Consider the following 72,089-nt stretch of genomic DNA (forward strand, 5'->3'; position numbering starts at 1 on the left):
CGTTGGGCTTGCTAAAAAATGGCCTGCTTTCTTTTTTTCTGGGCTACTTTGCCCCCTTTTTTTTTGGGCTTGTTTCTTCTCTTTTTTTTTCTTTTTTTTTTGTTTTTGGTTTTTTTTCAGGAGGCTGCTGGGTCGGGCCTTGGGCGGCCGGACGGGTCGGGTCGGTTCGACCCGACTGCTTTATTATTTTTCTTTTTCCTTTTTCTTTTTCTTTTTTTTTCTCTTTTTCTCTTTTCTTTTTTTTCTCTTTTTCTATTTTCTTTCTTCTTCTTTCTTCTTCTTCTTCTTCCTTCTTTCTTTCTTTCTTTTTTTCTTCTTCTCTCGGATCTAGCCTCCTCCACCGCCGTCGACGCCACTGCTGCTACTGCCCGCTGATGTGCTCCCGACGCTTCCCTTCTCTTCCTCTCATTTCCCTCATCTTTTCTCTTTTTTCGAAGCTTTTTTCTCTCTTTTTTTGCTTGCGATTTTTGCTTCTTTGCTTCTTGGTTTGTTTTGCTAGGTGTTGGGACGGCGGTGACGGTGATGTCGTGGTGGTGGGCACGGTGGCGCGCGGTGGAGCTGCTGTTTTTTGTGTTTTTTTTTTGCTCAAAATTTTTTTTTTTGGTTTTTTGCTTCCCCCTCTTTCCTTTCAATTTCCTCTTTTTAATCTCCTCACTTTGTCTCCTTTCACTTTGTTTTCAGGTGGCAGAGGAGCAATCATGGCCTAGGGAGGCTGCTGGAGTAGCTCGGCTGCCGCATGGGTGATTTGACAAGTCCAGAAGGACTAAATTGCATAGGATGCAAAGCTTCTAGGGAAAAAGTGTAATTTTAGCAAAAATATGGGCTAAAATGTAATTTCTTAAGAGTTTAGGGGTCAAAGTGAAATTTTAAGAAAGTATAAGGGTCTAAATGTAAATTTTAGAAAAGTTTAGGGCCAAAATGTAAATTTTGAAAAGTACATGGTTTAAAATGCAAAAAAAATTTAAAAATTCTTTTTTTTAACATGAAATTAATCCCGGATAAAATTCAGTGATTACACGATGTTTGCTCTCCTCGGTCGCGTCGCCCCGCACATCTCCCGATATAATGTTGCCAAGACGGCAGACCCCCAACTAAATTCACCGGCTCCTCTAAAATCAACGAGTTTTAGCAGCCACCTTAGATGTACACGGCTCCGTGACGTGTCGGGCATCAGATAACCTCTAATTATTTGAAAAATGTATGATCGAGCATATCGGATTCTTTCAATTTCGGTAAAATTTACATTCGGATTGGGAAAGGTGGCACGTAACCAGCCCATCTCGACCTTACCTCCAGCCATTTTATCCGGAATAGCGTCTAAAAGCTCGTAGCACACCGCCTCCCAATTGCTAGATTGGGCAGACCCGGTGACTGGGTGCCCGTCCACTGGCAATCCCAATTGCAGATGGACATCTTCTAGAGTGATAGTGCACTTTCCACATGGAAGATGGAATGTGTGCGTCTCGGGTCTCCACCTCTCGATCAACGCACTGATCAGTTTCGGGTCCAACTTGCATCCTCGGCCTACCGTCGCCACGTGCCAGAAACCCGCTTCCCGCAGGTAGTTCTCTACTAGCGGTGATGGAGGAGCATGCATATTCCGGATATTGCATTCCAATACCCGATCTTCAGACTTTTATAACAAATAATAAATTAATAATTATCTAAAAATACATAAATAAAAAAAATCTTAAATAATATTTAAAAATTAAATTTAATACTTACCATTTTCATTTGCTCCACCGATATGTGATTCCTATCAAGACGAATTAATGATCCGGCCATTGATGAAAATATAAAAAAAATTAAAATTATTTTTAAAAAATATAAAAAATTTTAAATTTATTTTAAAAAATGAAATTGAGGGGAAATTAAAATTAAATATGGATTTGAGAGAATTTTGGAAGGAAATTGAGAGGAAATTGAAATTAAATATGGGTTTGAGAGAATTTTGGAAGGAAATTAAGAGGATTAGAGAGGAAAAATTAGATAGGATTTCTTTGTGAAAAAAATAAAGAGGTGGGGGGTATTTATAGTTTTTTTTACCGTTGGGGGGGCAATGGTCAAAATTTTGACCGTTGGGGTACTGTTCACGCGCGGTCTACATCGCGTCCACGTCAGCGCGATCTGCTGACGTGGAAGGAAATCGCTCCCTCAGGGACGCGATTTCCTTCCACGTCAACAGGTCGCGCTAACGTGGACGCGATGTCCTGACACGTACCCTGACATCGCGCTGACGTGGACGCGATTTCCCAAAAAATGGCCCATTCCGGTAAATAATCAAAAAATCGGCCCATTTCGGTAAATTTTGAAAAAAACGGCTTTTTTTGGTAATTTTCCCCACTAAAATCACCCTATGATAACAAGTAGTGGAATGTACAAATTTATATAAACTCAAGATTTTATTGTCCTAAGATTTATGCCATATATAAAATTATTATTAAATAAGCCAATTTTTAGAAGCTTTTGATAAAAATAATAATAGGAATTATTAGAGGCTTTTTGCGTTATTAAATTTGAATATAATTTTTAAATTTGAAATACAATTATCCTTTTGAATGTGTTACATACTTAACAAATATTAAATAAATAATTTTTTAAATATAAAATGTTGATTAATAAAAATCCAATTCAGAAACAACAATAAGAAGTTCCATATAAACATTAACATGGAATGTAATTTTTAAAAATTTTGCCTTTTCCTCTATCAAATTTTTTTATATAAATTCTTCTATTATTATTTATCTTTTTAGTAATATTCTTACTCGTTTCTTCTTTTTCAGGTATAACTGGTTGATATATTTATTTTTGAACTCGATCTAGAAAAATTTCAATTCACTCGGTCTCTCGGAGTTACAGGGATCAGAATTACCCACCACTGATAGGCTCCTCTTTCATCAAAGATACCGCACATCTCAAATAATCTTCCGAAGCACACATTAATTCATCAAAAACCCTCAAAGTATTTTCTAGCCAATACTCAACTGTCACGGGATCGTCACATTTCTTGCCTTTAAATTCTTCCACTCTGCATTTACAGAGTTTATCAATTGGAGGAAGGTTAACGGATACCATATAAGAACCTTGAGGACGAGAGGGTATCACGGGAGGCACAATCGAGGGAGGAGGCTTGAGGTTGTGGAGCTGAAGGGGTAGTTCTCATAAATTGGGTGAATCACTAGTTCATCATTTGGAAGAAGGCATCTCTTGCCTCCCTCCCTAGCCCTTGTAGAACGAGAAAACTTTGGGCGACTCCCTGATCGAAAGTAGGAATATTACTTTCTAATTCATTAGATACGACTCGATTGGATTTGGCCAACATGGTTTATCTGGATAAGAAATTCGGTCAGAAGGATCACACTATCATAAGTTATTGTGGCATGTATTTCTAAACTCAACACCCATCACGTGTCAATCCTAGAATTGACTAAATTGCAACTCTAATACCATTAAATGTAACACCCATCGTTTGACCTGATCACCTGATCTGAGCTACGGAATGCTACATTTATCGCTGAAGCAACAACATTCAAAACTACAGTAATTAGCCTTTCACACATGAAATCTAATGTCAAATACATTCAATTCATGATAAACAACTAGATCTGAGTTTAATTGAGCTTACCAAGGCTCTTATATTAACCCGAGCACGAAATATGACCAAATTGTAAAGTTTTACAAATGTATGGTTTGACGTCGTGACTTCATCTAGTGCTTGTCATGACATGGCAATTACAGTATGTCACGTTGCAACGACACGACAAGTTTTAGCTCGATTCATGATAAACAATCAATCTAAGTCTTAATTGAGCTTACCAATGCTTTTATATTAACCCGAGCACGAAATAGGACCAAATTGTAAAGTTTTACAAATGTATGGTTTGACGTCGTGACTTCACCTAGTGCTTGTCACGACATGGCAATTACATTATGTCACGTCACAACGAGACGACAAGTCTTAGCTCGTCACGACGTCACTTACTATAATGGTAACGTTGCAACATCCAAAATTCATGCTTGCGATGTGCCCCTTGTTTTTGGTAAAAAAAAACCATTTGATACCTATTTTAATAATTCCAAACAAAACCTACAACATTTGCACCAAATACCAAATTCAATTGGTCCAAAACATACCTAAAACCATACCCATCAAGTTTAAACACTCAATTCAATGTCTTAATAAGATATTCAATACACTTTCACCAATTAAACTTAAGCTTTTCAATACCATTAGAGCATACCAACCAAGTTCATTCAAATGCTTAACCTTACCTTTGCCAAATCTTTCTAAACATACCATTTCACTTTTAATACACACAAAATTCATTCATCAACACTTTTGTGACATCAACCATGAACTGAAATAATCATTTATCAACATATACCTTAAGTAAAATCATTATACATACCACACCAATACATACATATGTTGGATTTGGTGCTGAGTGTAGTATATTCGTTTGTAAAATTGAAATTTTTTTGAATATATTGATTAATAAAATAAATTAATGTATTACATTAATATACTTTGTATGATTGTTCTTATATGGTTTTTGCACACAAAGAAAAATGGAAGCAAATATTAGCTCATTGGTTCTCTACTGTTTAACTTACACTAAGTGGTATTACATGGTCAGATTGTAATACAAAAAGACAACTTATATTAGTAAACGAACCTAAACATGTCCTTAGTCTAATTAGAAATGAGCAAACCGATTGAAAAACTAATGTCATCTATCAAGTCGAATTGAGGAGATGCTTTGTCTTGAGCATCGGAGCTGATAACTCCTAGAAAATAGAGACATAGGTGTGACTGACCAGATTGATAGTACATCGAACTTGACCCAAGAAGAATAGATCCTGAATCCGCTTATGGATTTATTCACTTGTAATGTTCATAGTGTGACATACCTAAATCCTGAGTGGATGACGAATTATGTATGTGTGACTCCTACACTTTGGTGTAAGTAAGAGCCCGAGTTCGAATAGATAAGGAATCGAAAGCTAGTGCGTTAGGTGTACAACTTCTGTAGTATGTAGCGTTATTCATAGTAGTGGAATTCATAGCCCGAGACATGGGTAAATGATATCTTCTCATTGGCATTACATGGTTGATGAAAGGTAAACGTGGTTACGCGTCGTTCGTCTTTGTGATGGATGACTTGATCACTATTTGATAGTGATTGAATTTTCATGAAGGAAGATGTAATGGTTACAATAAAATAAAATATGATCATATTGGGAGAATGAATATTATCCCAAAGAGACTAAGCATACCCTATGAGAGTAACTCATTTATAACAAGGTCATTGGACGAATGAATATTATCCCAAAGAGATTAAGCATATCCTATGAGAGTCACTCATTTATAACAAGGTCATTGGACTAGCACTAGTTGAGTTACTTTCATAATGGTATGTCGTTGGGGAGAGCTCAGTCACGATACTATAGTAGAATGACTTCATGACTAAATTAGTTTATAATTAATAAGCGAAAAGTTGAAATTTAATTATAAATCATTTGAGCCTCAATTGCATATGTCCAATCGGTCCCTTCCGCTAGTTTGTTGAAACCAGAAATGAATTGCATGTTTGATCAAATGAGCATAAATGAATAGAATTGGTGAAATGGAGAAATAGGAAACATTTGAAAATGGTTAAGGTTTTCTCCAAAATGAAAATGAAAATGGAGAAATGAAATCATTTGCAAATGAATGTGGTTTTCTCCAAAATAAAAATAAAAATAAAAAATGAAAATATCTTGAAAAATGAATTTATGTTTTTTGAATTAAATGAAATTAAAAAATGGAAATAAATCATTTGGTCATATTGAACCATTGAATGCGAAAATATTAAATATATTTTCTCATAAATTCTTTTACGATAAAGTCGTCATGATTTTAACGAAATTATAATTGGGTTAAGAAAATTATTTAATTTCAAATATATTGAAGTTTATTTTTTTGAGAAATAGAAAAATAAATATTGGGTTGGATAAAGTTATAAAGTATTGGGTTAAAAGTTCGAGTAGTACTTGTAATTGGACCCGATATGGAAGAGGCCCAAAAGCCCTTTATGTAATAAAGGGGGACGAAAAACCTTAGTATGATTAACTATGGTTGTCCCCCCTACATCCTAGTTGAACTAGGATTTCATTTTTCTAATTGAAATAAACTTTTATAATTCAATAAGGATTCTACCTTCTGTCCCTATGAATAGATGACACTAATAGGGCTATTTACAAAACTTTTAGATATCGTTGTTTTGCCCAAAAATAGGGAAACTTTTATTATCTAAGAACGAAATATATTTTTTGGAATAATGGTTTTTTCTGTTTTTATTTTGAAGAGAGAATTTTTGTTTTCACCCCAAAAGAAAAAAAAAACTATTTCTAATTTTTATGTTTGTTTCGTTTTGTTTGAGCTCACACTCGAAGCAATTCGTGGTACAAGAATAACAAAGAAGATCGTTTGGTTGCAAGCCGAGAATGACAAGGATCCATATATAAAAAAAACATATGTGCGATTTATTTTTAAGGTTTATTATTATAAATATCATAAATTGGGCTGATTTTCGAAATTATTATTTTCCGTTGTGTAAGAAAACCATTTTCAAACTGGATTTTTTTTCAACAATTGATATTAGAGCTACAGTTGTGCTATGTTTATAGTGTAAAATGAGATTGAATTTTTCTTTGTTCTTCATGTACAATTATATTTAATAATTTCATTTTTAGATGCCCTTCAAGTTTTACATTTTATTCAATTTAGTCTTTGAAACCAAAATAACAATATCTTTCAATTTTGAGCTTTGATTTAAAAACTGACTTCGATTACATCCCTTAGGGACCTTCTAATTTCTATTTATACTAAAATTTCACATCAATTTCACAATTTATACACTTTAGTCCTTATGAACAAAATTAACAAATAAACATTACAATTTAATCCTTTTTCATAATCTAAACTTAAAATCTATCAATTTAACATCAATTTCTTCATGAAATCAATAATGGAAACTTTCAGAAACTTTAACAATTTTACAAATTGGTGCATAGTCTAGCTAAGCTCCCATGACCTCAAAAATACTAAAATTACAATAAAATGACTTAAAATTACCTTAAAATTGAGGACCAAAAGTTGTAAGCTTCCAAAAGGGTTTTCCCTTCTTTGTTTTATGGAAAGAAGAAGAATGGAGAAAGATGACAACTTTACTTAATTTTTGGCTTTTATACTTAGATTAGAACTTCATTAATTACTTAATTAACTTAATTAACTAAACTCAACCGTTATTAATTAAAATAAGTGGATTCCTCCATCATAAAACACTAACTCATATTTCAAATTGGTTTAATTTCCATTTTAGACCTTAGGTTAATTGCAACCTAAGTCCCTTAATCTTTGGCCAATTAAAAACTTATAGCGATAAGACTTTTACAATTTAGTCCTTTTACTTTAATTAAACAATTAATAGAAAAAAATTTGAAATACCAAACTTTAATAAAATTTTATACCAACTCCGTAAATATTAAAATATTTATGGACTTGGCATACGAAAATGGGGTTTCAAAACTGCCTTTTTCGGCACTATTGGAAATTAGACTGTTACACTCCCCAATGGCATACTATTATGAAAGCAACTTGATAAATACTCGTCCAATTACCTTGTCATAAGTTTGTTGCCCTCATAGAGTATCCTTAATCTTTTTGAGATAATATTCGTTCTTCCAATATGATTCTATTTTATCTCATGATAACCATTACATCTTCCTTCATGAAAAGTCAATTACTATCAAATAGTAATCAAGTCATTCATCACAAAGATTAACGACCTGTGACCACGTTTACTTTTCATCAACCATGTAATGCCAAATGAGAGGATATCATTTACCCATGTCTCAGGTTATGAATTCCACTGCTGTGAATGGCACTACATACTACAAAAGTCGTATACCCAACACATCAGCGTTCAATTTCTTATTTATTTGAACTCAGGCTTTTACTTATATTAAAGTATATGAGTCACACATACATAGTCCATCATCCACCCAGGATTTAGTTATGCCACACTATGAACGTCACAAGTGAATAAATCCATAAAAAAGATTCAGGATCTATTTTTCTTAGGTCTTGTTCGATGTACTGTTAGTCTAGCCAGTCACATATATTTCTCTATCTTCTGGGAGTCATCTACTCTAATGCCCAATGCATCTCCCCAATTGGACTTGATAGACGACATATTAGTCTTTCAACCAGTTTACTCATTTTCGATTAGACTAAGGACATGTTTAGGTTCGTTTACTAATATAAGTTGTCTTTCCGTATTACGATCTGACTACGTAATACCGCTTAGTATAAGTTAAACATTAGACAACCATTGAGCTAATATATGCTTCTATTTTCCTTTATATGTAAAAACCATGTGAGGACAATATACAAATGGTATTAATGTAATTAATGAATAATTTTATTAACCAAACTATTTGAAAAATTACAAGTGTATATAGACGAAAATATTACACTTAGGGCACCAAATCCAACAATTTTTCTGATAATTTTTTAAACATATTTAAATTTATTATTAATTATTGTATTTAATTTTATTAATAATTTTATTATTAATTAAAATGTTCAATTTTAGAAAATATATTTATTAATATTCATATGTTATTTATTAGTTTGTGTAATCTTTAATTAAAGTTGAATATTAGTATTGATGGTTAAAACATTGTTTTAATTGTCAAAAATTATGTGTTTGAACTTGTTGGAAGCGAAATTTTAAATATTTTGTAACTAGCTATGCAGAGTCAGATATTTGTGGATATCCGAATTTGTTATCTGAATAATGGATGTGAATTCAAATAATGGACATTCGAGGGAGTCTATTTGCAACGGATAATAATGTTAATATTCGAATCCACAAATTTTAGATTAGATAATTCTGTAAAATCTATTCAAAGAGCTGACAAGTCCCTTACCTCTTTCGAACTCTCTATATTTTTAATAGGGTTAAATCACTTTTTGCGACCTGAACTTGGTAATTTTTCCTATATTAGGGTCTGATTTTTTTTATCCAAGTTACACCTTGAAATTGAAAATTGTTATCACATTGGAGCCTAAACTTTTTTTTTTGTCTAAGTTAGGCTTTGAACTTTGTCGAAACCATTTTTTTTGCAATTTAAAAAATGGGTATCGATTTTGAAAATGGGAGTCGCCACCGATCTTTTATTAAGGTGTGACCGGTTCACCCTTAAAATGATTTTTGGTCTGCGAATTTGAAAAAAATAGGTTCGGGAGTCAGTTACGCACGAGGAAGGGTTAGCACCCTCGTAACGCCCAAAATTGGTACCGAATCGATTGTTTAATGTCTTAATGTCGAAATTTTGAAAAGATTTTAAAATACGATCCTTTGAAAAGAAAACTTGAGTAAAATGAATTGGACGATGAGATTCACTTATTTCAAAGAAATAAATCGTCACACTCAGTAAGTTAGAGTGCGACATTTTAAATCCTCAAAATTAAATTTATATCTTGACTTTTAAAACCTATGCGTTTTGAGAAGGATATCCGATTATTTGGATTAAATGAGAAAATCAAGACCCAGTAAGTTAGGGTTCGATTTCACAAAATTCCTAAATATCGAACATTGACTTTATTTTTAAAATCCTCGTTTCGAGAAAATAACATGTTATATCCAATGCGTTAGGATACAACGTGTCGAATTCCCGAGAATGGGTTTTTTTGAAATTTGTATGTTTAAAAAATATTCGATTATTTAGATTTGACGAGAAAAATTGGAACCCAATACGTTAGGGCTCAATTCTTTCGAGGATTCCAAACTTCGAGTATTTTTGAAAGTTTTTGAATGAAATAACTTTGACACTTGTAATCTTTTGAATGAATAACGAAATAACATTGTACATTGGGAAAAGCTAATTTACAAACTAAAATCAATACTAATGAGTTACAAAGAATCAATTCAAGCGAATAGGTTATACACTAAGCATAAAAGCAATCATACCACACATTAAACCAATATTAATATTCATGTTAGAAAGGTAAATGAATTAAAAGGTAATTAGGGAATCATCTAACAAAACAAAAACGATGAGAAAAAAATAAAATATTTGAAATCGTCAATAATAGGTTATACGTATATGAATAAAGAATTAAAATGAATAATATATTTGCAAACTTGAAACATTCAAAATAGAAAAGAATGATATACACATTTTAAAATAAGTAATAGATGGAGTGGAAAACTTAATATAAATAAATTACATATAATAATATATAAAAGAGTGGAAATAAATAAAACACATAATAAAATTGGGTTTGAAAGAAATAAGTTATTTATACATAAAAATATATGAAAGAATATATAATAACATTAAATCGATAATATATTATGTATATATAAAGAAATAATTTAACACAAATTATATATACAAGTATAGAAAAATATTAAGTAAAAATATTATTATAAATATTAAAGCAAAGAACTATATGAGTGTAGTTAAAAATGTATTATAAAATAAAGATGTAAAATATGTATAAATTATATTGAAATTGCAACAAAAATGCATAAGATTGTACATGATAAATTTAAAATAATCTTAATGATATGTTTAGAACAATAATATGTTATAATATTAAAATAGTATTATAATAAATTTAAAATATACTAAATTTAAACATAAAATAATGCTAGATGTTAAGTTAAAAATATTTAAAAATGATGAATATTAAAATAAAATAAAATTTGAATACATTTAAATTAAACAAAAAAAGGTTAAATTACGTTTAATTCCCAAAATTAAAAGAGAAAATAAAAATAAAATAATATTAAGGGCCACAAAGGAACACGTGGATAACTTGGGGACTAAAAGGGTAAATACCCCTTCCCTCAAAACGCAGCGTTGCAACAGGGCTAGATTAAAAAGCGAATAAAATCTAAGGTGTTAATCAAATAAAATAAAAAAATAAATAAAAATAATTAAAAGAGTAGAGGGTCCAAATGCTCAAATAAACCATTGAGATGAAAGGCGCGGATCCTCTCCTCAGAATCGGGTCGGATCATTGGATCCCACTTCTTAAACGGCGTCGTTTCTCATCTCATAAGGGCCAAAATAAAACCCTAATCAGAGCCTCCATTTCATTTTTCCAAAACGAAATGAAAAAAAAGAAAATAAAAATAAAAAGAATGTTCTCCTCCCTGCGCCGTTCCATCAACAGGCCGCTCGAGAGCCCCCTCGCCTTCGCCCGTTCAACTCCGATTAGCCCGGAGGAGAAGAAGGCTTCATCGGCGCTGTTCACAGGTAATTTCCAACCCCTTTTTTAGATCTATCCTTATATGTATAGCTGATGAAAAAAAGAAAAAGGAAAGAAAAATGAATTGGAAAATAACAGAATGAAAAAGAGAAGGAGAAAATAAACCTTCTTTTCAATTTTTTGTATTGATTTCCTCTTTTTTTTGTGATACAATATGCATCCCCCTTTTCAAAAAGTTCCCCTATTTTCTTATACGAAATAAAATCCCCCCAAATCCTTTTTTATTTAACATTTTTCTTTTTTCTATTTTCAGATTCGCTGGCGATTTCTGTTCTCTTTTTTTTTTGCCTATTTTCTCTGCTTTTCGTTTGTTTGTCCTTCTTGCAGGTATGTGGAGGCCGTACGGTGACGTGGAGGGCGGCGTACGTGCGGTGGTGCACGTGGGAGGTTGCGGCTGTGGCGCTCTGAACACCTAGGGTTTCTGATGTTTCAATTCTGGGCTAGGGGTATCGGGCCACTGTAATTGGGCCGCTTGGGTTTAGGCTAGTTGGGCTATCAGACGTTTAGACTAGGATTTGGGCTTGTACTGGGCCATATATTTTTGGTAAACTGATCTGGGCCAATTGTAAATGGACTTTTTGGACTGGATTTTATTTATTATTTTCTTTGTTTTTGATTTGATTTCTTTTTTTCTTTTTTATTCTGAATGGGCCCCAGGCAATACAAACTTGACAATTGTTCCCACATTGGAGCTTAAACTTTTTTCATGTCCAAGTTAGTCCTTAAAAACCCTAAAGCTCAAGCCTTAATCTGGAGACAATTATTAAGTTCTGGGGCTAATTTGGACAAAAAAATTCAAACCCCAATGTGGTAATAATTTCCTAGTCTAGTCTAGAGGTGTGCATGGGCCGGGCTGGGTTCAGGTCGGGCTCAACTAAAAATTTAGGCTCTTTTGCTAGGTCTGGGCCTGGCCCGGCCCGAAAATTGGGCCTAAAATTTTGCCCAAGCCCTACCCGGATAAAAATGTTAAAACCCAGACCTGACCCGGCCCGCCCATATTAATTTTTATATATTATTTTAATATATATAATACATCAAAAATACTAAAAGCATCAAAATAAATATTTCCCAAAAAATTGAAAATAAATTTTAAAAAATATGTATAATTAAATAACACTAAGATAGATGTAATTTAACAAGCAAATGCCTCTAAAATAATAATAAAATTAACAAATGTCTTTAAAATAATAATAAAATTAACAATAAAATAAGTTTTATACAATATCCAAACAATAACAACAAAATAGTAGCAACATAATAGTAAAATGGTAGCAAAATAGGGAGAAAACAATAACAAAATAATATTAAAAAACAAAAAAAAAGTTTTTTTTGTCCTTTAGTGAATTCGGGCCGGGCCCAGGCCAAAAATACCTTACTCGAGGCTCGGCCCATTTTTTAAACAGACCTTATTTTTTGTCCAAGCCTATTTTTTGGGCCTATATTTTTTCCCAAACCCTTCCACATTTTGAGAGGGCTTTCGGTCTGGGTCGGGTGGCCCGACTCATGAACAGGTCTAGTCCAAGCCAATATGAGAACAATTGTCAAGTTTAGGACTTAACTCAGACACAAAAAAAAAGTTCAGGCTCTAATGTGAGAAAAGTTATCAAGTTTAGGCCCTAAATAGTGATATAACTCTTTATAAAATTTTCTTACTGTAAAATATTTATTAGTCCTTGTACTTTACGAAAGTTGTGAATTTAGCCCATATATTTTAATTTTATCATTTTAGTCATTGTATTTTTCAAATTTTAAAAATTTAGTCATCATCAAAAAATAACTATTAAATTCATTCAGCTAAGATATGCTAATTCTAAAAGCTGATGTGGCAAATATATTATCATATATGTAATGTCAAGTCAACTTGTTATTTCCATATATTACTCACTAAAAATTAGTTAATGAATTAACAACTGTCACTAAAAATTATTGTTTATTTATGACAAATATATGTTATAAAAATGTTTTAGTGAGAGGAAAGTTAATTTTGTAAAGGAAAAAAAGTTTTCTTAACTAATCATAATAATTTAAAATAAATTTAGCTTCACTCGTGTCAATAACTCAAGTCGTTCACATTTCAATAGAATAAGTTGTCTATGCCAACTTTGAGACTTAGACCTTATAATATATATAAATGCAGGGCGAAGGCAGATTTTTTTAAGGGGCCAAAATTAAATTGTAATTTTTACGATAGTAAAAATACAATTTTACCATTCTAATAGCCTATATCTTTATAATTTTTAAAGGATTAAATCAGAATTTTATCATTTTAGGAGGGCTAAAGTATAATTTTACCTTTATTAATTTAAAATTTTAAAAATTTAAAGGGTTTAAATGGAAACTTTTCCATTTTAAGGGGGGGCCTTCCAACCCCCTAGCTACGCCCCTATATAATTTTGACTTTTACTTTTATTCTTAGGAATTTAGCTTTTTATTGTTGGATTTAAAAATACAAATTTAATTGTTAAAACCATTAAAATTCTTTTGTTAAATTGAGATATATTACTGTCTCAATTTTTTTTATTATGTAGTTACTAATTGAGTAATTTTTTAAATTTCAAAATGTCTCGCTAGTAAATTTAATAGAAAAATATTAATGTGCTAACAATTAGACCTGAATTTTAAATCCAAAAAATAGATTAACTAATTTCTTGAAAATAAAAGTAGGGACTAAATTTTTAATATATGAAGAGTATGGGGACTTGTAGTATATTTTACCCATATGAAAATTGGTATTTTTATTTAGGATCAAATTACATTCTCAATCCTTATATTTTCTGTATATTTAAAATTTAATATATCTATTTTTTATCTAATAATTACAATCCAATTGATAAGACCGTGAAAAGACTTCCTTGAATTGAATTATGTGATACTTTTAAAATAAAGGTAAACTATACAAATGCTTACCAAACTTTCATAAATTTTCATTTTAGGAACAAAAAAAAAAAGAAGACAAATTGGCCATTACCTTTAACATTTGCTTTCATTTTAGTTACCTAACTTTTAAAAGTTATTACTTTGGTCACTCTTTGTTAATTCAATGTTATTGTATACTCATTTTAGTCACCCAACTTTAATAAATTTTTATTTTGCTTACTCATTTCATCTTTCTAAAAATTAATTTTATTTTTTTCCTTTTTAGAATTATTTTTAGTTTTTTCAGTAAAAGAGAAAAATATAGGATTTTATAGAGAATTACATGAGTTTTTGATAGGAATTTTTCCCTTTTAAAATAAATTTTAGTTTTTTTTTCAATAAAAAGAAAAAACATGTAATTTTACAGGAATTATTGAGGGGTTATAGGAAAAACCAATTTATCTTTTTAATTTCCTTTTTTTTCCCTTTTGTAGGATTAATTTTAGTTGTTCCCTATAAAAGGGAAAAATATGAGGTTTTATAGAAAAATACTTTGGTTTTTATAGGAAAAAACTATTTCATCTCTTTATTTTCTTTTATTTTTTTCCCTTTTAGAATTAATTTTTAGCTTTTTTTAGTAAAAAGGGAAATTTTTTGTTTCTTCAAGGAAAAAATTGGGTTTTTACAAAGATTTGAGTTACAAGGAAAAAATTGGGTTTCATCTCCTTAGCCGAATAACTTAATTTCCTATAAAAATTCAGGTTTTTTTTGGAAAAAAATATAATTAATTTTTAAAAAGTAGATGAGTGACCAAAATGGAAACTTATTAAAGTTGGGTGACTAAAATGAGTATACAATAACATTAAATTAACAGGGTGATCAGAATGAAAACTTATTAGAGTTGAGCGAATAAAATGAAACTGGTTGTTGACATCAGTGCCTAATTTGTAATTTTTTTTATTTTTAGTGTCTAAAATAAAAATTTATAAAAACTCATGACTAATTATGTAATTTATCTTTAAAGAAAATACTCACGTAATTTTTACATGGAAGCCATGTAAAAAAAAAAAAAGCTCAATTTTCACTCAACTTTTTCTAAAATAATGATTAGCAACCTTGCATAATGAAATCAATAATAAAAAACCTTATAATTGCATATTGCTAAAATACATGTAATATTTGCCATGTGAGTAAAGAAAATATTTAGAAAATGTTATATAATCTGTTTTTATTATATTAGAAAATTTATCACACGCATATATGTGTGGAAAAAACATATCTAGAATATAAAAATGTATTTAAAAATAACATACAACAAATAATAAAACGTATAGTTTGAAATTAATTATTAATAACACATGATACGATATTAAAATTAGAAAAAATAGATTAAATTGTGAGTAAAAAGAAATTTAAATTAAAAAATATATCATATTAAGAATACTAAATGAATACAATTTTTTATCATGGTATTGTCATCAATGTTGAGTTGGTGTTGAGTTAATTTGTGACACATCAATCAACAACATTATTAATACTAGAAATCTTATTACACGCGTATGTGTGTGGAAATAATGTATTTAAAACATAGAGTGGCATTTAAAAGTAACATACAATAAATAATAAAAAAAGTATGGTTTTGAACTAATTAATAGAATCACATGAAAATGTACGATATTGAATTGAAAAATATTAGATTAAATTGTAGTAAAACTAAATTTAATCATAAAAATACATCAGATTAAGAATACTAAATAATTACAATTGCTTATTATTGTTTTGTCATTAATCCTGAGTTGGTGTCTTGTTAATTTGTAACACTAACTCAATCAACATTATTAATATAGAAATTCCATTACACGTGTATAAGTGTAGAAACCATAAATTTAGTACACAAATGTGTGTTTATAAATAATATACAATAAATAATGAAACTAATGGTCTGAAACTTATTAACAATAACACGTGAAATATGCACATTGTAATATTCAAAAAATTGATTAAATTATTTATCATTTTGTTGTGATCAATCTTGAGTCAGTGTCGAGTTAACTTGTAACACCAACTCAATCAAATACATTATTAATATATACAATCGATGGAGGTAATAAAATATGTATAATAAAATTAAAATGTACAAAAATATCAAGATGAAGCTTTGGTTGAGTGGTAATTAAAAATTTTACTAATGCAATTGATGTGGGTTTAAATCCCACTATTTGTATATTTTTATTGGTTTTTGTTAAAATGAAAGATTAAAATACCCTCAAATAATATGACTTATTTTACATATGGGATGATATTTTTGTAATTTATGTAATCGAGTCAGTGAACGATTGACTCGTGACACCAACTCAGTAAGGGATTTGATTAATAGCATATATATACATACAATTGATGGAGACAATAAAACGTGCATAATAAAATTAAAATGTATAAATTGTTAAAATAAAATTTTGGTTAAGTGGTAAATTTGAGGTTTTACTAACCTAATTGGCATGGCTTCAAATATCATTTTATTAAATTTTTAAATAAAAAAATAAAATACCCTCAAATAATATAATTTAGAACAAATTTAATTTCACTTACTTATCTAGAACGTGATTGATTGATTGATGAGTGATACCAACTAAATAAATGACCTTATAAATAGTATAGATATACAAATATATAACAAACATGTTTATTAAAGTCAAAAACACCTACTTAATCATATAATTTACTTTGCAAATAAAATAATTTTTTATTTTATAATTCCCTATTAGACTGGGCACCTACTTAGTATAGGGTTTTATAAATAAAATAAGTATAGATACATATATATATATATATATATATATATAACATATATACTCAAATGATAAAAGAAAGAATTTTATTAGCATGGTCCAAATCTTATTACAGACAATTTTTTATTGATTTGTAAAGATATAAAAAGTCAAAAATACCCACATAATCATATAATTTTACAAATAGAATGTGTGCTCGGTTGATTGGTAATACCCGCTTAATAAATGACTGAATAAAACTTTGATTGAATGAAGATTTATATAAATGACATACGCTCAAAGTCTCATCGCATTCAAATCTTCTATGAATAATATCGTGATGCTGGATTGACAGTTAAAAATTTAAGATGAGAAGTAGTGTTCCTTCTTAACCAACGGCATGGCACTTGATAAAAAAGTCACGGTTTAAGCAGAGAATCGGGCGAACCGGGTAAAGGAGTCGGTTAGGGCAGTTTTAGAAGATATAAAAGTAAGAAGAAACATCTGGAGAGAGCGGCTTTAGGGCGTAAAAGAAAAGAAATATAAGCCGTAGAAGAGGGCTCTCTCTTGGTTGAGCTTATTCCCCCCATTATTTCCTTTACTACTCCTTTTCCAAATCTTTTCAGGTTGTATTTTTCAGATCTAATCCTATTTTCCCCTCGCTTTTGCTTCTCTTTCATCTTTTCTAATTTTTTTTTGGGCGGTGGATAGATGGATCGTTACCAGAGGGTGGAGAAGCCGAAAGCAGAGACACCCATTGACGAGAATGAGATTCGGATTACCAGTCAAGGAAGGATGCGTAGTTATATCACTTATGCCATGACTCTGCTCCAGGTTTTCTTTTTTCTTTTTGGTTTAATTTCTGGGTATTTAGACCTTTATTTCATTTGGGTGTTCGATGCTTTTGAGAAAAAGTCTAATATCTTAAGTGTTTGTAAAACGATTTTGTTTTATAGGAGAAGGGATCGAGTCAAGTAGTTTTTAAGGCAATGGGAAGGGCCATTAACAAGACTGTGACCATTGTGGAGTTAATTAAGGTAAATTAAGTTACCTTTTTAATCTATGTGAAGGGTTTTGTTCTTTTGATTCTTGTTTAAGGAGGCTGACAATGTCTTCTATGTACTTCTAATGCAGAGAAGAATCGTTGGTTTACATCAGATTACATCAATTGGATCCATGGATATAACAGATATGTGGGAGCCGCTGGAGGAAGGACTTCTTCCGTAAGAGCTATATTTAAAACCTTTTTGCAATAAAGATTTAGGGTATTCTATGCACTTAATCTGTTTCTTTAGGTAATTTAGTAATTTGTTTAATTATCACAGATTGGAGACCACCAGGCATGTGTCAATGATCACTATAACCCTTTCGAAAATAGAATTGAATACGTCCTCTGTTGGGTAACTTCCTGCACTTGTTTCCCTTTACTGATACAAGTACATTGTTCCTCATTATACTTGTTTAACTTTAATTTTTAAGTGATGTTCAAATGGGTTCTTTTTGTTAATATGAAGCAAGTTGGACTTGGGTTTTTTACAACCGTGCTAGTTTAATTACATTTTTATGAATGTTGGAAACTGGATAATTTTAGCAAATGGAAGGTTTAATGCTCTCATGATGGTGGCTTGATGGTTTAGTTGACTTTGAATTCTCAAAGTTGGTCAGTGACTCATGAATCACTTCATCCAGGTACCAGCCCCCATTACCAGCTGATCAGGTGAAAGCATCCACAGAAGTCGATCATGAAGGAGGTACTGGACACATTTCGTTACCTGCACTATTTTTTTGGGTTATTCTGAATGTCCATATTTCCTTTTATAGATTTCTTTTTGTTTAGCAGAGGGCTCACCTAATGACCGAGGTAGGGGTCGTGGTGGTAGAGGAAGGCTGAGGAGTAGAGGTATGCTGGTTTTGAGTGTTTGATATGCACCTGTTTGGTTCAAGACTTACCATGGCTCTAAATTTTATTGAATGTAATGTAAAAAATATTGAGGCAAATACTTAGTTGTATTCTTATTCAGGGAACGGTTTTGTCTCTGCTGAGTATGAGGATGGAAGCTGGGACCGCACTCGTGGCTATGCTAGGGGTAGAGGTCGAGGAAGAGGACGTGGGGTCCGGGGCCGTGGACGTGGAGGATACAATGGGCCTCAGTTCGATAGGCCGCAAGATGAAGGCTACAATTTTGAAGCCCCTCCCCAAGGTGGCCGTGGTGAGTTTTCCATTTTTTAGTTTCCATAAAAGTTTTAGCATGTTTAATGGTTTTCCTCATGGACTGTGGTGTGCATATATATAATGACCAATTTTTTTGGTTCTATTTTTTTCCCTTGACGTGTTGCAATTTGAACTATTTTAAACACGGTGAATAAAAAAATGCACTTGGAATACTAGTAAGATGATATGGCACTAAAAGAAGTTAATGAGATGCAATCATAGACTTGTTGATGGCCTGAAGGGGACTTGCTTAATGGTTCTTGATTTGCTCTTTGAAGGTCGTGGCCGTGGCAGGGGATACCGTGGAAGGGGCCGTGGGTTTAGATCTAATGGGCCAATCCATGCAGCTGCATGAGGTGGTGTGTGGCATTCCTTGAATGATACGGAAATGATGGTGTTGGATGCTATGCATATCTAGTTATATGTTTATGAATTTTTTCTCCTTTTCGTTTATCTTGTCTGTTCTTTATTTTATAGTCTTAGGGTGTTCTCATTTTTTTCTTCGTTGTTTATTACTGGCAGTTTTAACTTTAGGATGCTTTCGTGTTGATGTTCATGGATAGTCTTAGAATAGTTGCATTTAAGGTTTTCAATAGTGCAGCCGCCTCACACCATAGGGAGGCAGAATGTCTTCTTTTTTGGTTTATTTTGTAGCCTTAGCTTATATGTTTTGAACAATTGTAAACAGAAATTTTTTCCCTTTTTAATTTGTTTTAGAGTTTGCTACTTAGCTTGCTGGTTCTTGGAAGATTATTTCAAGATTATATTCAGTTGTCAATAGGAAGCACAATAAACCATTGCAGCTTCAGCAAATTCTAAAGAGACTAAACTTTATTTAAATTATGCATAACTAGTGAGTCGCCTAAATAGAATAAGCTTTACAGATCTGTTATTTGCTATGTTGATGAAAATTACACTTGGCCTTCACTAAGCTTGGGTTAAAATAAAATACTCCATTATTTGTTCAACCCAACTTATACACAAATCACTAGCCATTTTAAAGGTCAGTAGGGTCAATACCTACGCACTTTGTTTCATCTAAGCTGACTAATTTAAGCTAATGCAGTAGTAACTGCTCGGTATCCAACCTTTGTTGAAGAGCAAAACACCGCACATTATATTTTTGAGGAACAAGAAATTGAAACACAATAAAAACAAATAACCTAGCCAATAGCGGAAGTGATCACAAGCCTGATCAAAATTAAAAGAAGTGAGAAGGCGACTGTCATGTTCACGAGCAATTTGAAGACCAAAACAAGAGGTGCGATTGAGATACTTCAGCAGTCGTTTTACTGCCTTCTAGTGTGCTTGGCGGACAGTACACGAATTGTGAAAGCTTATTGACTTTAGAAGGCAACGTCAGGTCACGTGAAAGCTAAATATTGAAGCTTGCCTACAATCTTTCAATAGTAAGATCCATCAACAGTGGGGTCATCAGGAGGAACACTCAAAAGTAGAACTCGAAGGAGTAGGTACACCTTTGGTATCATGTATACTGACATAATGCAAAAGATCAACAATATATATTTGTGTCGAGATAGGTAAAGACCCCTAGTACGTGGAATCACCTCAACATCCAAAAAAACACTCATGAAGTTTATCAAGCCGTAGAGAAAATGTATTAGAGAGATTATGAATAGTATGACGAACTCCGGATAAATTATTACTAGTGACAATTATGCAAACCGCATAAATAAGTACATGAACAACGAACCCAAACTTTTTGAGAATGAATAAAAATTGAGTCTAATTTAGACTTGAAGAAATTCTGTTATCAAATTATTTCATAGTATTAGACTCGTGAAGCCTATTTGACGCCATAGATTGCCTTGTTGAGCTTGCAGGCACGGGTAGACAAGAAAGTATGTTCAAAGATAGCTGGTTGTTCCATATAGACATCTTCCTCCATGTGCCCCTAGAGGAAAACATTGTTGACATCTAATTGATGAATAGGCTGGTTACATTGAACAAAAATATTGACAATTAAGCGAATAGTTGTGGGTTCAACAATCAAACTAGAGGTGGAATGTTAATCACGTCCCGATCTCTGAGTAAATTCTCTAACCAACAATCATGTGTTATACATGTTAATAGAACCATCAACAACGTTTAATATAAAATAACCATTTACAATTTTTATTTGAGTCATCTTGTTGTCCCAAAATACACCCCATGAAATTTTCTGACACTACCAAATATAAGATCAAAGGCCTCCTTTGCACTAGTGACGTAATCAAATACGCTTTTATATTTCTGCCATTGCTATTTTTTCGGAATAATTTGAAGATAGGATCACATTTGGCAGTTAACTGAGAGATGAATCGGGATATACAATTCAATTGTCCCAAGAATCCTGTCGCTTATTTCTGAGTTCGTACCAAATTTTGATTGTGTTGACTTTGTTTGGATCTACTTCGATGCCTCGTTTGCTCACTACAAAGCCTAATACTTTCCTCGACTTCACACTAAAAGTACATTTTGCTGGATTTAATCTCAATTTGTACCTTCTTAGCCTTTCAAACAATTTGTGAAGGTTTTCCATGTGATTCTCTTCTTTTGCTAATTTGGCGATCGTGTCATCTATATAGACCCCTATCTCTTTATGCATCATGTCATGGAAGAGTGTCACCATGGCTCGCTAGTATCGCTAGTATGTAGCCCTTGCATTCTTCAAACTAAATGGTACAACCTTGTAACAAAAGTTCCCTACATCATAATAAACGTGGGTTTTTTCCATGTCTTCTTTGGCCATTTTGATTTGATTGTCCCTCGAAAAAGCAACCAAGAAGGAGAAGGTACAGTGTCTAGTAGTGCTATCTACCAATGTATTAATAAATAACAAAGGGAAATTGTTTTTGGGACTATCTCTATTTAGATCCAGGTAGTCCACATACATTCTTATTTTTCCATATTTTTTCGGCACCGACACTATGTTTATGACCCACTCTGGATATTTGGTTACTTCAAAGAATCCTACATCGAATTGTTTGTTGACTTCTTCTTTGATCTTAAGCAGCTTCGGGCTTCATTCTCATCAACTTTTGGTAAATCGGTTTACAATTTGGCTTCAAAGGAAATCTATGCTCAACGATGCTCACATCTAACCGGACATGTCTTGATATGACCATGTGAAGACATTTGAATAATCACAAAGCAAATCCTTTAGTTGTTGGTGTTGGGGATTGACCCATATAAACAATGAGATAATAAAAGTTGAAAAGAGCGAATACAAATATTTTACATGGAAAAACCCTCTAAAGAGGATCAAAAGCCACGGGCAAAGATAATTTCACTAAAACGACAAATATGAAGGGTACAAAAGATGGAGATAAAACTAAACTCAAAACCCGAAATAAGAACCCTCAAAACGTAAACACAAAATTCTCTGAAAGCTTGTAAAAGCTATACCTAAATGTGTTATGAGTTATCTTCTTAGGTTGGAAAAAGGATCTATTTATAAGCTAAATTCGTAGGTCAAATAATATTAAAATAACCTACACTAATAAGAGTTTAAGTGGGAAACTAATATTAAAATAATCTACACTAATCAAAGTTTAAGTGAGAAACTAAGAACATAGTTTAGCTGGGAGAAGAAAAGTAAAAAAATGTGAGGTATAACTCCACAAATCTCCACATTGACTCGTATTTCCACAATGCCTTCTTTGCCAAAGCCAACTACGAGCTTATCCCGAACTATGTAAGATGTTTAACTGAGTCGAATCTATGCTTAGAAGCTGGAAGTCTTCTAGTCTTCGATTTGTGCACTGCCAAATCAAAATTGACCTGAGTCTAATTTCCACGAACGCAATGCCCTATCTTTTCAAAACTTGCATCCAAAAGAGAACCTCTCTTCTACAAAACGGTCATACTGTTAGCTTGATAAATCAAACCGAAATTGCCAAGAGGGGTGAATTGACTTTTAAAAATTTTGTGAAAGCTAGAAAGAAAATTGAAAGATGAACACGATAATTTAGAGTGGCTCGGCCCCAAGTACCTACTCCGCTACCTTAGCTTTCTACAATTAAATATTTTCCCTAATTCACTAATTTGATAACCTTTGAGGACAATGTTTAACCTTACAGCTCCCTTAAGATTTCTACCCCAAATCTTAAGACACAAACCCTCTCAAGGTACATATAAGCAAACAAAGAAATAATCCTTGCAAGATCAAAGTGTTTACAAATTAAGCTCAAATATAATGAAATACACTTGAGCAAAAGAATAGAAGTAAAACTTACAAGTGTATGTAAAAAGAATATGGAAATAATAAGCTCAAAGGTTGTTTAATTGATGATTTTTGCTTGAAAGTACTTTATTATTGTTGTAGGATCTTAAGAAGTTGGTATTTATACCTCCTAATTGATTTCTAACCGTTGTTGTTGTTGGTGTCATGGATAGAGCCGTTGGGGATGTAAAAATCAGAGCATATAATTCACCTACAACACCGAGTATCGATACCATATAAAAAGGTATCAATAATTTTTATAATAAATGCTAAATTCAGCGACTGTTGGAGTTTTACTATAGATGCCAAAACAACTTTATCGATACTCTATAACAAGGTATCGTACCATATCTATACTTTGTAGGTTTTGCGAGAAACATAGTGCTGCTTTGATATTGCTTTTAAGAAGGGATATCAATATTTCAAATAATATTGATACTTAATCAAAAAGTATCGATACTTATTAGGGTTTGTTAAAACAAAATTCCACTTTGGTATTGTTTTTAAGAGAGGGTATCGATAATTTAGAAAATATCAATACTTGGCCAAAAAAGTATCGATACTTTTTAGCTTGGAGCAATTTTGACTTGTTTAAAAATTGTTTGATTTATTAAAAGTCTTTTTACTAAGTGAAAATCATTTTAACTTTGATTTTAAAGTTGTTTCAAAAATTTTCTAAGAGTTCAAAGTAGATGTTCAACATTTTTATCTCTTAGATTTTAATTTTAAACAAATCATTTTGTTAATTTTGTTTAATTTTAATTTTTATTCAAAAATAGTTCAATTTATTATATCAAAACATTTTATCAAAAAAAGCTTGGTTTAATACATACCTTGTTCCCTTCTATGACTAAGTTGTCTTTGCTTCAAACGAGTCCACTTCGACTCTTTAACAGATGAGAGACGTCCTGTTTCACTGGTCACTGATTCTTCCAGAACATAAAAACTGTCAATATTTTTACCTTTCATCGAAACGAGAGCCCTACGGGATACCTTAATGTCACCTGACTCGATGTTAATTCTACAACCTTTCTTGTCCAAAATTCCCAAAGAGATGAGATTTTTCTTTAAGTCAGGCACATGTCTGACATCTTACAGTGTCCTAATTGTCTCATCGTGTATCCTAATCTAAACAGTTCCAATACGAATTACCTTACTGGGTGAACTATTCCCCATGTGCACAATTCCACCTTTAACTGAATTGTATGTGGAGAACCAGTCCCTGTTGGGAGACATGTGGAAAGAGCACCCCGGATCTAGGATCTACTCAGACGTCAGCTCGAAGCTTTCACTTGTTGGCACCAACAAGAAATCATCACCCTTGTCATTGACCAAATTAACACCAGTTAAAATTTTCTCGTTGCTCTCAGCAGCCCTTTTTGTTTCGTGGTTTGTAACAATTTGTCTTGACGTGACCTAACTTCTTACAATAACAACATCTTTTGTCTCGTTTCCTTGATGCTACCAAAATCGAGGCTTGCCTATCTGACTTGCTATCCAAACCAAACTTATTGTCGTGTTAGTCTTTGCTCAACAGATGACCCTTCACATCCTCGAATGAGAGATTATCCCTGTCATAAATCAGGGTCTCCTTGAAAGACTTGTATGAAGGGGGTACAGAGCACAATAGTAGTATTGTTTGATCTTCATCGTTAATCTGAACCTCAACATTTTTTAAATAATTTAAAAGAATAATAAATTGACTGATGTGACCTCTAAGGTGCTCACTTTCATCCATGCGGAGCGTGCATATACGTTGTTTCAACACCAATCAGTTAGCCAAAACTTAGTCGCGTAGAGGGTTTCTAACATTTTCCGTAAGGTGAATGTTGTTTTCTCCATCAAAACCTCTTGCAACACATTATTTGTTAGACATAATTGAATCGTGGATAGAGCCTTTTTATCTAATTTATCCCATTTTGATTTATCCATGTTTGGAGGTTTGTTCTTTGTAAGGACCTTCTTAAGATCACATTGAATCGGAATTTCTGTCATTCGAACTTGCCACAGATTAAAATTTGTGATGCCATCGAACTTATCAATATCAAACCTTGTTGTTGCCATCTTTGAATGGGTTGATTGCGGAAATCGAACTAATTATGATACTAGTTTGTTAGGAATCGACTTGTATAAACAATGAGATAATAAAAGTTCAGAAGAACGAATACAAATATTTTACGTGGAAAAAACCCTCCGTAGAGGATAAAAAACCACTAGTAAGGATAATTTCACTAAAATGGCAAAAACGAAGAGTGCAAAGATGGAGATAAAATAAAACCCTGAAACCCAAAATAAGAACCCTCAAAATATAAACACAAAATTCTCTGAAAGCTTGTAAAAACTAATACCTAAATGTGTAATGAGTTATTTTTCTAGTTGGAAAAAGAACCTATTTATAAACTAAATTTGTAGGTCAAATAATATTAAAATAACATATATTGATAAGAGTTTAAGTGAAAAACTAAAAATAGAGTTTAACTAGGAGAATAAAAGCCGAAAATACGAGGCATAACTCCATAGCTGGCGTTGATCAGGTGCGAGGGTTGTCCTTATCTTAACTTCTCTCTTTAACTTCATTATCCCCCAAATTTATCATTTCTATCTCTTCTTGATGAGGCTCTATGGGTTTCTTCTCCCGCTCCACCAATTTCAAGATCTCTTCAGTATGTCAACTTCGTCTTTAGTTTCAAGATCATTAGAATGGATTGTATCATGAAAATTTGGTTCGATAATGTCATTAAGATAATTTATTTGTTCATTATGAGAATCCTTAAAATATCTATGAATACATATATTAGTATACATATAATGGAAACAAATGAATAAATAATATAAAGGCACGAGTGAAAATATAATCCAAACTCAATTTTATTGAAAAAGAACTATTTTACATAGTTCAGAAAAACAAAAAAAAAAGGCCTCTCATTAAAACATTGCCTTTGTAATTAAACATACAAGAAGAAAAACCTTGAAAACAAAAATGTTGAAAATTATATCTCAACAATTTCAAGGATAATGGGCAACAATATGAGTTGCCAATTATTTAGCCCAGCCAGGTCATAGCGGACCTAGTTGTTTTCCTCTAACGACTCTTCCTTTCCCACCATAGTGAAATCCAATATGACTCTATCAATCTCCAACCTACTTGGAACACTGTTTAGATCCACATACCCCATAGAGCAAAAAGTCTCGTAGAGCAAAGGAATTGTCAGCCTTTAACTTTCCGGTTCCTGACCATTTAGTTGTGCCACTCTCTTTTCTCTATTTTCCTTCCTAATTCTTTCAACATCTTTCCTTGTCAATTTGTAGCCCATTCCTCCTATGTCTCTTTAGGTGGGAATATTTAAAGGCTTTTAGATGACTTGCAAATCCTTTTTCAATCTTGATCTAATTTTCCAAGCCTTCCTAACTGTTTGAGCATATAATATATTCGTAGTTCGAGGCACATGAGGGTTAGGAATTCTCGCTTCTTCTGCAACATAAGAGGCATGACCTTGTCCCAACGTGTGTGTGCTGGAGCTTAGAAATATGCAATTAGATATAAAAACAGGTGTGATATTTGTAAGTGTATAAGTCAAATTGTAATATAGTTTTGTTATTTACAACGAAATATTTGAAAATATTTTAAGGAATTATTACAAGCAAATTTGACATGAGCTTGTAGTAGTATTGGGCCAATCCCAGCTTTACAAAGTTCAATTCGGGGTTCAGAAATGAACCCACTAATTTGGATTTCGGTTGTTTTGGGCCTAAACAAAAGGATTCCAGTCTTCTAGAATCTGGAACAGTACAAAGGAGATCAGTTAAGGAGCAATCAAATGTTCAAAATTGAAAGAAAGGAGAGGAGAGAGTGAAAAACCCTTGTTCTCTCCCACGTTTTTAAATCAATGTCGGATGTCATGGTCGACCATACACAAAAACTGGAAGAAACAGCCGTCCCAAACAACTTAGAGCAACAGGACAAACAAGACGAAGAACAACCGCAGCAATCAGTACAAGAAAATGCAGAATATGAAGATGAAGAGTTACACAAGCTTCTGGTCCCTGACATAACCCAACTTCCTCTCATTCCCCCCTCTGCTGTTGAATTCAACTTTGCCTCTTACTTTGCTCCAGGTTCCCCACCCCTCTTCTTTTTCAATCAATAATGGATTAGCTATTTTTTGTGGGTTTTGCTAAGGAACCCATAGGGCTTAGGCGCTTTAAGTTACATGATTTTATTTATAGTACCGGTTTTATGTTAAACGCAATAGCTAATAACTTGGTTCATGATTTTCTATGCATTGGTTGAAGATGTCAGTGAATAATAATTATTTTTAATAAAGTGTTCTGAGCCCTAAAATAAAGTTAAAATTTACAGATTTTATGAAACCAGGAAACGATCAGTATGTTTATCGTCATGCCAATGGGTAAGAATTCCAAACTTTTCTTGGGGCTTTATAAAATGGAAATTTTGAATTGAGAAAAAATTTAAGTAATATGAATTTGTAGATTGTGTGTTGTTGGCCTGGCTTCAACTCACTTGGCATTTAAGGATAAGGGTGGGATCACGGCCGTTGATTTCAATGTTGGCAAATCCGATCGCAGTGGTATGAAAGTCACCGGAAAGAGAAAAAAGGTATCTCTCTCTCTCTTTCTCTTTCATTTCTGTAATTCATTAGTAACATTTTTTTTGGGGGGGGGGGTTAAAGAGGTTTATCCTTGTGATACTTAATTGTTAGTAATTCTTTTAAATTGTGAAAACAAACATAAAATGCATTATCACTTGTTATTAGGATATCCAAGAGTTTAATCCCTGCATTTAGCTTTGACAAAGTCTTATTGAAGTTAAATATGCCACTTTTCTAGAATGCTCAACACTTCGAGTCCAATACAGCTTTGTGCAAGGTTTGCACCAATGGTGATTCATATATTGTAAGGTGGGTATGATTATTTTCGCATTTCATCTCTCCCTCCTCTCGTTTCCTTTTTTGTCCGTATTTGAAATGAATAGCAGTTTCGGGCAGGTGTTGTGTTAAAGGCTCTCTTTTGGAAGTGAATGAAAGATTAATCAAACAGCCAGAGCTGCTTCATTCATCAGTGAGTATAATAATTAGCTACTCTTTTTACTGGTTCTTCAGTTCATATATGTTCACAACATCGGCATTTTGTGGTTGAAATTGAATGCTTTTGAGTTGTGATGGTGACATATCTTTGTCATCTCAAGCACTCCATGTTCTTCCCAATAATTCGAAAGGCATATGTTACGATAAAAGACAATTAATATTTTTAAAGCATCGCATAAGTTGGTGAATCAGACTATACAGTTTGTGGAGAAGAAAGAAATAATCATATAACCTATAGTATTGGTGTAAATGTTAGTAAAGAAAATTCCAAATATATTCATGCGAATTGTGAATAAAAAATTGTGGAGAACTGGTAATCTAAATCTTGTGAGCTCTTCGAGACAAAGGTCGAGTTTTTGTTACTGGGTACAACATTATAATATTATTTAGCTTGGAACTTGTTTAGTTTAATAATGTCGTGCAAGTGTGGCAAAGTTTCTTCTGTTGTTAAAACTAGGATTTATTGTTGTTGTTGAGTGCAGGCAGATAGAGAAGGATACATAGCAATTATAATGCCAAAGCCAGCAGACTGGCTGAAGGTCAAGGCTTCCTTGTTGAGCCTTGAAGAATTCAAGAAATTGAGAGCACTTTGCTGAACTTAAACTGCAGAAATACAGGAACCAAGAGAAGCCTGCTCTATACTTGATCGCAGAATTCAAGCAGAAGGAATCCCTTCATCAACGGTTTTTCTGATTGCGAAAAGCTCAATACTTCTACTTTCCTAGATTTGGGTCGGGTGAACCATGCAACACAATGCTTCATTTTTGTTTGTTTTTTCTTCAGCTAAATAATTTAATAGTAGAACTGTTTTATTTTCCAATCCCATGAATGATAGAAGCAAAAAAAGTAAAGCCATTTTCAACTTCTTGATGCAGATGATTAATGATGTTTTTTACATTTACAAAGACAAAGTGCAAACTTCTCTACGCGAAACTTTCAGATTTTAATGTAAATGGAGCCTGCATGTATATTATATATGTATATATATATTTATACAAAGAATGAAACAATTCTTGATCCAAACAGGAAATAAAAGAACCGGCATGGCTGAACTCTATAGCTGTCAATTCTTTTACCTTGATAACTGTAAAGCCGGAGAATTGACAGACCTTCAATCTTCAAGGCACATAATCATGCCATGATCAATGTCTTCACTTCACTCTATGAGCATTACCAAGGATTATGCTTGAAAGCATAGATAAACTATGGCAGCGAATCGACTATTTCTTCTATAACGTGCCTTCTGGATCTGTTAATCGTATGAAAACATAACTTAGTATGTTCCTCAAGCTCTTTCAGTTGTTCCAAGAAGCTTGAATTGTGCATTCGAAATTCCCTTACAACCTCCTTCAGTACCTCAATCTTTCCATTTCTAATGCACATATTAGCTATGGCTTTAAGGTGCTCGATCTCATCGTGCAGTCTCCATACCAGTCTACTTATGGTATCGAAATCATTGATCAAAATGTAAATCCCTTTAGCTGAGATATCAAGTTGCTCACCAAGTCTTTCAAGCAAGCTTGTGTTATGCCCTTGCTGAATAGATGATGACCCGGTTTTCTTTTTCTTCTTCCTTATGCTGATAAACCAGGCGGCAACCCCCGGTGCTGCTACAATCCCAATCATGCTGTGGAATGCAAGTATGAGCAAGGCAATCACGAGAGTTGTATTAGAAATTACTAAACAAAGACTCCCAATCTGTTTGGAGATCTTTTTGGATTTGGCTTTCCGTTTTATCTTTTCACGTTTGGATGTTAGCTTTCGGAACAAATCCAGGTTATTCTCATGAATCTTCCGGAATTGCGGTGGAGTAATGATCGACAATGGATTTTTAAGCAATGCAAATCCTTTTAGCTCCTTGAGTATGACGCTGCATTGTTCATCCGAAAAATCTTGAACCCTCTTGCTTATCTTGATCACCTTTCTAATCTTTTGATAATATACGCGCGTTTGATGGATGCTTCGAAGGAGTAGTTCACACAAATTACAAGCTTCCAAGCCAGCATCGAAATAGTCTAGAAGAAGGTGATGAACATTCAAGCTCTCTATTTTATCTAGTGTTTCTTGCCTTGGTTTAAGCAGGTACTCCGACAGGTTTATTTGATGACCAGGAATCGATGACGTTGAAGGGAGTGTATCAAAGCTAGTAATTTGGTTAAACTGCCCATGAACTTGACTCCACATATCCACATAAGACTTGGTTCTAAAAGCTTCCTTGTATTCTTCATTAACATTTGTCTTGTCACTCAAGTTACTTCCACGCCTCATCTCTGATCTCCCTGAGATAAACAAGAAATCTAATCAGCTTTTCAATCCATGAAACCAAACAACCAAAACCCAGAAATCCATTCATGTGAATATCAACTGACCTGATGTTATCTTGGTGAAGCGGATCATCTTTTTCCCTGGAGACAAGTTTTCTTTTGATTTTTAAAACTTTCTCGTCAAGACAGTTTCAGTGAAACAGATTAGGGATTGATTGCTTTAGCTAATATTTATATGCAAAGAGTTGGATGACTTGAAGGGTTCGAAGAGTTAATATAATACAAACAAATGGCAGTTAATCAGAGGGCCGAAATCTTTATAGCTTTGATAACACGATAGCGTCGCTCGTCACGGTTGTTAATCTACGTGTAATGGCTTGAGACAAAAGCAAGCTTGCCCCTTAGGCCTTAACATAAAATAATGCAGCACAGTTCGGAGGTTACGAGTTTTGAAGTTTTCTCATACGCTATTAATTTGTTTAGTTTTCTTTTCATTTATCCATTTCAAATCAATATTTTTTTTTATTTTCCTTTTCTGGTAAATTTAAATCATGCTTTCAAGTCTAACCCTATAAGTTATATAAACGTGTTCGAAGATGCTGACCATTATTTCATTTAAAGCTCTTTTTTCCCTTCTTTTTTAGATTTTAACAAATTTGTAATTGTTAAAAGAAATACTCTTTCAATTCAAAAAGGAAAGCAATTAAGGAGATATTGGATATTAGTTGTAAAATGCGCATTTATTTTTTAATTCATGAAATATTATATTTTTAAAATTTCAAGAATTAATTAAGACCTTTTCAACAATAAATGCTCTCTCGGTGGCTATGGCTCAGTGGGTAAGGTTACAAACAAGGTTAAAAGGCGTGAGGACGATCTACCAGACGAGGGTGGAGTGGCCATGGATACGGACAATGGCAGGTGACCCTCGTTCGAGGACATTCTGTTGAATGATGTAGGAGATGGTTAGGCGGATATGACTAATTTTGAGGATGAAGATACTGATCTTTCAGAAGGTGATGTTGAAACAGGGTCAGTTGCGGGTGTCCCCTCTATTCGTTTCTCCTAGAGACCACATTCTTTCCTTGAGCAAAGTATGACATAAACTGTTATTGTCAAACTTTTTGGGAGGAAGGTTAGTTTCAACATTTTGTCTAATAAGATTCACGCTTTATGGAACCCATCTCAATTGATCCAACTTATGGACATTGAGAATGATTATTTTCTGGTAAGGTTTAAATCCATGTCTGATTGTAAGAGAGTTCTCTTAGAAGGTTTAGGCAATATTTGTAAACACAACTATGGTCCCCTCCTTTCTCAACTGCGCAACCATACCCTTTGAAGGTGGTGGCTTGGATTAGGCTTCCTGGATTGCTTACAGAAATGTATAAGCGTAGTATCCTGCATGCAATTGGCGAAATGATGGGAAAAATAATCAAGGTGGACTACATGTCTGAAAATGGTTTGAAAGTCAACTGTGCAGCCATACCCTTTGAAGGTGGTGGCTTGGATTAGGCTTCCTAGATTGCCTAGTGAAATGCATAAGCATGGTATTTTGCATGCAATTGGTGAAACGACAATGAAAGTAATCAAGGTGGACTCGAAGACTGATAAAATACTTCGAGAGGAAGCCTTGCTCAAATGGTAGCTTGTGTGAATCTCAGTAAGCCATTTTTATTGAAAACCATGATTAAAGACTTGTTAAAAAGGGTTGAATGTAACGAAACAAATTTTAATGGTGACGGAAAACATAATTTTAGAATCTCATTTCTGTAAATTGAGTCCGTAAGGACGAAATATAAAGATTTATGAAGTTTTTATGAAAATATAATAAAGTTTGGTCAAGTAATTTAACTAAAAAATTAGTTAATTAAAGCTTAGGGATTAAATTGTAAAAATTCAATCGCTATTAAATTTTAATTAAGAAAAGATTTGAGGACTTAGATAACAATTATCCAAAAGATCAAAATGATAAATAAACCAATTCATAATATGAGATAGTGGATGTTGATGATGTTTCCACTTAGACTAATTACTAGTTAGATTAGAATAATAAAATTTTAATTAAACTAATTAAATAAATTTAATTAAAGCCTAAACTAACTATAAATATGAAAGTTAGTGGGATGATAACCAAAATTGTCATCATCTTCAAGTCTTGCACTATCCACCATAGATTAAAAAGAAAGAAACTTAAAAAATTTCTTCAAACATTCGACCAACAATTGGATATGGTAACCAAACCTTTGTAATTTTTATAGATTTATGATCATAGGAGCTTGATGTAGCTAGCTCATGTATCAATTTGTTTAATTGTTGAGTTTTCAGAAAATTGTCATTAAAGAGAAATTGATGAATTAGGCTTGAATTTGATAGATATTAAGCTTGGATCATGATAAGGACTAAGTTGTAAAGCTAATTAAGCTTGTTAGATAACTTTGTAACATTAGGGAATAAATTGGATAAATTGAAAACTTGTCATCAAGTTGTGCTATAAATAGAAATATAGAGTCCCTAATTAATGAATGAATGTGAAATCGAATTTTGATCTGAAGCTAAATATCGAAATATATGCATTTTCTTGAGTATAAAGACTAAATTGAATAAAATGTAAAACATGAGTGGCTATGTATTGATTGTGAATGTAACCAAAGACGAAGTAGGACCGTCACGAGAGAAAGGAAAGGTGAGAGTCGTTGACAAGTAGCTGAGTTATCGATTTGTACTTTTATGATTCGAGATCATTATATATATACATTTACATGTTGATTGCATGAATAACTATTGAGGTAAGTTTATATTATTGTATTAAATGAATTTGAATGTCGAGAAAATTGGATTGAATTAAATATAGTATAAAAGAGTGTGTGATATAATTGATATATGATCTATGATGTGAATATAGTATGAACTATGTTATGTGAAATTGGATATTCATGAACTGATTATGAAACGAAATGAGGCTATGACATTTGAATGGTTGATGCCCATGTACACTTAGTAGAACGACTAAGATAAAATTGACATGCCAATAGGGTTACATACACATTTCTATACGGGTTTGTTAACGATGTGGAGATTATGATGTCATTTGGGATCCAACATTTGTTGCGGATCATCAAGTATTTATTATCTCTCTGGATACATTGGTGTGGTGAAAGGATATATTTGCATATGTATATGCATTTTTTACCTACGGGCTTTGCACTTAAGTGAATTGGTGTGGTGTAGTTTATGCTCATACAAGCTATCTTGATGTGGTGTAGTTCACCCAAGTTTCCAAGTCCGTTTTTACTAAGACTGTATTAGGCGAAACGTTAAATTGAATTTTGAAATCGGATTATAAAATATGAATTTGATGAATGAGATTTTACATGAATGATGATATACATTGACATCATAAGTATACATATGTGAAATGTGATTTATGATAGCATGTGAAAGACGATGTGAACTGGTTTATACAAGCTTGAAGGGTCGATATGGAGATGTAACGAATCAATATAATTGATATGAAAACGGGATAATGATACATTTAAATGGTTTGAGTTGTAATGAGATTGAATGTATTATTGTAATAGAAAGAAAGGTATGGTATATATATTGATTGTTAATGGTGATAATATATGAAATGTGTAACCCTTCAAACCCGGCCTAGACGTTAAGACCGAATTCGAAAGATTACATTGGCCATCGAAATGGCCTAGTAGAACTATCAGGGTTTAAAAATAGTTGTTTAAAATGTTTGCTTTAATTTCTGAAGAAAACTTAGTGTGTTTCAAAAGTGTTATAATTTAGTTTCAAACATTGGATGATCTTAATGATTGTTTTGCAGAAGTTGAATTCTAAAATTATAAATGTATATATTTTTCAAACCTTATTTACTTAGTCATGTAGCGAGAAATTGATATCGAATATAGTTTTAATAAAAACCTTATTTCATGCATAATTAATTAAAGGCATAATTGCAAAAATACCCTCAACATTTGGGGGATTTTGGTTTTGTGTCATTGACCTTTTTTTTTATTGACACCCTCAATGTTACGATTTTTTCAGAAATCAGCCCAATTTTAAAAGTAAACATGAGTTGACTATTAGTCTAATGGCAGGTCAACAAAATAGCTTATGTGGCATGCCACATAAGCACGATGTCATAGATGACATCATTAAAACACTTTTTTTTCTTTTTTTCCATCTTCTTTCTTCTTTTCTCTTCCCCTCAAAAACATTTTTTTTCTCAACACTTTCCCAGATTTTCTCTTTTTCCAAACACATCTTTAGTTTTTTTCTTTCTTTCCAGATTTTCTCAACTCCTCCATGAGTTATTATTTTTTTCTAATCAACATATCTTTGTCAATGAAATGGCATATAACAAACATCCAAAAGGGCATGCAAACTAATGAAATCCATTTTCTTTAGTTTTCTCACCAACCAAACAGAATAAAACGAATCCATACAACAAAAAGAAGCTAACTTTCTAGTGTTTTAACAAAAACCCAACAAATCCCACATCCCATTTTATACTAATTTAGCTAGATCTACCAACTTTAACCTCTAAATTCAGCATTGAGAAAATTTGGGAAAGCATTGAGAAAAAAATCTGAGCATGATTCAGGATTGTTGGAACACATACATTTTTTTTTCTCAATTTGAAGTTCAATTATAGAACAAGACGAGAAGGCTTCTCCTTTGATTGAAGCTTAATTATGATGCATAATTTGATATTGCAGTGATTTATAGGGACTTTAATAGTGATAACGCCCTTACACCTCTGCTGAAACCATTATAATTCGTCAACTCTGCTCCTTGGCAAGTCATAGAGGTTGGTCTCATGTTATTGTGAAGTGTTGATTGCCTGTAGCTTATCCAAAGATTAAAGAAGTCAGTTTCTTGTAAAGATTGGAGAATATTAGGCTCTTAGTGTAATATTATGTTTTCTTGGTTAGCTGGTTTGACAGGGTAGATAATCGGAATCATGTTTTCTTTGTTGTAAGATTGTGTTTTGTTGGTTAGTCACATGTTTCTCAATTTTAAATCATGTTTCTAAATAAGATAATCCGAATTTGGGTGTTTGGAAAGAGAGAAAATTTGGGAAATCATTAAGAAAAAAAATATTTTAGAATGGAAGAGAGAAAGAGAGAAGAAGAAACAAGATGAGAAAAAAATGAAAAAAATTGTTTTGATGATGTCATCTATGACATCATGCTTATGTGGCATGCCACATAGGCTATTTTGTTGACTTTCCATTTGACTGATGGTCAACTCATGTTTACCGTTAAAATTGGGTTGATTTTTAAAAAAATCGTACTATTGGGGGTCAACAAAAAAAGGTCAAGGGCACAAAACGTTGAGGGTATTTTTTTTTGCAATTATGCCTTAAGTAAAACCCATATCCCTACCTCTTATAATCAAAATAAATGTCATGCGTGCTATATAAATCCCAAAATCTAAGTCTCAGACCAAAGTTCTAAAAGAAAATAATACATTTTCTGAATAATAAAAAAAATTCCAATAATAAATTTAAAATATTCTTAAAAAAATGATCTGAGCTGAGACCATTCAGATGTCGAGCCCGCGTCTTAACCTGGCGGGTTATCTGTAAAGATGAAAATTTAAAGGGATTGAGCTCAAGAAGCTCAACATGAGTCCGATCACAAGCGAACCAGTGCAGAACAATAGTCAAAGCATACAAAATAATAGTTCTCAGAACATTTGCAATTGCATAGCATAATAGAATTCAACAGTTTCTTCAGGCATGCTTATGAATGTCAATGCAATGCATAAATAATAGGAAAATTCTTACCCATACTCTGCTACACTCCTCAGTAAGAGTTCCTCAGAACTCTTCCAACCATAACACTCCAGTTTGTGGATAAACCACCAGTATTTGTAGATAAACTGCCAATAGTAAAAATTGTGGAAGAACCACCAGCATTTTAAAAAAAAGTTTGTAGATAGATTGCTAGTAAGATATGGATGAACCACTAATGTTTGCAAATAAATTGTCAGTAGGTTGTGGATGAACCACCAGTGTTTGCAAATTATTAAACTTCTAGTACTTTCTCCTTACAATTGTCTCACCCCATGCAATGCAATATGGCATGCTAGTAATAGTACAATACATAAACAGTAGTCATGCTTAAAATGTATTTAGTCCAACAGAGGCAGTAGACATGCTTAATATGTATTCATTCAACAGTAACAGTAGGCATACTGAGCATGCAATCAGTAATATAGTGGTAAAAATAACAGTAATAGTTTATCAGAAATATAGTGACAGCAGTCATGTAACATTCAGTCATCAACTCACAGATTTTAGCATATTTATAATAACAAGGATTTAATTGAGTGAATAAAATCTATAAAAATAATTCGAGGACTGTACAAGGACTAAATTGAACAATTTAAAAAAATTTGGGCAAAACTATAAAATATGGGTCATATGACCGTGTGACCAGGCCGTGTGAAAAGCTGTAAGCCGTGTGGAAGGGTTACATGGTAGTGTGGCCAGGCCGTGTGGCAAACGTAACAATTACCTTACAGGAGAGACACCACCGTGTGGCAGGTCGTGTGGTTCACGAACTAGCCTAGGGTTTACAGAGGCACATGGCTGTGTGGTCCACATGCCTGTGTGGGAGACCGTGTGGCCCTAATCCTACACACGATCGCCACCGGTTCACTTGGGAAAGAATACACACCTTTCACCACGGGTTCGATTGATGTTCCTCACGATCGATTTTGATTCGATTCACCTAGATTTGGTCATTCAACGACAAATATACACAATTAACAATTGGCATCAAGATTTGGGCAGGATTCGCAAAAGATTGATTAATCAAATAAAATATTTAAGTAAGATATTTGTACAATGGGATTACGAAATCTAATAATTGAAATGAAGTATACTTACCGCTTCTTGGCTAAGATATCGAATGCTACTGGCGAAGGTTCTAAATACTAATAGAAATTAAACGAACAAGGAACGATCTGGCAGGGAACGAAAAATAATTAACATCATAAATATTTGCAAAATTTGGTGCAAGAATGAGAGAAAATGAGAGAAAAAGAAAAAAAAAATTGAAGATGGAGAACAAATTCTACTAGGATTTGAAAAAAGATAATTTGAAAATCTAATTAGTAAAAGAAGAGAAAAAGATGGTGAAATTCTATTGAAATTTTGAGGATGGGAAATATATGAATTCTAATTAGGAAAGAATTGGTTGAATTTTTAGGGTTTGTAAATCCTAGAGGCAACACATGCAGTTTTACCAAGTTTTTCTGAACTTGAAATTAAAATGAAGGGGGAAGGGGGGAGGAGGTGGCTCAAACCTAGGATCTCATTTATTGTTTATTTTAAACACTTAATCGTATATATATGTTTTGGGGTGTATTTGATGAAATTACGAAATAAAAAAGGGGAAGGAGAGTTTGACCTTAAGTCTTTTGGGAAGGACTTTAGCGCTTTAACCATTTAGCCTATTGTTCATTTTTTGCTTAATTCAGACACCTAACTGCAGATAAATTTTAGGGCAACAATTTAGGCATTTAAATAAGGCTTTGCTGAAAATTAAAAGAAATGAGAGGAACAGGACTCGAACCAATGTCCCTAACAAAATTCTACTACTAGACAACCACTTGGCCATATACTCAATTTTTTTTAGACTCTCACAACATTTATTCTCACAACATTTAATTTCAAATACACAAAGATAACCTTTATAAATTAGGGTGTGACTACTCTCGATTTCACAAACCTTGAGTCTACTAACCCCATTTTTGGGATGTGACAAAGTGGTTCATATGACATATATAGGTGGAAATGTTATGTTTAAAACTTAACCTACACTAGTTGTATTTATCGTGTTACTATTTTGTTTATATGAATTGGAGCAATTGAGTTGATGAAGATCGAATAGAAAGAAATGAATAGATAATTTGATATAGAATGAAATGAATGAGTTATGTTATTGCCATAAATGACTTAATATATGTATACAAGCTTGGCTAAATGAATTTGTACTTCATCTTGGTATTTTGGCTTGAATGGTACATGAATTGGTTGAATCTAGAATATGTATTGAATGTGTTCATGTTGCTAATGCTTTTGAATTATTGACTTGAATCATGAAAGTACCATTGAGCTTCATCGCTCAATGTACGATTTGTTTATTTCGTGTGTAGGTTATAGTAGATTCCAAAGTCTTGAAATATGATTCAACATCCAATCAACAGTCTTCAACTCAACAATGTTTGTATAGTCCCTTTTTGTTTTGATATATGGCATGTACTTAGGTATTGAGGTGATTCGTATTATATATGATCCTGTTGATAATTAAGTTAGCAATGATTAATTGGATATGGTCAAATTTTATTTTAGATGTTATAAATTGAGATGGTTGAAGTTGGAATGAACTTGATATGCAAATGTGATAATAGGTGGGATGTATAAAATGGTACCAAATGGTTAGTTTGGAAGTTTGAATAATCATGTTAACATGAATTGCATAATTGTTGGTTTTGTGTAATTGAGATTGGTATAATAGTACAAATGTATGAAATGAGATACGTATTCATTTGTTTTAGGTCTTATAAATTGGTACCAATTGGAATCTTTGGAAATAGACAGTCACGTCATGAGGTCGGGCTCTTAGAGCCGTGACAAGAGGAAGTCAGTGGGTTACGTCGTGACCTGGAACCCCCGAAGTCACAACATTAATCTGATAGTTTGAAAATTTTACAGTTTGGTCTTTATTCAATCTCGAGTCATCTAACGAGCTTTTATAAGGTTTGTATATGTTTGTGTAACATGTGGTAATATTGTTTTGAACTTAATAATATGTATTAACTATTAAATTGAGTTGTAATTAGATCGTAGCTGCTATGGAAATGAATTTGGCATCCCATAACTTAGACTTGGCGATCGGGTCAAGTATGGGGTGTTACATTGAATATGAAGTGTTTTCTAATATATGTTTTCGTTATGGTGTATATGATCATCTTAAGGAAGTTTGTCCTGACCTCTAAAGTAAGGTAGGTGATATGAGTGTGGAGAAGGATACCCTGTTAGCTTCTTATTCTATTAATGTAAAAGTAGAGTTGGAGAAGTTTGGACCATAGATGGTTGTTGATCGTTAGCAAAGAAGATAAACAAGGAATATGGTTGAAACTGGTAAGGATATTATAATTTTAGGAATTTTTAATGTGAGATCAAGATATTTTTCAATCACGAATTTGAAGGATAGTCGTATAGTATCCGAACAAGCTAATAGTGCGAATGTATCTGAAAAAACTATGTCAAACATTTGTATGCATCTTTTGACGACCAGCTTTGCCTTATACTCGTTTATAGAATCATTAGGGTTGAATTTGGTTTTGTAAATCCATTTAGCCTTGATAGGTTTCTTGTGTGAAGATCTATCCACTAACTCTCAAGTGTCATTTTTTTTTCAATCATATTTAGCTCCTCCTGCATTGCAACCTTCCATTTTTCATGTTCAACAATTTCAACAAAAATGTCTGGTTCAAAAACAGCTGCATTACACCTCTAATAAATATCAAAAAGTGTTATTGTGCCGATAATTGGAAGGTCATCAATGTCTTCATCAAAATACTGCTAACATGACTCATCCTAATTCCACTTCTCTATTTCCAAAAACTTGACATCTCTGCTTACCACAATTTTATTAGTATGTGGTAAGTAGATTCTATAAGCTTTGAAGTGCTACTATATCCAATAAAGACCTTTATTTTTGAATTTTTTTATTATCTAAAATGTCTCTTTCCACCTGAGGAACATAAGAGAAATACAGACAACCAAAAGTCTTTAAATTCATTAGCAATGGTTTACAACCAAACCAAGCTTCAAACAATTTAGCAGAAATACTGTTGTATTTGTAGCTTCAGCCTAGAAATTCTTTTGCAACCCTTTCTCATGCAAAAGACATCTTTTCATCTCCAATATTGTCTTATTTTTTTTTCTCTCCATGACCCCATTTTACTGTGGACTGCACAGTACAGTGAGCTAATGATCAATTCATGCATCTTTAAAGAATTTGTTAAATTTTTCAGATGTGTACTTTATTCCATTGTCGAACCTTATAACCTTAATCTTGCATTCACTTTGATTTTCAACCAAAGCCTTACATCTCCAGAATACATCAACAACTTTAGATTTGTAAGTAAGGAAATAAATCCAAAAAAATCTTGTAAAATCATCAATAAAGGTAATGTAGTACTTCATTTTAAAGATGGTGTCTTTTAGGGTCCACTAACAGTAGTATGGATTAACTATAATTTTTGTGTTGCTTTCTAAGTTGATTCTTTTGGAAAAGAGAGTTTTGTTTGCTTCCCATATTGCCAGGCTATACATACAAAATGCTCTTCTTCTAGGTCAAGAAGTCCAATAACAATTTAGTTCTTTATATAGAGCATAATATTATGATGGAAATGCCCATGTTGTTTGTGCCAGAACAATGTATTGCTCTCTTGTTGTGAAACAACAACTTGCTTATCTTTCACTATATTTAAGGAAAAAACTTTTGTCTTTCATTTTCATGTTGAACATCTCTCTGCCTTCAACATGTTGAACACCTTTCTACCTTCAACATCTCTAATCAAACAATATTTATTTTCAAAAGAGACTTTGAACCTTTTCTCAAGCAACTGTCCAACACTTAACAAAATTCGATCAATGTTGGGCACAAATAAAACATCAGAAATGAGATTTAAACCTATTTGGTTTTCTACGGCTACTATTCCTTTGCCTTTTACTGGAATATACTAACCATTTCCAATTCTAACTTTATAAATAGCTGTTTTATCAAGTTATCGAAAAATATCTTGATCAATTGTCATGTGGTTTGTATAACCACTATGCACCATCCAACTCTTAAAAGTGCTTCTGCTTAGAAAACATGTTGCAAAAAATAGTTGCTCCTCCTGGTATTGCTCAATTGCTGCACTAGTTTCCTCCTAGTATTGTTGAGTTCTACAAATCTTTTACACATGTCCTTGTCTACCGCATTTGTTGTATTTCACATTTGGTCTCTACCAACATTTTTCCTGAGGATAATTTGTTTTTTGTTTTTGTAATGATGACAAGGAAGATAGGATCCATTTCTTTGGTTGTTGTTGTTTCTAGACTTTTTAACATTCTTTTTGTTCTTTTTTTGTTTCCATTTGCCTTTGTGCCAGCTTGAAAAGCTCCTTCTACAAGATTCTCTTGCCTTATGAGTCTCCTTTGTTCTAAAACCTGCAAAGCTGTTAGTAGCTCTACTAAGGTAATACTTGACAAATCTTTAGAATTTTCCGAAAAAAGAAATTGTAGCTTTCTTTTCAATAATTTTTTATTAGAGAATTCTTTACCTAGCAATCTTACCTTGTTCGCAAATGTCTGCAGTTGATCAACATAATCTTTAATTGCTTCAGACTCTTTCATTCTCTTCATTTCAAATTCTTGAATCAAGTTCATCACTTAATGTTCTTGATCCTTTGATTCCCTTCATATTTTTCAATAATTTTTAGATGTTGATTGAAATTTAAAAATTCCAATTAGCATTGTAAAGCCACAGGAGCGAATGATTTGGCATTATACCAAGGATAAAGAACATATTGTTAAAGCAATCTATAGAGTGGCTATTAATAATTTCATTTATATTCCCAATTTGACTATTATGGGTTATTGACAACACATATGGAATAGTAACTTACCTTCCCAGTGAAAGTTTTTTTTGGGGGGGAGATGATTTCTTCTATGTATAAGGTGGTTCTTGATCGTAGAGGCATCCATATTAATGTGAGCTATGATAAGTTGTATGATGCTTGTAGATATTGATCATGTTCTATTAAATTGTCTCAAGGTGAGGGTGGTTTGGACAAACTTGGAGTTCATGCTGATGTAACTTCTATACCAGATAGCATCTTGTTTTGGGAGCTTTGGTGATTTCAGGAACCGACTTTGAACTTACTTATGGGCTCTTTGGTTTTATAAAAATATCTTTGTTCGACAGCATAAAGATTTTGACAGTGACCATCTTATTTCTTTTACTAATAATTTCTTATAGTCAAGGAAGGAGCCGAGGGAAGCTTTTGCCAAAATACCAAGCACAACCAAATTAGAACAAGTGTTGCCTAAAAGTTGGTATGTACCTCCAAGAGGTTATTAGGTTTGTTACTATCAAAAGAGATGACAATGGGAAATTTGTTACCGGAATGATAAACCATTTTGCATATATATTAGATGTCCACTGACTAAAAGCTTAGGATTTGACAAAGTGACTTTTGAGTTTGATTGCAAGGATGTCTATCCAATGGACCACACGATGTGTAAATGAAGAAGTTTACTCTCTTACTAGCGTAGCTTTATCATACGCAAATCGTTTTGTTTGTCATTTTCCCTTCTATGTTTAGCTTCTGTTTTATGTTCACAATAAAAACGAATGTACGGAGTAAATCTATTAACTTGGATCTTAATTTTGTCTTTGTATCTTGATTTATTGCGAGCTGTACCATGCTTTTATTTTGTAATGAATTTTTATCATGACTTAATATATGTAAATCTATGCCTCATTTATTGGATGTGCTGAATATATAATGAGTTATTAATATGTGAAAATATATTAAATACCACACTTACAAGTCTTGGAACCTTATCCTTAATAGATAAAGTTTTGAATCAATTTTACTTGAAGCTGAAGAGAAATTTGGAAAATTAAATAGGGAGATATTTTGGTGGATAAAATTAGTTTAAATTTGGAAGTTAATTTATCTATATTATTGGAGGCTAATCATATGGTGGTGGTGGTGTGCTAAGTTGAAACATTTTATTTGTATTTTTATATTCCTATGTCAGGCATTTTTTGAATTGTTATGATTGTTTGTAAGCAAAGATTTTTGAGTGAGTTAATTTTTGGGTTGAATTTTTTTTATTTGATAGATATTTTAAAATAATTGTTGATTGAGTCAATATATATAAAGTAAGATTATTGATCGAAACTGCATTAACAAATTTCTTTGCAAAATTATTTTATTATTTTGTTGGTGCAACATTAGTTGGAGCACTCAAAATCCAAAACTTTTTCACTAGCTTCAAATAATTTTATTTGTTCTAAATTAATTAGGTTTAATTTTCCTTTTTCCAAAAAGCCCGTTATAAATAAAAAAATAAAAAAATTTTAGTTATTTAAATTCGATATTTAATTTTTTGATTTGATTTTGTTTTTGCTTGATGGGGAGGTATATTGAATTTCCCCATGCAAAAGACAAATAAAAGATTGCCAAATTGAATGAAATCATTAGATCATTGCTTTCCTCTTAGTCTAAAACTAGCAGTCTGGAAATTCTTGCGTCCACTTTTGATAATCTTAATTAGATATGGAATTTGAGATTAGGAGTTGGCCACGTAACTTAATTTAGGTTTATTTTGGTCCCACCAACCCACTTATAGTCAAAATTAAATTACGGGCAAAAAGGAATAACACAAATAAAAGTTTTCCAAAAATATCCACGTATTGCTCCTACTTAATGAAAAATAAAAGGAAGGAAAGATAATCATAAATATCTATGCCTTCCCAACCGCCAACACATTGGATTATAGGAAAGAAAGAAGAAAACTCAACTATAACACGCATTCATTTTTCACAATGGTTTTTTTTTTTTTTTTAATATTAAAGTGAAAAAAAATAAGTTCCCTTAATATGTCTATATTTTAATAAATAAATTTAATTAAAAATATTTGAAGTTCATATTTATTACAACGACATTTAGATTGGTATGTCCGCACTAGACTGTTTTATTAATAGTACATGTATACACTAGTTTTCCCCCCTTAATATGTGGATAAATTATTATAATCTTAGTAATGAGTTGAAATTGGATAAATTTACTATGAGCTTTATAATAATTAAATGATAAACCAAGAAATATTTAAAATAAATTGGAGTTAAATTATATGCCTAATAAAAGTTAAAAGACCTAATATGAAAATATATCAAAAATAAAAAATTCCAACCGCATTCACTTTATTTGGTGGAGATTTTTAATTTCTAATAATTAAATCAAGTTTACGGGGCCTTAAAATAGTTTGGGATCAATCAGTGACTAATTTGAAACAAAACAAAAAATTTTAGAAAAATATAAAAATTTTGAAAACAGAGGTCACATGACCATGTGACAAAGCTCAAGTCGTGTGGCTTAGGAACATGGCGGTGTAGCCAAACCGTGTACAATTCGAAGTAAGGGTCACACAGCCGTGTCACAGCCCGTGTAAAAATTGAAATAGGGTCACACGATTGTGTCACAGGCTGTGTCCCAGACTGTGTGAGTATTTGAAATGAGGTCACACAGTTGTGTCGCCAAGCCGTATAACTCTCTGTGACCGTGTGGACAAACCTGCACCTCAAAATCAAGAAGACACACGACCATGTAGGGAGACCGTGTGTGGCACATAGCTGTGTGGTAGCCCATGTGCACTTTAAAAAGCTTACAAAACAAGACAAATTTTCATCCAAAAATTAGGTGCCCAGTTAAACCAAAATCAATCATTTCCAAACCTTAAAAACATATTCAAACAAGCTTAAAACATACCAAAACATACAATTTAGATACCTAACCAATGTGTCCTCATTGACACTACAATTCAATTGCCAAATCAAATTCACGTTTTCTACCAAACTAGCTTGCATTCAAAGTTCTCAAGTATCTATAATAACTTTTGCCAAGTCTACCATTTCATTCAATCAATTCACATTCCAATATACCATATTTCAAACACTTGCATGAGACTTATACCAAATAGCCAAAAACAAATTCACAAGAACATATACATACCAAAACCAAAGGCACATATATAAGCAAGCTCAAACAACTTTACACCAAGCTAAGATGTAACATATGAAATAAGTATCCAAACATATACAAACACACCTATTACATGCCATATAACCCAAAGGTAAACATATAAAAAACTATCAAAAGATATTTGGATAGTGTGATCTTCAAGTTGATCCGATCGCCCGATTCCACAAAATGTAATCTACAAGGAAACAAAAAAGTAACACAAGTAAGATCCAATAGAGCTTAGTAAGTTCAACGGTTGAAACGATAAAACTTATTGTATAAACATATCAATCATACAATAACAATTAATAAACGATAATCTTGTCAACCACAATCATTCAACAGGTGAGTCTCGTAAATACAAGTTATTTAATCACCTCATTTATACAGTATCAACCATTTCAATAACAATTCATCTACCACTAGAAATTTTCCTGATGAACGATATAAACATATTTGGATACATGGTTAACCATCCAAAACACATCAAAACTCTCAAACGAGCCAAACCAACTGATAACACACCTAGACCAAGTGCTTAGCTCGTAGGCTAACATCCCTCCGGAAGCACACCTGAGCACCAAGTGCCAAGCCCGAAGGTTTTACATCCCCCCGGTAACACACCAGAATCACTGTAAATATAACACGATAGTCTGCAACAAATGCCGGATTTAAGTATATTCAGTGGATAGTAACAAGTCAATAATCACCATCTTATCACAAATAAAACTCGTACCGAGCGCATTAAAACCTATTGGCATACCAATTGTATCCTATCCTATGTTCATCCGGCTTAATATCTCGACATATTAACAATGTTCAAATAAATTACTTTCTCGACTCACATCAAATTGTAATAATTCAATTATTTTTAAAATATCCAATAACCACAAGACAATATCAATATCACATTTCATTATAAATATTAAACTAAATCATACAAACTTACCAGGGCTAAACTGCAGTGACAAAAAAAGTTCAGGAACTAATCAGCAACTTTTCTTTTTCCTCGATTATCTACTTGTTCTTGATCTGTAAAATATTTTATTTCAATTTATTAGCTTCAAATTAATTTAATACTCAATTTAGTATATTCCTATTTACAAGTTTTCACTTTTTCCCCAAACTTTTACACTTTATTCAATTTGATCCCTAAAGCAAGGACATGATTATTTTTACAATTAAAATTTATATCCATAGAACCGAATCTACAATTATTCCAAATTAATTCTCACATGCTGAAATTTCATGAGAATAACATGTCATATTTTCACTATTTTCAATTAAATCCTTAAACTTGAAAATTATACAAAATCACTCAACAAAATATTTCTATTTAACACCCAAGCATCTTATTCTACAATTAAACTTTAAAAACACACCAAATTCATCAATGACATCTTCCAAAACATTTAACAATTTTACAAATTAACCCCCAAGTTAGCTAGATAGAGCTAAAACGATCCCAAAACATAAAATTCATGAAAAATGGGTGAAAAATACCTACCATGCTTGTGAATTAAGCCAAGGTTGAAAGATTCCCTCACATTTCCATGGTGTAATGGTTTCAACAAGGAAAAATGAGGAAGATGACAACTTGATTTTACTTAATTTAAGTTTTATTATCTATTTACCATTTTACCCTTTAATAAACATTCAAATTTCACACCAGAACACCTTTTAACCGTCCACTATATATAATTACATGGTATATTTACCATTTAAGTCTATTAATTTTCATTTCCATAGCCATTTAGTACTTATAACTAATAGGAACTAACTTTTACAGCTTTTATGATTTAGTCCTTGTTAATTAATTAACTACCTAAACATTAAAATAACCAAAATTTAATACGACACTAATGGCCTAGTAAATATTAAATGATTAATATTTAAGGACTGACACATCAGAATTGTGTCCTCGAAACTATTATTTTTGACACCACTAAAAACAGGATATTAAATAATTGGTAAATGAATGAAATTAAATAGTACATTCACTAGAAAAAACTTGCAACGTTTTATTTGGATATTGAATATTGTTTTTTTTTTCTTAACATTGTTAAAGAAATTTGAGATATAACAATCTTCTGATACTGAATCAAAGTGGGTTATATATTTCTTTTTTTGAAGATTCACCTTCAACAACATCTCTGCAAATATATATATTTATTATAAGTAATATGCATGTAATGCATAATAGATGATTAATAATTACAAAAAAATTATCATCACTGACTTCTTACTATAATTGTCTAATTTGAACCTACTTCTTGTTTGTATTGCATACCCTAACTTGATTTTTAAAAAATATAATTTGTCTTCCATTGTATGCAACTGTAGGAAAGAAAGAAATTTGTGAATTTAATTGTAAAATAGATAAATATTTTATTATTTTTAAAGGGAATAAATCTCAAAATTATACATGAACTTTGATTTAATGTACATTTTAATACATTGCATTTGATTTGGTGGAATAATACACATAAAACTTTAATTTTGATTCAATCATACACATTTAAAGATATAAATATATCAATTTATTTTATATTGGATAAATATAATTATTTGTGTATATAATATATAAGGGTCAAATGATGTTATATTAAAAATTATGTTAGTAATTTGTGAGAACTGGATCAAATATAAATTTCATGTATAAAATTGTACAGAATCCAAGTTTATGTATAAAATTACACATTAGACCAAAGTTTATATATAATTTTGAGATTTTTCTCTTTTTAAAATAGCGATATGGGTTATTTGGATGGATTAGGCTGAGACAAGCCCAAGCTTGGACCTAGAATTTTTTTTTTAATTCAAGATTTGGTTGAGTTCATGGACAGGTCTATTTATCAAATGTTTACGAAATAAATTACTTTTTTAAAAATATAAACTTCTCATTAGAGGTTTTTTTCCATTTTTCAAAATCATTTTATTTATGAAATGTTGAAAAATTTTAACAAATAAATATAATATTTTAATAAATGCACACAATCAATATACAAATTTAAAAGGAATAAAATATATATTCTATGTATTTCTTTTTAATGAAGATAGTTGTATGATTGTGTTAAATAAGGTCAAAATTCTATTTTTAATAATAGTAAAATTAAAAATAAAATAAGAGTTATACAATATTCAAAAAATAACAAAAAAATAGTAGCAACATAATAGTGAAATAGCAGTAAAACAATGAGAAAATAGCAAGAAAATAATATTTTCTTCTTCTTTTTGCAAATTCAGGCCGGGCCCGGGCCAAAAGAGCCTTACCCGAGGCTCGGTCCGTTTTCAAAACGGGTCTTATTTTTTGCCCAAGCCCATTTTTCGGGCCTATATTTTACCCAAGCCCTCCCACTTTTCGGACCAGGCCAAAGGTCTAGTGTCACGTCCCGAAATATAGGGGTTAATTGAAATGAATTAGGCTTAATGGTTAAGTGTTACTCCCCTATCCTTGAAGTCCTAGGTTCGAGCTCCATTTCTCTCATTCCTTTTCTTTGTATTTTCACCAACCTAGGGTAAAAGCCACAACTAAAATATATTCGATCAGGAATAAAGATTAAATAAGAAATAAGCTTCAAGCTTAATGGTTAAGAGTTAGCTTCTTTTCTTTGCGATCTTAGGTTCAAGCCACTCTTTCTCTAAATGCATTCTTTTTAATTTTGTCCAAGTTTTGGGATATTTACCCTTATCACCCCTAGGGTTTACAAACCCTAGCTATTTAGTCATTCCTTTTCCTATTTTGATTAGGATTACCTCTTTTCAAAATTTTAGTAAAATTCCTCTTCATCCTACATTTCTTTTCTTTCTCTTTTATTTTCCTCTTCTTTTCTCTCATATTTGCATCATAATTTCGTCCTAATTGTTAATAATTATTTTGCTTTCCTGAATCAAATCATCATCCATTCAATCGTTCTTTCTATCAGTTTTGTAATTGCCATCAATAGCATCCCTACTTTTGCCAAGAATTGATAAGTACATCTCGTTTTTTATGTTTAGATCACGAATTTTCATAATATTACTATTTGACGCTAATCTTATATTACTATTTGACGCTAATCTTACGTTCGATTAATCAACCTTTTACAGTTGTTGCCAAATATTTTGTCATTCTTGTCAAATCTTGAAACCAACCATTAATTCATGTGTAAATATCATTTGAATGACCAAATTTAGGTGAATCGAATCAGAATTGGGTGTGAGGAACGTCAATCGGATCCTCGGTGAAAGGTGTGTGTTCTTTACCAAGTGAATCGGGGCAAACTGTGTGTAGATTTAGGGCCACATAGTCTCCCACATGAGCATGTGGACCACATGGGTGGATCACGCGGCTATGTGCTATTGTTTCGTTAGGGTACTTTGTTTTACACATAGTCTGCCACATGGTTGTATCTCTCCTTTAGGGTTACTTTAGCATTTTTCACATGGCCACAGTCTGTTACACGGCCTAGCCACACGATCGTGTAACTCTTCTACACGGCTTTTAGCATTTCACAAGGTCTGGCCATACAGTTGTGTGAGCTATGTTTTACAATTCTGTCCACTAATTTGTGAACTATTCTGTTTAGTCTCTATATAGTCCCCGAACTGTTTTTAGAGTTTTACTACTCTCAATTGAATCCCTGATAATATGTAGATCATAAATCTATGACCTGAGTGATTAAATTATTACTGTTAGATGCATGATATGTGAACAATACATGCCTACTGCCTCTATATTACTAATTGCATGTTCAGCATGCCTATTGATAATGTTAAACCTAATACATTATAAGCATGTCTATTGCTACCGTATTGATCTGTTATAAGCATGTCATATTGCATTGCATGGGATAAGATCATATGAATGGAAGTATGAGCAGTTCATTTGCAATGACTAGTGGTTTATCCACAACGTACTAGCAGCTTGTCTACAAACTTTTTATTAATTTTGGTGGTTCATCCACAATTTTTACTACTAGTGGGTCATCCACAATAATGAATGGTTCATCCACAACGATAAGTGGTTAATCCATAACGCGGTGTAAGTATGGAGGAGTTATGGGGAACTCCTATTGTGGTGTGTAACAGAGTTGGGTAGGATCTATTCTGATAAATTGAAATTGCACCGCCATTCATGAGCATGTGCATACATAAACTATATATGAATTTTGAAATATTATTATATTGATGTGTTAATTTAAAGAACTGATACTCTAAATCGCTATATGAGTGTGATTGTTTTGAGAATTATTATTTTGTATGCGTCATCTACTGTTTGCATTGATTTTCTTGTGATAAGATTCACACTGAGCTTCTTAAAGCTCACCCCACTTTAACTTCTATCTTTTTAGATAACCCGCAAGGTTAGGATGTGAACTCGGCATTCGGAAGGTCTCGGCTCGGATAATTATTTTATAAATGTATTTTAAGACTTATTATTATAATTTATGTTATTCAAAGACTATATTGTTTTTCTGAATTGTGACATGAGACTTAGGTTTTGGGTTTATTTGGCGTGCATGACATTTATTTTGACTTTAGATTTGTTGAAATATGGAACTTTATTTAATTTTGCATGAAACCAGATTTTCATTAAAATTATGTTAAATATCACTTTTCCACTGCATGACTATGTAGATGAGGTTTGAAATATATATATAAAACTAGAATTCAACTTTTGCAAAACAATCATTAAGTTCAACCGATAATCATTAAAGAAAACTTTTTAAACAACTATTTTTAAACTCCAATAGTTCTACTAGGCCATTTCGATGGCTAATATAATCTTTCAAATTCGGGCTTAACGTTTAGGCCGGGTTGGGGAGGTTACATCTAGTTCAACCAAACATGTGCATCACCGACTAAGAAAACTAGTATATTTAATATAACAATAAACTACATTTGCGACAAGTGGTGCATCTACAATTTTTCTACTTAATATTTAATTTTTTATCTAAAACTTAATTTTTTTATCAAAGTGATAAAAATTAATTGATAAATTCTATTTTTTAAAAATGATTTAAAATTAATTTTAAAAACGAATTATTATAAATTTTAACGAATGACATTTTTAAAGAAAAAAAATTATGTACGGATTAAATTTTAATTTTTTTCAAAATACTTTTAAAAAATTGATTGATTGATTTATTTATATTATCTTCAATAATATTATTTAAACAATATATTAAATATACCATAAAGATCTCATTATGGTATTACTAGCGTTTGTTATATAAATTTTTTTGAATAAATTTGTTATAAGTCCTATCATATTTTCTCTTTTTGACATAAAATTTAAAATTATCTATAGTCCCTCCCCAACCCATAAATAGGAGGATAATAGACTTCAACGCACTCAAACCCACATCCTCCTTTGTTAGTAACAGTGCCTATGCCAATCGAGCTAAAACTCAACCAACTTATTATATAATAACTTAAATATTTAAAATTATCAAATTAAATAATTAAATTTTAGGATTTCAAATTAAACTACATTATTGGAATTTATTATATGATAATTAAATAAATTAAGCATATAGTGCACTTGATTTAATAAAAATAAAAATATCCAAGTCAACTATAAATTGCATGATTATGTACATGCTTTGATGTTTTAAATTATTTTGGTTCTTTTTTTAATGTCATTTCATGTTTTTTTACAATAATTTTTACTGATTTTTAAATTTTATCTTCGGTTATTTATTTTAGTCTCCTATCAATGAATAAAAAAGGATTTCAAATGAATTGAAATTTACGACATTTTCATTATACATTCTTTCTTTCTTTAATTTAATCACAGGTTAATAAAGTTAGTAACATAAATTTATGAATGTTACTTTAATATGACTCAATTCCATAATATCTATTTGCAAACAACCAATTTAACATTCTATGGAATGTTTGTCAATACATCCTATTATTATCTACAATTTCAATTGTTTAGTATCTTACCATACCAATTCAAGTAATAAACTTAATATTAACAAGTTTTCTATAATTAACTCTGAGTTGTGCCTCGTATTTACAAGACAACGTTACGACGAGGATTACGATGTTGTGACGGACGGCGTCCCGACGAGAAGAAAACAACATGGCGACATTTTCTCAAATTCAACCTGATTTTCTTCTCCTAGTTAAGCTCAGCTATTATTCCCTAATTACACTCTGATTATTCTAGGAATATTATAGTCATATTAGAACTCTAGTTTTAGCGGGCCATTGTATCCTTAATTTGAGATGTCAATTAAGAGGCAATTAAAGATGTAATACTATAGGGCTTTTTTGTTAGGGGCGTTGAGATGTAGTTGCAAATGAGTTTTGGTGAGAGTTTTCGTGGTAATGATTGAGAGAATTCTATATACCCCTTTTGAGAGAACTCTATGAGAGTTAGGATTTTTTTTTCGGGGTGTGAATTTGTACGTTTAGTATGTTTATTTTCTCCATGTTGTACTCTTGTTTTTATTTACTCATTAGTGAAAAGTCGAAGCCTTCTTTGCCTATGGTTTTTAATCCTCTTCGGAGAGTTTCTACGTAAATTATTTGTATTCGTTCTTCTTCATTTTTATTATCTCGATGTTTATACAAGTCAATCTCCAAGATTAACATTACACTTAATTCTAAAGATACTTTAATTTTTATAAAGAAAATACCTTGACAATTTTAATTTAGGCTAATTCCTTTTTCCCTTTTACTACACATGCACAATGTTTATATCTTACGGAAAAAGAATAACGGTAACTTAGTTTTCCAAATAAAAAAAATATTTTTTAATAAAAAACATTGTACATATATATATTCACAATAATTACTTAAAAATTTTAATGTTTAATTAAGTTATCTTTTTAAAATAATATCGTCAATTCATAAATTATTTAATCATAATTTTAAAAAATATATACATTACTTTTAACCGATATTATAGATTCTATACATATAATCATATAATGTATAAGATTTTTAAATAAATATGTTTAAAATTTTAATATTAAATTAAATTAAAAATATCAACACAATTTTTTATAAAAAATAAAAATATACTTTAAAAAATTAAAACAATTTAACAAGCATATTTTAAAACAATTTTTTTTCAAATTTTATAAAACTTTACATAAATGCTTTAAAAGTGTTAAAAATATGTTATAATTTGTTAATAAAACATGTATACATATTAAATATATTTTCTTATTGATCTTTATTTAAATGAAAAATTCATTTAAAACTTCATTTAGGTAAAAATTGGAAATTTCTTTTAGGAATTTTTAAATCTTCATTTAAAAATTTCAAAATGATTAAATATATTTTAAATTAAACACACACAATCAACCTGTGTATCGCACGAGATAAAAACTAGTTTTTCTTTAAAGGACAATGGGAAGCCAAAAAACATAACTCATATATATGTGGTTACTATAACACCCCAAAAATCTCAATGTCATTAATAGTAGTATTTCGAAAGATAAATATCAAATTATTCCAAAAAGTAAGAGTTTATCAATTGAACAATGATAGTAAAGTCAAAATTTGACATTGGAAAGTAAAGTACGAAGAGTGAAGTTCTAGTAAAGATTAAATTGAGAATTTGTGAAAGATGAACTAAAACTGTAAATTTACTATTTTGAAAAAAGGGGCAAAAATTTAATAAATGTTTTTTTATGAATGTGACATGGATATGAATTGATAGGTGGAGTCAGAAAATTGAGATATGGACTAGATTAAAAGGTGATAAAAAGTATAGGGATTAAAGTGTAATTTTATCATTTTATGAGAATAGGGCTTGATTGCAATTATTCTATGGATAAATAATATTTACATAAATAATAATTACATAGGACACATAAGTATGCCATGTCTCAAACAAATGAGTGATAGAAAAGGGTTAAATTACTATTTTACCCTTATGTTTTAAATATGCAAGTATATTTTAAAGGGCAATTTGATAATTTTGTCATTAAATAGAGAGAGAGGAAGTTTTCTATTTATTTCAATTTGGTCCTTTTCTTATTCAAGCATGTTCCTAGTCTAAAATTCTTTGAAATTAAAGTGAGATTTCATACTTAATTCTAATTCAAGAGTATCCTTTCATATGAAACCAACCATGGAGGCTTGAAGATGAAGATGGAAGCGGGAGAAAGCTATGTTTATTTGATTAATTTAATGTGAAATTGTAAGAATTAAATGTGTATAATTATTCTCTATGTTCTAAGTAATGAAAGTATTATGTTAATGTATGATGTGAATGTTGAATGATTTTATGAACAATTTTATGGATGATTTTAAGTGATTAATTTGATAAAAATTAAAATAAAGACTAAATTGCAAATTATAAAAAAAATTAAAAATAAAGGAATTAAATAGAGAAATTAAAGTTTTAATTTTTATTATAATAATATGATGGTTAAAGCATTGTAAAATTGTACTTAAATTAGCATATTTTAAATTACATGGACTAAATAGAGAAATTTTTAAAAGTTCAATTTTTGGTATTAAAATGTGGATACGTGGAAATTTTAATTTTTAAATTATTATGTATGGTTTTTTATTTGAAAACTTAGAAAGGAGGCATTATGTGATAAGATTTGAGTTAATAGGGACCAAACTGTAAATATTTTAAAATCTAGAAATTTTGATAAAAGAGGGATTGTTTTGCAAAAATGTGCAAATTTGGATTTAGGATTAAGCTGTAAAATAATAAAATTTTATTTTTAGGGTGTGAATTGTAAAACTATATAAATTTGGGATTTTAGGGACTAAATCATAAAAAATGTAAAATTTGAAGTATAGGGACTGTTTTGTAAATTTTGAAAAATTTAAGTACAAATATGGACATAATAATGAAATATTTGATAAATAAATATGTTTGAAATTAAATAATAGAAATTCAAAATTGGTAAGTTAGAATAGTTATGATTTGTTTGTGATTTGGATTATTTGTTTGAGTTGTGTTGTAACAGCCCGTTATTCAGTAATGTCGGAAACAGTGGTTTCAGGGCCACAAATTCGACGAGTAAATTCGTAAATATTTAATATTTATGAGTCAATTATGGTTTTAAAATTGTTTTTGATATGATAATTTATGTTATATAAACGATTAATTAAGTTCAAGTGGTAAGTCAAGTGGTTTTAGAAAATGAGGTATCGGGATCTCGTTTCTATAAACTAAGCCATAAACATTTTTATAAATATTTACGGAGTGTTATTAAGGTTGTATTAAAATTTCGTTAAGAAATTTTAATGTTTCAATAGTTAATTAATTAAAAAGAACTAAATTGTAAAGGATGTAAAATTTGATCACTATTTGATCTAAGTGATTAAATGGCTTTATGAATAAAGGTAAAGGGACTTAAATGGTAATTGAACCATTTAAGGAATTATTGGACAAATATGGACATAGATTTGGTGTTTTAATTAATTATTAACTAAAGGTAAAATAGTAATTTGATAAATTAAAAAAAATTAAATAAAATAAAGTTTTTATCATCTTTTCAATTCCTTCATTCACCGAATTTGAAAAGAAGAAATCCATTTTTAGACCTTGAAGCTTCGACCAAGTTTCCATGTATGCATGTAAGTACGTTTTAGCCCAGTTTCTAATAATTTTTATGTTTTTGATATCGTTGCATGTAGGTCCAGCTAGCCCGTACCTTCGATTTTGAAACTATTAAAGATACTGAATGTTTCCATTGATGAATCTATGTGATTTTAGATGTTAAATGATGAATTTTAGGTATTAATTATTATTTATAAGTATTTTGTTAAGTAATTTTGATGAATTTACCAATTAGGGACTAAATTGTTGAAATAGTAAAAATATAAGGATTTGATATGAAATTATTACAATTTTTGGCTGTATTTGATGTCATGAATATTCGGTTGGCATGGGTTTGTATTAAAAATGGTTAATTTACGTGTTTTAGGCTTAGGGACTAAATTGAATAAAAGTAAAACATCAAGGGTAATTTTGTAAAAATATCAAAATGACTAAATTGCATAAAATAAATTTTTTTAATATCTAAATTAATAAATTGAATGAAATTATTAATTTAGATCAAGATCGAGTAGAAAATCGAGGAGAATGAAAATTTTCCAAAAAGCTCCTATAGTTTGAAATTTTTGCAATTTAGCCAGGTAAGTTCGTATGAACTATAATCACTTAAATTTTGATTAAATTGAATGTTTAATTTGTGATTCTATTGTAAATGAATCAATATATATATGTTATTATACAAATTATCAAGTAAAGAGACGATGGAAATCCAACGACATTTGACGACTATTGAGCCCCGTTTAAACCTTAGGAATATATAGTATACAAATGATATGCCATTCGGGTTACCATGTTTTGGGTGCTGGTCTTGAATGTCATACCGATGGCTGGGTTCCAGCATTTGTTGTGGATACTCGTCAGCTTGTGTGAGCGGCATCATATAGTTACATTCCGACCAATAGCTTGTGTGAGCAGACCTAGGTTACCATGTTTCAGGTGCTGGTCTTGAATGTCCCACTGATGGCTGAGGTCTGACATTACTTTATGGATACTCATCAGCTTGTGTGAGTAGCATTGTGTAGCTTACATTCCGACTGTTAGCTTCTGTGAGCAGACCCATTTTACAGCTCGGATGAGCTACGACTATATGTTTAGCACACTTTTTGTGAGCTTTTCCACGTATTCAATGTTATTCTAAGTGGTTCAACGGGCATGAAAAAGGAAGGAACAATAAACATTTAAATGACTTATATCATGAAAACTATGAAAAGGAATGAAAAGGAAATGCTGAAAGAAAATATGTCTATGTTCATGAAATTGATGATTTCAAGTGAGGTTATTCATGTTTAATGACTTATCTTATGTTATTCAAGTGATTTATGAATTGATGTATTAACATGTGTTGTTGATGATGCTTAGGCTTGTGCCAAGCTATGGGTTGGATTGTATTATGTTAGTTTTAAAGAAATGCATTGAAATGGTAAGTGACCAAATGGAAAGATGCTTATGTGCATGAAAGAGTGGTAAGAATCAAAGTATGTAATTTCTCATGAAATGGTTTATTGTGTAGTTGATTCTAAAAGAGCGATGCTTAAATGTATTAGCGTGCAGCTATGGTTAATGTTATGTTTATGTATTGTATGTTATGCAAATAAAATAGGTGAGAATAGGTAATAAAATGATAAGTTCATAGTTGAGATGTAATGTGATGAAATGAAAGGATTGTTGAGTTAAAGGACTTACTTGTAAGGAAGAAATTTACTTATGCTATATGTGAGTTTACTTATGTCATGAATAAATACACTAATTCATGAGTTAATAATGTAATTAAGCTTATGCTAAGTAAATGGAGTGGTGAGTAAGTAGATGAAATGGTTCATCATTTTAAGGAAAGGTTGATAATTATGTAAGTCAACCTATGATACCTTATTATGTTATGAATGAAAGGTGTATGTGATGTTTATAAATATACTCAATTGTGATTTGAATGGTATTCAATAGGTTTATACTAAGTTTAAAGTATTGGTGTTGAATCATGTGTTAATCTATGTATGATAGTATTAAAGTGATAAGTTATGTTTCAATTTTATACAAATTTACTAAGCATTCATTGCTTACGTAGTCATCTTCCTCTTACTTTACAGATTATCGAAAGCTCGATCCGTTCAAAAACTCATCGGAGATCTATCACACTATCCAGCGATTATATCGGTGGTTTTTGATGTCTTGATCAAGGTTATATTGGCATGTATAGGTGGACTTGTGGTTCATGTTAGTTGATGAGTTTGGCATATATATGTCATTGTGGATGGTGTAACCTGGGTACTTTTGATGCCTTATTGATGTGTGTTATTTTGACAATGTATTAATGCATGTTTGAATGGCTAAAATGGTAGGTGATGAATTGACCACAACATGGTCAAGTTATGGTATGCTTTGGAAAGGCTTTTGAATAGATGTGCATGATTGGAATATGGTATGTTTATATGTTGGTTATTGGAACCATTTGGTAATGGCTAGATTGGTGTCATTTAGATGGTTTTGATGCATGTGAGAAGTGGACCAAATAGTAAAGTTATTTTGATATGGTATGAATCTAATATGGTAAGGTTGGTATGTGTCAATTGTGATATGTTTAGGTATGGAAATAAGTTAGTTGATAAATGGTTAAATATCCACATGTTTAGGTATGTTTAATGTATGTGTTTGAGGTGTCTATATGGCATATTGGTTGAATGGAAATTGGACATTTGAAATTGGTCATTTTATGCATGTTTGAACATGTTTTGATACCTTGGTCATTTGTGTAAATGGCTTGTAAGGGTGTGCTTGAATTGGGAAAGAAATGGCTTGAATTTGGCCTATTTATTGTCCACACGGCCTAAGACACAGGCATGTGTCTCAGCCGTGTGTGACAAACGGACATGCGACACGGTCGTGTGTCCCCTGTAGGTTTTAATGTGTGACACATGGGTGTGTGACACGAGCGTGTGTGACAAATGGACATGTGACACGACCTAGCACACGGCCTGACACATGGGTGTGTGAGGCCATTTCGAAAGTTACACGGCCTGGCACACGAGCATGTGGCTTGGCCGTGTGACCCAAGTCAGAGAGTTACACAGGCACAGACACAGGCTAGGACACGGCCGTGTGTCCCTACTTTGAATGTCCACACGATCTGAGACACGGGCGTGTGTCTCAGCCGTGTAAGTCACACGGCCTTGCCACACGGCCGTGTGACCCCTGTAGTGTGAAATTTTTTTTATCTTTTTCAATGAAGTTCTAAATGTTTTCAATTTAATCCTGAATCGTTTCTAAAGTGTTTTTAAGGCCTCGAGGGCTCGAATAAGGGACAATAAGCATGTGATTGAATGAATTATGCTATGGTTTATGAAATGTTTGAAAATGAATGATTTGAGTTATGTTTTTACGGTAACGCTTTCTAACCCTATTCCGACGACGGATATGGGTTAAGGGTGTTACTTGTGTACACAAATTTGTAATGAATTAATGATAATACTTTAAATTAAATCATAAGGGTAAGAAATAAGCTTGAATGGTGGATATATGTATAAATTTTGATATGTTTTGATATTAAAGACAAAATTTAATTTTAAAGGTTGAAATTGAGTCCCAAAAAAATAATAACAATTAACTGCTTGAATGTTATGAAAAGTTTTGTGAGCACTTGAATTTTTCGGTTTTGGTTGTTTTAGAGAAAATTAATTTTCCCCACTGAAAAATTAAAGTTTTCATTTTGTAATCAGTTTAGGATTAAAAGCCAACTCCCTTAGCATCTGAGGATATGAGATTAGTAGAGAAGATTGTTTGATAGAAAGTGTAACACCCCTAATCCACATCCATCGCCAGAATAGGGTTTCAGAGCATTACCAATCAAACAGACATAATTTCAAAACACAATCAAACGCATCCAAAACATGTCATAACAATCATCCTAGATGTCTAACCAATGTACCCTCATAGGTACCACAATTATATCAATAAAACATATCAATAGAACATCATTCAAATCTAACTTGTAAACATACCAAATTTAATATATTTTACCTATTTCATGTTCATTTAAACATTAACTTAAACATGTCATAATATGACCTCAAACATAAACACACACACACACACACACACACACACACATATATATAACCAACCAATATTAACTTATAATCTTATTTACAATCAATCCACAAAATGACTAATAATTAGACACCTTAGGTACATGCCGACACAAAAAGGATAAACATCACCACGTTTGAGTTCGGGACCATTATTGGATGCTGAATCACCGATCAAAATTAAGTACCTAACCTACGCATAGAAAACAAAATCGTACGCTGAGTAAAACTCAGTGGTATTTCTATAATCCAAATATAAAAAAAATATGAATCACAAATATACAATCTAAATATTTCAATAACCATATCACATTTCATTTTTTTCACAATATCTCAATTCTCATATCCAATTCATGAATACACAATTCATGTGTCTCAATCCATATTTCAATTCACTGTCCCATTTTCATTTCACATACAATATCATCTAGCATCAATCATGATGCAATTTCGATTAATTACCCCTATTAACACGACTCAGACTCGGACGGATACACAGATGCAACCAAAACACACCAGTTTGGCACCCAGTGCCTCATCGGATAATTCGAAGTACTAATTTTACACCTAGTGTCTCATCGGCTAAACCGAAGTAAATTGGCACCTAGTGCCTCATCGAATATATCCAAAGTAATAAATTGACACCCAGTGTCTCATTGCCTCGAAGTCGAAGAAATCCTTGAACTCTTCCAATCTTATGGCATGCCATCTATATTCGACTCAGCCCGATACAGTTAATAGGGTTCCAATTCACTTTTTAAATACAACCAATATTCATTTCAATTCAAATAATCAATATATTCAATATATATACCAATTCAATCAATATAAATTCCATAAATTCATCACTTACTAAATCAATCTATTTCAATTGCAAAACACAATAAATCTCACCTCAACACTTACCATATACATTAAATTGAATTATAACAATTAACAACTAAATTCGGATTATAGAAATACAAATAAAAAATTCTGAGCTACTCCTCATCGACTTTATCTTTCCCCTTTTTAGTCAAGAGTTCCGTTACGACGTTAGCTACAGAATTAAAACAATTAAAATTTATCAATACAATACAATTTAAATTTCATATTGAATATTTCAACTTTTTACTCAACATTTGTCTAAATTCCAATTTAGTCCTTAAACCGAGACTAACTTTTATTCTTCACATTTAATTCTCTATTTTCATGTAAATTCCACTTTAGACTAAATTCAACTCCCTAATTTCACATAAATTTCTAAAATTTCACAATTTAGTCCCTATTACTAGAAATTTACAATTTATTCTACAATTCAATCCTTTTTCATTTCTAACTTAAAATCTATTAATTTAATCCCTAATACTCAAATTATTCAACATAGTCAACATTTAAAAACTCAATAATTTTTAAAATTTCAACATAGATAGGGTAGTATTTAATATCAGGATTCTAAAAACATAAAAATTACAAGAAAAGAGACTAAATTAACTAACCAATTGAACTTGAAACTCTAGTTTCTCCTTTCTTTCTTTCATTTCTTTTCTCCCTGTTTTGTTTTCTGCTTTGTTCTTTCTAGTCTTTTTGTTTTTTAATTTATTTCATTTACTTATTTATTTTATTATATTTACTTTATTATTATATTATATATATTTACTTAAATATTAAGTAATACATATTTTATTAATATATACATATGTATATTATTTTTACACATGTAATCACTATTACCATCACTTGTTGAAATAAGGCTTAATTGGTTATTTAGTCCCTTTACGTTTTCTTTAATCTATAATTTAACTTTCATCTTTTATGCAATTTAGTCCTTATACCTAATTACCCTTAATTCATGTAAATTCACCTAACCAAAACTTAATTAACTACACAACTAACTTCGTAAATATTTTTAATAAATATTTACGAATCCGTTTTACAAAACCGGAGTCTCAGAAATACATTTTCTGACACCCGTAATTATCGGGTCGTTACAGAAAGTCAAGAAATCAACAAACCCCACTAGACCAAAACACATATATTAAATTTGATAATGGCTAGTTTAGCCTTACTTTTGAAAATGTCGTGGAAAAGTACTTTTAAAAAATACTTTTGAAAAGTTTGGTTTATGATTTGAGTGTTTAGTATTGCTGTGAAAAAGTGATTTTGAGAAATAAAATATCCATTTTAGACATGTATTATAAAGTAACAAATATGTATTTAATAAGGTTCAAATTAGTTAATATTATTATATTTTAGTAAGAGTATAAAAAATAATTTATTATAACTTGTTGTTAATATTTTAATATATGAAATATAAATTTTAAATATTTTTAAACAATAAAGATTAATTATTTATAAAATTTAATTAAAATATATAAACTGTATTTCAAATATTTAAATATAACCATTAAATATTTGTAATTAGATATTAACACATTTATATTATTTAAAAAAAATACTTTTTAGGATTAAATTATAAAATTTTCAAAATGTAGGGATAATCTTATAAATTTTTAAGTTAGAATTTTAAAGTTTGGAAATTTAAAAGGCAATTTGACAAAGGATTCAATAGAAACTAGACCCTTAGTAGCTTTTGGAAAGAGTGGATAGTTGGTTACTCGAACAAAATTTTCTCTACAATTAATAACCCACTATTCTAATTTTTGAAAGCCTCTTAGTTTAACTTCTCAGAATAAATGCAATCCAAAATCAAACTTCTAAAATTTAGAGCATTAGAGTAAACAAAAATGTTTTTTTAGTAAATATAACAATATATTATTAATACAATGTTTAATCTGAAAATATAGTTATAATAAAAGTAATTAAAAAAACATATTAAAAATTACTTTAATATATTTATACCAAAGCAAAACTATTATTAAATCACTTATGAAATAATATTAGAATAAACAAAAAGGTTTTTTTTTCATGGAATAAAAAAATTATCTTACATAGATAATAGGTTTATAGAATAAATATTTTTTATAATTATTATTATGAATATTAGAAATATAATGCATATAAAAATGTGATAAATATTATTAAACTACAGATAGAAATCAATTATAATTGTTATTAATTAAAATAACATAATTAAAAAGGACTTTAGATATAACTCAACCAAATAAAAATATTTTTATTTAATGCATTTATAATATAACTATTTTATTTAACTTGCGAAAATAAATAATTAGTTATATGGCTCTAAGGCCTTCCCCAAACGGGGAAAAGTTTTCAACCTACGCAACTCGTAGCTTATTTCATGCACTATCTTTACTCATTATCTTCTCTAGTAAATATTATATAAATGCATATTTTACAACATTTTATATAATTTACTTATCTTTTAATAATAATTGCTCGCATTAATTATATAAAATTAAAATATCTTATTAAGAAATAAAAATAATTAAATTTATGTGATTTAAACTTAGTAATAGGAAAAATAATAAGTTAAGATATGTTGTTAGTCCTTGTATTTAGGTAAAATTTAGAATTTAGTCCACACACTTAAAAAGCTAAAAAACAAGTTCCATTACTTTTTTTTTATTTAAACTTTTCAATCCAATCATTAACATTATTAGTATTTTCCATCAAAATATGGCAACTAGGCATATTGCATAAGATTGACAAGAAAATGTTAAGTTGACAAATTTTGACTTGGGCTAAAACTTTTAAATTGAAAAAGTAGGAGGATTGGATTTTCAACTTTTAAAGTATAGGGACTGAATCTCAAAATTTGGATAAGTACAGGGACTAATAGCATATTTTAACCAAAATAATAATAGGAAATGTTAAGGTAAATGAACGGTGTCGTGGAGAGAGAAAAATAGTGTTTTGGTTATTTTAGAGTTCTCTCTCAACTCCTGGAAGAAAAGAAAAGCCCAAAAGGAGAAGGAAAATGCGTACAGTAAAGAGATTAACATAACATAATTAAGTATAAATAAAATTGTTACTCGTAAAAATAAAAGAAGAGAGCAAAAAAAAGAAACCTAAACACGGGCAGCGCCTGGCTTGGTTTCCTCCTTGCTGTGTGTTCGACGGTTCTCTCGTGCGTTTCACGTGTTAGATCCGTCTCCCTTCCTCTGATCAAATCCCGACGTTCTTCTCAAACCAACCCTAATTCTATTTATTTATTGAAAGAAGAAAAGGGAGTTTCATTAATCAATTTCATTATTAGTGTCTTGTGTTATAAACATTGGTTTCTCCTTCTTCCATGCGATGATTTTGGCTTAAAGTTCAAAAACGTTAAATTTGGATGGCTATGACGGCTGATCCTGAGTTCCACCACCAGAATTTGTCTCGTTGGGCCCAAGTTGTTCAGGGTGAGTCTAAAGCAACCTCAGCCTCCAACCACTCCCCTTCTTCACAGCCGTCGTCAATCTCAAGCCCCGTGGCTTCCGTACCGGAACGAAACATTTCTTCCGACTGCTCTCCTTCGCAAGCACCTTGCTTCTCTTCCTCGTCGTCTCCACCGCTGGATATTTCCTTGTCCGCTGAAGGTGGTTCTGATTCCAAAAACAACTTTGCTGCTTCGAGCTTCAAGAAGCCGGCTTGGAACAAGCCTTCAAATGGTATCATCGGAGTGGGCCCTGTAATGGGAGCTGCTTCTTGGCCTGCTTTATCTGAATCCGCTAGAGGTTCTCAAAAATCATTAGCAGACTCTTCCAAAGACGGATTGCTTTCTACTTCTCAGGTTTCTTCTATCTCGTTTTCTTTTCCTCTATTAGTTTACATAGTAATTTACATACTGAATTACCGAATTAGCATAGAAAATAGGAATCTGGGAAAGGGAATAGGATACTGAATTAGCATAATGGAAGATAGGAATCTGAAAAATAGAGAAGGGAATGCTTTCTTTTCATAATCTGGAAAATAAAATAGGTAAGTGAATTAAAAAATATATATATATTTCAGGTTAAGCAACTCAGAATAGCTTCTTATTTTATCTATTCATAAAGAAAATAAATAAAAACCAGTTGACCCTATTTTGTGGTAATAATAGGGTCCAATAATACCCCAATCAACTCAGAAGCAAGTTACTAGTAATGCTAACCCCAATTCAACACCAAACTGTACAATGTTAAATCGACAAAAGTCTTCTAAGCGTGGTGGCAATAGCTCTGGTAGTGGGCTTCCACAGGTTGCTTCTTCACACCAACACCCGCCGCCGCCACCGCCATTTGCTGTGCCCCAAATGCCTCCAAGTAGTTTTGGTAATTTTGTTCCAGCAATGCCATATCCTTCGACAAGAGACCCTCAATACAGGGACAATAGTTGGGAAACTAGACCTATTGGGGGGTTTGCATCACAATCACACAAGGATCACCGGCATTCTTCTCGGAGGGGAGGTAACTATGGACCACGTGGGGATGGTGGCTATAATAATTTTTGGGGTAGGCGTGAACAGGACCGTGGAAATTATGGGAATGCAAGAGATGGTCATATGCAGCCTCCAAGAGCTCCCCCAAGGGGCTTCCCAAGGCCTTCGCCTCCTGCAGTTCATTCTTTTGTTCCTCCACAGCCTGTGAGGCCGTTTATGAATCCCATAGGATATCCTGGTACATTCAAACTTAAGATTTTGGTTCTTTATGTTATGTTGGTTTGGTAGTAATTTTTCTCTGCTCTCAGAGTATATGTATTTCACTATGGAGCCATTTAGGGGCATGCCATCATTTACCCCCGCCACGCCTCCAATGTTCATGCCTGTTCCAGAGCCTCCTGTCTCTGCATTGTTATTACATCAAATTGATTATTATTTCAGGTACATCCACGTTGTCAACTAACTTTTGTTGACAATTTGTATATCCAAACAGCTTATTTTTAAAATAAACTGTGTGATAGTTGCTTTGCATTTAATGATCTCTTCTTTTTTGTGTAGTGATGATAATTTGGTTAAAGATGACTTTTTGAAGTCTAATATGGATGACCAGGGTTGGGTAGCCATTTATTTAATAGCAGGGTTTCCTCGGGTAAGTCATTTGCGGTTGATTGAGTAGTTTCTTATTTTCTTCACAGTCTTTGTCTGCTCTTTTCCCTCTTACTGCAACTAGGTCAAAGGTCATTGCAAAGGGCACAACCATGATAAAAGTATCTTAATTATTTTCTCCGCTAACCAGCCTCTATGTATTTAAAGCTGTTTAAAACCTTGTTAGAGTGATGTTGTTTCTATACCTGCAATTTTATGTCTAATGTCCTTTTTGGTCACTAGTTCTGCTAATTGTTGCTACGAAGTGTATGTTCTTTAATTTCCTTTATGGGCCAAGAACTCTTCCGTAACCAGTGTCTTCTTTAATTTCCTTTATGGGCCAAGAACTCTGCCTTTCTGTTCATATCAAACTATGAGATTCTCCTTTAGTTCTTTAATCTGATGACACTTTGTTTAGTATGATTTGGCTTATTTCTTGGAACCGAGCTTAATTTGTCACTATTATTGGAGTATGCTAAGGGCTCAGCAAGGTTCGAAGTTGTTCTGGTGTCCGGACTTTGTAAATTAAAATACGTTGGTTGTTAGTAGTGAAAGAGTCTTTATGTTACAAGGCACTTTTCAATCAGCTGAAGTTGGAGAGATGGTTATAATTTGTAGTAGGTTTTAAGCTGAAAAATGAGGTCTGGACTGTCAGGTAAAGCTTTAGGCTGAAAAGTTTGGGCATTGAGATGGACCATAGAAGTGTTTTGGCAATCAGCTGAAGTTGGAGAGATGGTTATAATTTGTAGTAGGTTTTAAGCTGAAAAATGAGGTCAGGACCGTCAGGTAAAGCTTTAGGTTGAAAAGTTTGGGCATCATGATGGACCATAGAAGTGTTTTGGCCTCATACATAACAGTGGCAATACACTGATGATAGTTCCATTCACCTTTTTCTTAGACAAGCTTTGAGCACTTCATTTTTGCCTTATTCTAACTCTTTCAATGTAACTTTTTCCTTCTTCCATTAATAGTTAAATTAACTGTTTGGCAATGGAGGAGTATCTAATGTGATTCCCCTACTGCAGCTTGTCCTCTTTTTATCCTTAGCAAATTATAACCCCATTTGCTGCTGATATGTGGCATCTATTAGATATCAACTCTTTGATTGGGCATTGGATTTTTAGGAACTAGCTATCTCTTTTGGAGTCCAACTTGCATTGATGCATATATGGAGAGGTATTGCTGTGGTAATGATACGGAGAAGTAATTCCATGCCAGCTTGAAATTGCACATAATATATTCTAGACAAACTTTAAATTGTGTGTAATTAAATGGGGATTCTTTATGATCCATACCAAGATCTTTTCTGTGAACTTTGCAGTGCCAGTTGTTCATATTTCTAAATAACCATATACGTTCACAATCTGTATGTAAACATATTGAAATATTTCTAATTCAAATTTGTTCTATGATGAAAATGTGGCAGGTTAAGAGTTTGACAAGCAACATTCAGCTGATAGTTGATTCCTTACGAAGTTCCACTGTTGTAGAAGTACAAGTAAATTCAGCTTCATAGATTATCATTAAGAAGAGAAATGCCTTACTAATTCCAATTTGTTTTATCTGGAAATTCTTGTTTCCATTTTTTTATTTCCCATGTTAGTTTGACTATTACTGAAATATCTGTAGGATGACAAAGTGAGGAGGCGTAATGACTGGAGGAAATGGGTACCTTATCAGGTTTCCACGGTGCCGGGATCACTGTCTCCTGGTGGATCAAGTGCTGAAATGCTGGCAAGTTCTTTTCAGCAGATTACAGTAAGGGAAGAGTCTACTAACCAAAGTGGAGCAGGTAATGTGAACCCTCATGCTGAGGATGCTTTAGGAAGACATCCATCTGATGGCCACTCTCATCTCTCAAATGGGGACGGTTCTGAAGGCACGTGTCTGAACTAAAACTGATCAATCTTGCTGCCACGAAAGCACGATCTGGTAAGGAAGTTGTGCTTTATTTTTTTATATGAGTGAAGTGAATGATGCACCAAAAAGAATGGGACACCTTTTTCTTTAATTTTCGCCATCACCTTATGTGGTTTTGAGGGTTGATTGGTGAGGCGATTGGAGGCAAACAATAAGAAAGATACATAATTATCTTTGAAAGATAGAGAAGGAGAAGAAACATTGGGGTAAAAAAGAGGAAAAAAAGTAAAGGGTTAGTTTTGACTGTGGAGGAATAATGAGGCCTTTTGGTTGTATAGTTTTGCTATTATTATCCATGGACAATTCTTTCTTTTCTTTTATAATTTGAGTAGGAAGGTCCCTTAATTAGGTTTTTGTTTTTTTTTAGTTCTTTTAGTTTTTTAATCATTATTGGTTTTGTTGTGGCCTGCCTCACTCTAAAAGAAAAGACTGGATATATTTTTTCAGAGGTATATTTTCTTATGTTTTCTTGGATGCATGTTAGGTTTCCACACAGTAACCCATGAATTTTTAACTAAAAAAGTAAAAATTATACCATCAAACTCTTTCTATAACAATCTCAATTACTCATAAAAAATTTGATGTGATTTATATCATATTTGATGGTTTTTTTCAAGTTGAAAATTATAATATATTAATAGTATTAATTAATGGGATTTAAATCATATCTTTAACCAGATTTGCAAATGTAATTTCATTTATAAAAATATTTTCATTTAATAAAATATGATTAATATTTTGTTTAATAATATTTGAAATTAAAATTTAGGGTAAATTACCAAAATAGTCACTTTTGTTTACTTTAAATTATACTTTAATTATTTATGTTTGAAATGTTACGTTTTAGTCACTTTCGTTAATGTCTTGTAACATTTAAGTTATTGAGCCGCGAATTGTCATTAACAGTGTAATGGTAAATTAACATGACACGTTAAATAATTATTTCAAACAAAAATTTTAGGTCAAATTATACAATTGACTTTCATATTTTTTTGTTTTGGGCAATTTAATTTTTTTCTTTATTTTTATTTTGTTTTGTTTCTCTCTCTATTTTTTTTCCTTCTCGTCTCTTTTAATGTAGTTTTTTTTTTATGTTTTACATTTGTTAAAATTTTATTATGTTTGTGAAAAAAAGAAAAGCGAAAGTTGAAACCAAAACAAAACTTGTTTCGTATATTCTCACCTCGCAATTACAAACTCTTATTGTCTATCATCGCTTTAACGAACCAATTTGGATATCTTAATGATCTAGTCCACAAACTTGTCTCACTCGAAGACTTTGTCAATCGTGATTTATTGTAGTCCACCTTCAACAGTTTCTCGAGCCTGCTCCCATCTCATCTTCACGACCACCTTATCTATCTTACTTATAATATTTTTACCATCTTGAAATTACGTTGTTTAACGTATTATTCAAACGAACTCCACACTTTCAATAACTAAAATGACTATCATACGAAACTAATCTTCGACTTTACCTAAACCAATTTGGTTTCATGCACTCTTTTTCTTTTCAATTCATCTATGCTTGGTTCCAATCAAGCTTACTTGGGAATATTCAAGAAGGTTTAGATCAAATTTACTGTTTGCTTAATTATATTTGTCAGGAAATAAAAGAAAATGAAAGAAATTATCTACATGATTCTGTAAAAGTTTAAAAACGGAAAAAAAATGTTTTGAAAACAAAAAATTCAATTTATGGTTAGATTTGATTAAGGATGTTTTTTTATATTGGTTAGTCAGATCCAATTTTAGTTTCAAAATTAGGTTATATTCAAACTGATATTTGATTAAGAATTATTGATATTCGATTTTGAGTAAAATTCAATTTAGGAATCATATGAAAGAAACAAGGACTTGATATATTTGGTGAGCAAATATTATGTTTTTGCAATGAATAATATGAGAAGAGAGAAAAATAAAGGGGAAGAAGAAAAGAAAATTAAAGAAATAAAAAGAAAAAAATAAATTGTTTAAAAAAATAAAAGTACGGGGACTAGTTTTAACAAATGAAATATATAGAAAAACTACGTTAAAAGAAATGGAGGGAAGAAAACTGGGGGAGAAGGAGAAGGAGAAGAGAATGGAAAATAAAGAACAAAAAAGAAAGAAAGTTCAAAGAACATAAAAAGAAAAAAATTAAATTGCTCAAAACGAAAAAAATATAGAGATCAGTTATATAATTTAACCTAAATTTTTTTGTTTGAAATATTATTTAACGTTCCACGTTAGCTTATTGTTACACTGTTGACGATAATTAATGCTCAGTAATTAAAATATTACAACATGATAACGTAAGTGATTAAAACGTAACATTTCAAATATAAGTGACTAAAATATAATCTGAGACAAACAAAAATGACTATATTAATAGTTTATCTTAAAATTTATTATTTTTATTTTACTTGAGAATAAAACTAATTTTGTTAGAATTTGATATAAAGAATAATTAATTTAATATCGATTACAGTTCTTAGTTTAAGAGTAAGACAGTTCTTATAAATTGAAATATTGTTTTAGGGCTGTTCTTATAGATTGAATGTTATAGAGATTGAATGTTACATAGAATGAAAATAAAATATAAAAAATTATGTTTTATTTGGTTAGAAAACATTCAAGAAATTGTGTTTGTTGAAAAACTTAAAAATGAATTTTTAGAAAATGTGTTAGAGTTGTGTGACTCAAATTTTAAGAGATTGTTTGCAAGTCAAGTTAAACAAAATATATTTTCTTTCTAGAAGATTTAGTATTTATTAGTATAATATATTTAGCATTTATTAGCATAGTTTATTTGACCTACTAATTTAGCCTATAAATATGTTCTTTTGCAACCTTAGAAAACACATACATTAAATTAGAACTCATAACATATTTAGAGAATTTTGTGTTTACGTTTTGAGGGTTCTTTGTTTTCGAGTTTTCGAGGTTTTGTTTTTATCTCCATCTTTTGTACTCTTCGTTCTTTTGTCATTATAGTAAAATTATTTTTGTCCGTGGTTTTTTTATCCACTTTGGAGGGATTTTTTCACGTTAAATTTGTGTGTTTAATTTCTCAATTTCTTCTACTATTTTTACTTGTTCATTACTTAATTAGGTCGATCCTAACAAGTGGTATCAAAGTTAGTTCAATTCTCATAGATCAGCTCGTTCAGAGATGGCAGCAACAATGTTTGAAATTGAGAAGTTCGATGGTGAGACAAATTTCAATCTGTGGCAAGTTCGGATGATGGTAATTTTAGTTCAAACCGGCTTGAAAAAGGTTGTTACCGTGAAAAAACCTGAGAATCTAAATCAAACAGAATGTGAAGAGCTTGATGAAAATGCATTGTCTGCAATCCAGTTGTGCCTTGTGAATACGGTATTGCAGGAGGTATTGATGGAGAAGACCTCATCTGCCTTGTGGAAAAGGTTAGAAACTCTTTATGCGACTAAGTCTCTAGCTAACCGTTTAGTGTTGAAACAACGTCTATTTACATTTCGCATGAACGAAAGTGAGCTTCTTAGAGATCACATCAGTCATTTAATTACTCTTTTAAATGATTTAAAGAACATTGATGTTCATATTGACGATGAAGATCAGGCTATGCTATTATTGTGCTATTTACCCCCTTCATACAAGTCTTTCAGGAAGACCCTAATTTATAGTAGAGACAAACTCTTGTTCAAAGATGTGAAGGGTCATTTGTTGAATAGAGACAAACTCGACAATGAGTTCGGTTTGGATTGCAAGGCAGATAGGCAAGCTTCTGTTTTGGTAGCATTAAAGAAACGAGACAAAATGTGTCGCTATTGTAAAAAGTTAGGTCACGTAAAAGCAGATTGTTATAAACTGCAAAATAAAAGAGCTACTGAGAGTAACGAGGAAGATGTAGCTGGTGCTAATTTGGCCGATGAAAGTGGTGATGATTTCTTGTTAGTTTCAACGAGCGATAACTCCAAGCTCACGTCCGAATGGATCCTAGATTCAGGATGTTTCCACATGTGCCCCAATAGAGAATGGTTCTCCACATACAGTTCAGTTGAA

General features: G+C 31.6%; 5 protein-coding genes and 1 long non-coding RNA gene across 8 annotated transcripts; 4 read left to right on the forward strand and 2 right to left on the reverse strand.

The window, feature by feature from the left end:
- Positions 1-10,861: 10,861 nt before the first annotated feature.
- Positions 10,862-11,903, forward strand: LOC121213881 (uncharacterized). Its single transcript, XM_041087215.1, has 2 exons — positions 10,862-11,316; positions 11,583-11,903. Exons 1-2 carry the CDS (start codon positions 11,037-11,039, stop codon positions 11,735-11,737), a joined length of 435 nt encoding a protein of 144 aa, XP_040943149.1. The 5' UTR covers positions 10,862-11,036; the 3' UTR covers positions 11,738-11,903.
- A 5,325-nt stretch (positions 11,904-17,228) lies between these two features.
- Positions 17,229-19,895, forward strand: LOC107922521 (ribonuclease P protein subunit p25-like protein). Of its 2 annotated transcripts, none has more exons than XM_016852601.2 (9): positions 17,229-17,579; positions 17,665-17,787; positions 17,910-17,990; positions 18,088-18,176; positions 18,279-18,353; positions 18,643-18,704; positions 18,794-18,853; positions 18,975-19,163; positions 19,444-19,895. In XM_016852601.2, exons 2-9 carry the CDS (start codon positions 17,665-17,667, stop codon positions 19,518-19,520), a joined length of 756 nt encoding a protein of 251 aa, XP_016708090.1. In that variant the 5' UTR covers positions 17,229-17,579; the 3' UTR covers positions 19,521-19,895. The 2 variants fall into 2 exon arrangements, with proteins under 2 accessions (XP_016708090.1, XP_016708089.1); XM_016852600.2 differs by having other exon boundaries at positions 17,237-17,579; positions 18,791-18,853.
- A 7,284-nt stretch (positions 19,896-27,179) lies between these two features.
- LOC107921062 (protein Abitram) lies at positions 27,180-29,357 on the forward strand. The gene is made up of 6 exons (XM_016850915.2): positions 27,180-27,506; positions 27,751-27,799; positions 27,882-28,008; positions 28,239-28,309; positions 28,397-28,469; positions 28,978-29,357. Exons 1-6 carry the CDS (start codon positions 27,278-27,280, stop codon positions 29,089-29,091), a joined length of 663 nt encoding a protein of 220 aa, XP_016706404.1. The 5' UTR covers positions 27,180-27,277; the 3' UTR covers positions 29,092-29,357.
- Positions 29,358-29,438: 81 nt separating this feature from the next.
- LOC107921061 (UPF0496 protein At1g20180) lies at positions 29,439-31,000 on the reverse strand. The gene is made up of 2 exons (XM_016850914.2): positions 30,865-31,000; positions 29,439-30,774 (listed from the first exon to the last, which is right to left on the reverse strand). Exons 1-2 carry the CDS (start codon positions 30,890-30,892, stop codon positions 29,699-29,701), a joined length of 1,104 nt encoding a protein of 367 aa, XP_016706403.1. The 5' UTR covers positions 30,893-31,000; the 3' UTR covers positions 29,439-29,698.
- Positions 31,001-35,152: 4,152 nt separating this feature from the next.
- On the reverse strand, positions 35,153-36,658 carry LOC121213882 (uncharacterized). The gene is made up of 2 exons (XR_005909396.1): positions 36,563-36,658; positions 35,153-35,620 (listed from the first exon to the last, which is right to left on the reverse strand). It is a non-coding gene; the product is annotated as an uncharacterized lncRNA (long non-coding RNA).
- A 27,431-nt stretch (positions 36,659-64,089) lies between these two features.
- Positions 64,090-68,517, forward strand: LOC107922327 (la-related protein 1C). Of its 2 annotated transcripts, none has more exons than XM_016852313.2 (6): positions 64,090-64,873; positions 65,183-65,738; positions 65,809-65,941; positions 66,059-66,149; positions 67,572-67,643; positions 67,775-68,517. In XM_016852313.2, exons 1-6 carry the CDS (start codon positions 64,436-64,438, stop codon positions 68,039-68,041), a joined length of 1,557 nt encoding a protein of 518 aa, XP_016707802.1. In that variant the 5' UTR covers positions 64,090-64,435; the 3' UTR covers positions 68,042-68,517. The 2 variants fall into 2 exon arrangements, with proteins under 2 accessions (XP_016707802.1, XP_016707803.1); XM_016852314.2 differs by having other exon boundaries at positions 67,572-67,637.
- The last annotated feature ends 3,572 nt before the right edge of the window (positions 68,518-72,089 follow it).

Source organism: Gossypium hirsutum, chromosome D01 (assembly GCF_007990345.1).
Source record: "Gossypium hirsutum isolate 1008001.06 chromosome D01, Gossypium_hirsutum_v2.1, whole genome shotgun sequence".
Classification (NCBI taxonomy): Eukaryota; Viridiplantae; Streptophyta; class Magnoliopsida; order Malvales; family Malvaceae; genus Gossypium; species Gossypium hirsutum.

What these genes read in the sequence shown, in the direction of transcription:
- LOC121213881 (XM_041087215.1), top strand. Translation starts at nt 11,037, where the DNA reads ATGAAAGGCGCGGATCCTCTCCTCAGAATCGGGTCGGATCATTGGATC. An exon ending in TTCATCGGCGCTGTTCACAG is followed by an intron (nt 11,317 to 11,582) that starts GTAATTTCCAAC and finishes TTCTATTTTCAG; the next exon opens with ATTCGCTGGCGATTTCTGTT.
- LOC107922521 (XM_016852600.2), top strand. Translation starts at nt 17,665, where the DNA reads ATGGATCGTTACCAGAGGGTGGAGAAGCCGAAAGCAGAGACACCCATT. An exon ending in ATGCCATGACTCTGCTCCAG is followed by an intron (nt 17,788 to 17,909) that starts GTTTTCTTTTTT and finishes TTTGTTTTATAG; the next exon opens with GAGAAGGGATCGAGTCAAGT. An exon ending in TTGAATACGTCCTCTGTTGG is followed by an intron (nt 18,354 to 18,642) that starts GTAACTTCCTGC and finishes CACTTCATCCAG; the next exon opens with GTACCAGCCCCCATTACCAG.
- LOC107921062 (XM_016850915.2), top strand. Translation starts at nt 27,278, where the DNA reads ATGTCGGATGTCATGGTCGACCATACACAAAAACTGGAAGAAACAGCC. An exon ending in TGCCTCTTACTTTGCTCCAG is followed by an intron (nt 27,507 to 27,750) that starts GTTCCCCACCCC and finishes TAAAATTTACAG; the next exon opens with ATTTTATGAAACCAGGAAAC. An exon ending in CAGAGCTGCTTCATTCATCA is followed by an intron (nt 28,470 to 28,977) that starts GTGAGTATAATA and finishes TGTTGAGTGCAG; the next exon opens with GCAGATAGAGAAGGATACAT.
- LOC107921061 (XM_016850914.2), bottom strand. Translation starts at nt 30,892, where the DNA reads ATGATCCGCTTCACCAAGATAACATCAG. An exon ending in CTTCACCAAGATAACATCAG is followed by an intron (nt 30,775 to 30,864) that starts GTCAGTTGATAT and finishes TGTTTATCTCAG; the next exon opens with GGAGATCAGAGATGAGGCGT.
- LOC107922327 (XM_016852313.2), top strand. Translation starts at nt 64,436, where the DNA reads ATGGCTATGACGGCTGATCCTGAGTTCCACCACCAGAATTTGTCTCGT. An exon ending in TAATAGCAGGGTTTCCTCGG is followed by an intron (nt 66,150 to 67,571) that starts GTAAGTCATTTG and finishes AAAATGTGGCAG; the next exon opens with GTTAAGAGTTTGACAAGCAA. An exon ending in CCACTGTTGTAGAAGTACAA is followed by an intron (nt 67,644 to 67,774) that starts GTAAATTCAGCT and finishes AAATATCTGTAG; the next exon opens with GATGACAAAGTGAGGAGGCG.